This window comes from Grampus griseus (assembly GCF_964374135.1).
Source record: "Grampus griseus genome assembly, chromosome: 4".
NCBI classification, from domain to species: Eukaryota; Metazoa; Chordata; class Mammalia; order Artiodactyla; family Delphinidae; genus Grampus; species Grampus griseus.
Window position 1 is genome coordinate 46,523,778 of NC_138997.1, and position 65,026 is coordinate 46,588,803.

At 40.0% G+C, this 65,026-nt stretch overlaps 2 protein-coding genes across 3 annotated transcripts; one reads left to right on the forward strand and one right to left on the reverse strand.

The window, feature by feature from the left end:
• The first annotated feature begins 9,216 nt into the window (after positions 1-9,216).
• CDKL2 (cyclin dependent kinase like 2) lies at positions 9,217-43,006 on the forward strand. The gene is made up of 14 exons (XM_082653388.1): positions 9,217-9,280; positions 11,511-11,709; positions 20,118-20,312; positions 22,474-22,652; positions 23,764-23,876; positions 25,254-25,393; positions 27,291-27,379; positions 29,218-29,353; positions 30,370-30,668; positions 31,271-31,364; positions 35,124-35,247; positions 35,477-35,583; positions 41,169-41,257; positions 42,253-43,006. Exons 2-13 carry the CDS (start codon positions 11,542-11,544, stop codon positions 41,232-41,234), a joined length of 1,710 nt encoding a protein of 569 aa, XP_082509514.1. The 5' UTR covers positions 9,217-9,280; positions 11,511-11,541; the 3' UTR covers positions 41,235-41,257; positions 42,253-43,006.
• A 9,412-nt stretch (positions 43,007-52,418) lies between these two features.
• ODAPH (odontogenesis associated phosphoprotein) lies at positions 52,419-59,112 on the reverse strand. Of its 2 annotated transcripts, XM_082652969.1 has the most exons (3): positions 58,992-59,112; positions 52,853-52,991; positions 52,419-52,729 (listed from the first exon to the last, which is right to left on the reverse strand). In XM_082652969.1, exons 1-3 carry the CDS (start codon positions 59,056-59,058, stop codon positions 52,627-52,629), a joined length of 309 nt encoding a protein of 102 aa, XP_082509095.1. In that variant the 5' UTR covers positions 59,059-59,112; the 3' UTR covers positions 52,419-52,626. The 2 variants fall into 2 exon arrangements, with proteins under 2 accessions (XP_082509095.1, XP_082509094.1); XM_082652968.1 differs by having other exon boundaries at positions 52,419-52,991.
• Between the last annotated feature and the right edge of the window lie 5,914 nt (positions 59,113-65,026).

Below are 65,026 nucleotides of genomic sequence, written 5' to 3' on the forward strand. Positions count from 1 at the left end.
CAGTTCTCTTATATCCACGTTAAGTTTCATATGCCAGTTGAATATCCAAGAAGAAATGTCAGGCGGTATGGTATGATTTTGGAATTCTGAGGAGAGCTCTGTGCTGTGATTGGTGAGCAGAGGTCTTTGCAGCTATTGGGTTAGAGGAGATCATCTAGGAAGAGAGTGTACAGAAGAAAAGAGGCTGAGGACTGAGCCCTCTGACACTTGCAACATGTAGGGTTCTAGAACAGGAGAACCATGCAAAGAAAACAGACAATATATTGCAAATATTGGTGTCGTGGAAAGCTAAGTTTCAAGAATTAGTCTTGGAAAGTATAGAAAGTTGTGTCATGCTGCTGAGAGGTCAAAGAAGGTGGCGAATAAATTAGGGTGGACTAACTGTTAAAATAAATAGACCCCAAAATGTCTAATGGCTCAAACACAATAGTTTCCCCCACCACCACCATATAACAAAGGGGGGAATGGTCATGAAGAGGTCAGTAGTCTGGCTCCCCCTCACTTAATCATTTAGGGACCCAGATGAATGAAGGCTCTACTAACTTCACAGTGTGGCTTCAAGATCACATTATAGTCATCTCCATGACAGCTAGCTGGAAGGGAAAAGGAACATGGAGGATCTTTTCTTTTTTTTAATTTTATTTATGTATTTTTGGCTGCGTTGGGTCTTCGTTGCTGCACGCGGACCCTCTCTAGCTGCGGCGAGTGGGGGCCGCTCCTCACTACAGTGCACGGGCCTCTCACCTCGGCAGCCTCTCCCATTGCAGAGCACGGGCTCCAGGCACGCGGGTTTCAGCAGTTGTGGCACACGGGCCTAGCTGCTCTGCAGCATGAGGGGTCCTCCCGGACCAGAGCTCCGTGTCCCCTGCATTGGCAGGCAGACTCAACCACTGGGCCACCAGGGAAGCCCCAACATGGAGTATCTCGAACAGAGATTTTCATGGGCCAGGTCTGGGAATGGTACACATCTCATATTCCATTGGCTTGAATTCAGTCTCATGATCACCCCTAACTGCAGTGGAGAGTTCAGAAAATATGCAAGCTATGCATAGAGAAAAAAGGAACCAGCTTACTGTGAGTAGCTAGTAATCTCTGCCACAGATGGCTTTGTGTAGGTCTTACTGACTTATGGGAAGAGCTATTCCAGTGAAGTGATAAGGATGAAAGCCCAAGGGAGAACAGGATGTAGGAAATGAACAGACGTTTTTCTGTAGTTTTGCTATGAATATGAACGGGAATGCAGCAGAGGCTAGAGGAAGAGGGAACATCAAGGGAGAGTTTATAAGAGGCTTGTTATCAGTGCAGACAGAATGTATACTATTTTTAACATTTGAGGAATGGATTCCCAGGTTTATACTGTTATGATATAGCTGTGTTGGTGACTGACAGATCAAATATGGTGTATGCTGAACTTGACCAAATAAGTGGTGTATTGTACTTTAGGTTTCCAAATCTAATTGTCTTTTTTAAATTAAAATTTTATTTTTTTTAATGGGGAAAACTTTCACATGGAATACACTTCAAAAGGTAGTTTTGTAAGTGAAAAGCCTTCTTCCTCCATCCCCCACCACAAAATTCTACCTAGAGGCAACCATTTTTTATCTAATTTTTTTGTACACCCTTCCAGAGATCTTTCTGTATCCAAGAGAATACAAATATACATTTTTTTTTCTTTTTAGGCATAAGTGGTGGCCCCCTGTAAAACGCACATTACTTTTATTATTTCACCATATATCATGGAGGTCATTCCATATCAGTAAACAAAGTGCCTACTCATTTTTCACAGCTGCATAGTATTCCATGTTTTTAAAAAAAATTTTATTACAGTATAGTTGATTTATAATGTTGTGTTAGCTTCTGCTGTACAGCAAAGTGTATCCGTTATACATATACATATATCCACTCGTTTTTAGATTCTTTTCCCATATAGGCCATGACAGAGTATTGAGAAGAGTTCCCTGTGCTATACAGTAGGTCCTTATTAGTTATCTATTTTATATATAGTAGTGTGTATTTGTCAGTCCTAGTCTCCCAGTTTATCCCTCCCCCTTGCCCGCTTTCCCCCCCTAGTAACCATGAGTTTGTTTTCTACATCTGCGACTCTATCTCTGTTTGTAAATAAGTTCATTTGTACCATTTTTTAAGGTTCCACATATAAGCAATAGCATATGATATTTGTCTTTGTCTGACTTACTTCACTCAGTGTGACAATCTCTAGGTGCATCCATGTTGCTGCAAATGGCATTATTTCATTCCTTTTTTAAAAATTTATTTATTTTTAGCTGTGTTGGGTCTTCGTTGCTATGCACAGGCTTTCTCTAGTTGTGGCGAGCGGGGGCTACTCTTTGTTGTAGTGCGCTGGCTTCTCACTGCGGTGGCTTCTCTTGTTGCAGAGCACAGGCTCTAAGGTGCATGGGCTCAGTAACTGCAGCACGCAGGCTCAGTAGTTGTGGATCCCGGGCTCTAGAGCACAGGCTCAGTTGTGGTGCACAGGCTTAGTTGACCCGCGGCATGTGGGATCATCCCGGATCAGGGCTCGAACCCGTGTCGCCTGCATTGGCAGGCAATTCTTAACCACTGTGCCACCAGGGAAGCCCTATTTCATTCTTTTTTATGGCTGAGTAATATTCCATTGTATATATGTACCACAACTTTTTTATCCATTCCTCTGTCAATGGACATTTAGGTTGCTTCCTTGTCCAGGCTATTGTAAATTGTGCTGCAGTGAACACTGGGGTGCATGTATTGTTTCAAATTATGGTTTTCTCTGGATATATGCCCAGGAGTGGGATTGCAGGGTCATATGGTAGGTCTATTTTTAGCTTTTTTCTTTTTTTTGGCTGCGTTGGGTCCTTGTTGCTGCATGCGGGCTTTCTGTAGTTGCGGCGAGCAGGGGCCTCTCTTGTGGAGCACAGGCTCTAGGCACACGGGCTTCAGTAGTTGTGGCACACAGGCTCAGTAGTTGTGGCACGTGGGCTCTAGAGTGCAGGCTCAGTAGTTGTGGTGCATGGGCTTACTTGCTCCGCGGCATGTGGGATCTTCCTGGATCAGGGATCGAACCTGTGTCCCCTGCATTTGCAGGCAGATTCTTCACCACTGCGCCACCAGGGAAGTCCCTATTTTTAGTTTTTTAAGGAACCTCCGTACTGTTCTCCATAGTGACTGTACCAATTTACATTCCCACCAACAGTGTAGGAGGGTTCATTTTTCTTCACCCCCCCAAATCTGATTGTCTTAATCACTTTTAAATGTAGTAATGAGGTCATTGAATCAATTACTAGATTGAGAACAGAATTCTCTCTTCTAAGGCAAATGTCCTTCCGTCAAAGAACAAGAACTTCAAAATGAGTCAGTCCATTTTTTTTTGATAATTTAATTTAATTTATTTATTTGGCTGCGTTGGGTCTTTGTCACTGCACGTGGGCTTTCTCTAGTTGCGGCGGGTGGGGGCCACTCTTCGTTGCGGTGCGCTGGCCTCTCATTGCGGTGGCTTCTCTTGTTGAAGAGCACGGAGTCTAGGTGCTTGGGCTTCAGTAGTTGTGACGTGTGGGCGCAGTAGTTGTGGCTCACTGGCTCCAGAGTGCAGGCTCAGCAGTTGTGGTGCACGGGCCTAGTTGCTCCGCGGCACATGAGATCTTCCCGGACCAGGGATTGAACCCATGTCCCCTGCATTGGCAGGCAGATTCCCAACCACTGCACCACCAGTGAAGTCCCCAGTCCAATTTTTTTTTTTTCATTTATTTATTTATTTTTGCTGTGTTGGGTCTTCGCTTCTGTGCGAGGGCTTTCTCCAGTTGTGGCGAGCGGGGGCCACTCTTCATCGCGGTGCGTGGGCCTCTCACTGTTGCGGCCCCTCCCGTTGCGGAGCACAGGCTCCAGACGCGCAGGCTCAGTAGTTGTGGCTCACGGGCCCAGCTGCTCCGTGGCACGCGGGACCCTCCCGGACCGGGGCTCGAACCCGTGTCCCCTGCATCGGCAGGCGGACTCCCAACCACTGTGCCACCAGGGAAGCCCCCCCAGTCCAATTTTTTAACAGAATGTCAGAATGTATTCATAGCTGTATGCTCAATAATATACTGAAAATAAAGAACCTTTTTGTAGTCTGAAGATTTTATGGCCGTTCCTTTCACTTGGTAACTCAGCTGAAGTGTGCCAAAACCCATGATCAATCAGTATTTCATGAGACCTAAGTGGTGGGGTTTTTTTTGTTTTTTTGGCAAGAAAAGCACGTTTTGCAGGGATGTCCAGATATGTAGAGAATGATTGTTGCCAAGAGTTACTTAACAGAGATGATTGCTAAGGTGAGAAAGAGAATTGGGCTACTCTAAGCTAAAATGTATAAATTTACTGAAAAAAGATTTCTAGGCAGGCTATTTACTTCTTATCTTCTTGGAAGTCTATTGTTTTATATTGCAATGTCATTCACATACATAAAATTCACCCTTTTAACGTGTACAATTCAGTGGTTTTTAGTATATTCACAAGGTTGTATAACTCATCACTGTCTAATTCCAGAACATTTTCATTAGCCTAAAGAGAAACCCCAGGGAATTCCCTGGTGGTCCAGTGGTTACAACTCGGCGCTTTCACTGCTGGGGTCGGGTTCAATCCCTGATCACGGAACTAAGATCCTGCAAGCCATGCAGTGTGACCAAAAAAAGAAACCCCATACCCATTAGTACTCACTCCTCATTCCCATATCCCCCTCAGTCCCTGGTAACTACTAATCTACTTTCTGTTTGTATGGATTTGTCTATGCTGGACACTTCATATAGGTGGAATCACATAATATGTGATCTTCTGTGTCTGGCATCTTTCATTTAGCATACTTCTTTAAATATATATATATTTATTTATTTATTTGACTGTGCCAGGTCTTAGTTGTGGCATGTGGGATCTTTAGTTGCAGCATGTGGGCTCCTTTAGTTGTGACATGTGGGCTCTTAGTTGCAGCATGCAGGATCTAGTACCCTGACCAGGGATCAAACCTGGGCTCCCTGCACTTGGGAGCGCGGAGTCTTAACCACTGGACCACCAGGGAAGTCCCAGCATACTGTTTTTAAGATTCATCCATGTTGTAGCACCTATGAGTATTTTATTCCTTTTTAAGGGGGAATAATATTCCATTGTATGGATATAGCACAGTTTATCCATTCATCAATTGATGGATATTAGAGTTTCACTTTTTGGCTACTATGAAATCAATTCATATGAATATCAGTACTGCTGTGAACATTCATGTACAAGTTTCTGTATGAACATATGTTTTCATTTTTCTTAGGTCTATACCTAGAAATGGAATTGCTGGGTCATATGGTACTTAGTCTCTTTTTTTTTTTTTTTTTGCGGTATGTGGGCCTCTCACTGTTGTGGTCTCTCCCGTTGCGGAGCACAGGCTCCGGACGCGCAGGCTCAGCAGCCATGGCTCACGGGCCTAGCCGCTCCGCGGCATGTGGGATCTTCTCGGACCGGGGCACAAACCCGTGTCCCCTGCAATCGGCAGGCAGACTCTCAACCACTGTGCCACCAGGGAAGCCCTCCTTAGTCTCTTTTTAACCTTTGTTTCTTTGCCATCTCTCCAGGCTTTCTTCTTGTTGCCAGTCTCATACACTCCCACAGTGTTTTCTTTAGATTTTTAGAACATTTCACTTTCTTTAGTGATTAAAATGTGCATTTCAACCTCTTTCTGTATTGTCCCACTTGTTCATGTTATGATTTTTTAGGAAAAGTTTGACTTTTCATACTGCGACCTCAAGTTTCTTTGAATTCAGTTCCAATGACATTTTTCAATAAACTTCAGCTACCCAAAGGGATGGCCAAACATTCCACTCTTTAGAGCTCATCATCATCATCTTGTGCCATTTCCAAAATCTTAAATTCACAACTTGCTTTCTTTGACAGTAACTTTTTCTCCTTTTTCACTCCCATTAAACTTACTCTTTGTGCCTATGATGAGCTCCATTTTCTCAGTGCCCCTGTATTTTCAGCTTATTAGTTAACTTGTCATAATTTGTCTTCTGATCTACCTGGAACCATGGCAAACCATTTCAATTGTGCTTTCTCCATCACCCTTGATTTCTTAACTTTTTTGTTTAATCTCCTTGCACTACCACTTCTCTAAGTAGCTTACATACTGTCTATTTTCTCCATTCTTTTTTTTTTTTTTTTTTTTGTGGTACACTGGCCTCTCACTGTTGTGGCCTCTCCCGCTGCGGAGCACAGGCTCCGGACGCGCAGGCTCAGCGGCCATGGCTCACGGGCCTAGCCGCTCCGTGGCATGTGGGATCCTCCCAGACCGGAGCACGAACCCGTGTCTCCTGCATCGGCAGGCAGACTCTCAACCACTGCACCACCAGGGAAGCCCCTATTTTCTCCATTCTTGAACCTGAGGATGCCAAGTCCTATGAAACAGAGTCAGTTGGTTTCACTGTAAATTCATGGTGTCCATGCTCAAGTGGGCACATTTTACTATTTCATATTCCTTTCACATCAAAGTGTCTTCTTTCATAACTACCTATTTCAAGGAATTTCTGCTCACATATGCTTGAGCCTCAATCTCACCATTATCTTTTTTCCTGCAGAAATTTTTTTTAGAGAAGATCTAAGCCAGCTAATGTGTCTGTCCTACACTTTTCTGTTTTTCCTCTTTTCTAGAAACTTCTTCAAGGCTAAGTCCTTTTCATACTCTATCACCTTCTCTTCACTACCTGTCCTTGGTTTTTCATTAATTATTCCTTTTCTTGTCTCTTTAAAGCCCCTCTCTCTCTCTGTTCCTTTTCCCTACAAAGATTTTCTTGTTTAAAATAAACAATAACCCAATCACACTTCTACATAATACTACCTCCTCTTCACCAAACATGTATCAATAGATGACTTTACCCAGGATGTGTAATTCTCTGCCTCCCCGCCCCCGACCCACAGAAGATTGGAGTTTTATAGCAAACCGTATTGTACAGACCTGGGGCCCAGGGGCTCAACCCGCTGGGCCCCCCACTTGTCCCCTGCCAGGTTGCCTCCTCGCCATCCCCCCAAGTAGCCCCATCGTCAAGCCTTTCGAGATCCCCATGACACGCCCCCCCAGCCTTTGAGCTGCGCAGTCCCTTCCCCCATCCGCACACCTCTATTACCTGAGGTATGTGAATAGATCCCCCCTTCCCTACATGGTACAACCTGGTTCCTGTGGGAGGCCTGGGCTGAGGGGCAGGACTGGGCCACCAGGGATGTGTAATTCTTGAATACCCTATGCCTCCTTTACAGCTGGCTTTCAAATTCAATTCTTTTTGAAATTGTTTTCTCAGGCATTATCTAGTCACCAAATCCAGTTTTTAGTTTTTATCCTTTTGGTTGCCTGTGGGATATAAACAGGTTATTTTAAACTTCAGGGCCTTTTGCTTAGAGGTACCTTTAAAATTCTTCTCACGCTTCAGGCCTAACAAACCCAGATTTGCCACTTTATAAAAGGGAATCTGCTTCTCATATAAAAGAAGTTCATCACATTCTATTATAGCCTATAGAGATAAATAAAAGGGGCATGGCTCCCTCCAACGTGGTCACACCTAAGGGTAGAGCTAATTACATCTTGCATTAACTAAAGAATTATATTCTTTCCATATCCAGGTCCCAGGTCTGGTCCTCATTATTACAGCTTCAGGAACTGGATTTTAAGCAGTTCGATCAAGGTGATCCGGCACTGGAAGATTAATTCATTCTAAGCAAACTCACAAAATCTTATTTATAAACCAGAATGTTTATTTCTTTGTATACAAGAACGAATTAATACCTTAATATTGACTATGGGTATAAATACCTGCTATCCAGGACACTCTCCTAACTGGATCATGGTATTATGGATACCAAATAGAATTACAAAATGGTTAGTTTTTATGATTTAACATGAAAATAACTGAGTGCTTAAGGCTTCCTTACTGCAGAGGTATAGCTGAAACCCCAAATTCCTTGAATATGAGGAAAGCCCTGTTTCTTGTGTGACTTCAGCATGTGCATGATTCTGACCTACCAGTCTTGCCTAATGATGGATTGAGTTGGTCTGTGCCTTAAACATCGCATCCCCAGCTGCACCCTATTTGGCTGTCTGTCATATGCCAGTATTGCTCATGTCTTTTAGTTCCCCAACCGTCTTAGCCCTTTTCCTCTTATTTCATTCATGTCCTCTCTTCCCCTTCCGTTATCTCCAAGTATTTCCCTCACTTTCATTGCCCAGGCTGTCCTCCCCAGGGTCCCTTCTAACGCCAGTTCTGTCATCATTTACCTACTTTCACCTTTGCCTCGCCTACTTATCACCTCCTAGACTGTCACCCTCATCTCCTACCTGGCAGACTGACCCCACTGCCCAGACCGGAAAGGAAGCGTCGAATCGCCGTCAAGCCCGAACCTTCCCGGTTGAGGGGCTTCAGAGCCCACTCCCCGGCCCAGCCGAGGAGCTTGAAGAACCCTTCATCGCGCTCTTTGCACAGTCACCCCCTAACATTTTCACCCAATCCTACAAAACCACCACCACTTTTAGCCTCCCCGTGAGCACCAGAATCGCCTGTTGTACTCAGTCGCGAAGAGCGGTCTCCAGGTGAAGGCAGAAAGGTGCTTCCTTACTTGAGAAGGTAGGTGTGTGCTGACGCTGGCGTCTGCGCGTCAGTGATCTGAACCTGAGCCAAGGCCCAGGCGAACTGGATGGGTGGTTGGCGCTAAGCCAATCAGAGATCGCGATGACAGAACCCAGCCAATCATAACACGGGAGGCTCGGCGCACTCGGGGGCGGGTCCGGACGGGTGAGGATCCGCCCCTTACAGCTTGGTGGCCAACGCCTTGGCCCAGGGCTAGCTAGAGCCGAGCAGGTTCACGGACTCCAGGGACCGGGAGCTTTACGAGCTGGGAGGCGGTGCCCTAGCACCCCAGCTAACTTCCCTACAGGCCTTGGCCTTAACAGGTATTGGTGCCTGCCGTGGACGCATTTAGACTCCGGTCTTTTCTCACTGGAGACTTTGTGCCTATGGTTGGGGACAGAGTGAGGTCGTTGCCTTGACGACGACAGCATGCGGGCCGCGGTCCTCCTGAGTGTGAACTTGCGGTGGGTTGAGGCCAGTCTGCCTCCCTGCCTGCTTCACCTGGGAAGACTGTGTCTGCGGAAGAAATCGCGACAGCAGTAGAATTGCTAGTTTGCTAGTCAGCATCTTTTAGACCTGAGAACGAGATGCATTTTACCTCAATTTTATTTCCAAGTTGAAAACCTTTGGGTATTTCCACGCCAAAGGATTTAAAAGGAACAGTAAGTATAATACTTTTGAAAGCTTCTATTATCTCGTTCTTTTATCTATAAAAGATTTCAACCTGTCTTTAACAAAATAACAAATAGCATTTTTTTATTATCTAAATTATTAGTATGAGAACCATATGCTTCCATGGCACATGTCCAGAACTACCACATTTGCCAATTGGCCAGGTTTCCTTTTAGTTTGTATAACCCTTAACATTCCCAAGTAGAAGGCATGAGAAGTTATGGTTTATGAGTAACTGTTTCAGGAAACAAGAGGCTTTTTAAGCCTTGATACTTCTAAAGTATTTGTGGGAAGTGCCACTTGAAAAAACAGGTGTGTTCAGTGTGCTGTGACCAAATGTGCGGTTGGTGGGAGAATACAATTGTAGTCAACGTGCAGAATGTTAGCTTGTGACATGCTTCAGAACCTCTTAGACATGCTTAAGGTAATTTTAACTGTGTTCACTTTGCACTTCCAAATATTGAGGACACTAATTGCAAATGCTTTAAAATGATCCAGGTTATAGATTCCAGCTATTTTTGTCCTTGGTATGATAAGCCTAAAGTCTAGTCCTTAATAGAATATGCTGTTTTAGTGGAAGGAAAAAAAAATTAAAGGAAAGAGAGAATTACATTGAGAATTTTTTTTCAAACACTGACATTTTATTTAAAAACAGTTAATAGAGGTTAAATGGAAGTGTAAATGTCAAATGTATAGAAAGTTAGTGTCAGAGACACTGTTCTGTAAACAGTTTATAGTAGAACCTACTATCAAAGCTGGTAGTAAAATAATGAAATAATTGGGTTGGTGTTGACTGGGATTTATTTATTTTCTCCCTCCCGAAGATCAGTCTTCTGACTTTCCATGTATATATACTATATATATATATATATATAACTATATATATATAATCTATATAATAATTATATATATATATATCCCCTAAATTGTCAAATGTAAACTGTTGAAAATGTATTGTATACATCGGATTATCACAATTTGCTAGAACAAAGAGGATATTTGTTTTGTCTTTGTCATCAGTGTACCAATAGGGAAGCAAGGAAAACATCACAATTCACAATCTGTGTAAATTAATTTTAGATTGCTGTAGGTACACTACTAATGTTATAGGTAAGAATTTTTTTCTTACCAAGTTTTATGGATGAGTGTTTTTATATTGTCAGGTTAAAAAAAAATTCAACTATGAATCGTCATTTGAATGTATAGTTACCAATAGACTACTTTTTTCCCCAAAAAACTTTTAGAACCATGTTGGGATTAACAGAAATGTTGTTTATTCTTTGCTTCTGGAATTTAATTTCAAAATCAGATTGTAAAAATAAATTTAACTTTGAAGTTGTAGTTTATTAGCTTTTATATTTCATGGCGATCAAAACTTCTGAAGTAAAATCTAACCGTATCTGGGCTGAAAAGTTTCTTGCTATACCAAAATATGGAGTGGAATGATTGCTGGTCCTTCACCAATTATTAGTAACGTAAGAAAGATTTTGTTAGGATTGCCTTCATCCAGAAAATGTCACATAATGGGATGTAAAAGAATTCTAAACACAAAATTCAAATAATCATACTTATAGTGATTAATCATTAAAAAGATTTTTGAAATACTGTATTTGGTACACTAACATTTAATTATTAAAAATCTGCTTACATACTGTGATGTCATTGCTGTTATTTTATATGTTCAATATAGGAATTTAATTACTATGGTAATAAAAGTAAACAAAAATAGTTGATCAGAAGTTGTTAGTGTTACTTGGTAATATTTTTCCCAATAGACTAGAAAGCGCATAAAGATCCTCAACTTTGATCTTTTAGACCTGATGTAAAAAAATAAATTTTATCTTCACTGTAACCAAATTCCCTTGTGCCTTTTTTACCTTAAAGTGAAAAGGAATTGTGTTTTTCTAAAGTAAACTGTTATTGTTTTGTATAATAGTTCAAGTATTGCTTTATCTTAATTAAAAATATATTGAAATTTCATTAACATGACATTTAGTAATTTAAATTTGAAGTTAATGGCTTCAATTCCATTTGCTTTGTCTATTATGAAATGTATGTGAATATTTTGAAAACATAACTTAGATGCAGAAACATTACACAGGACAGCCATCGATGCAGTGTCTGCTCTAATATGGAAAACAGGTGTGGAAGAATTAATTTGGGAGGGTGAAGGAAATTAATATACTCAACATAATTAACTCTATGTTTTGGTTTCCACAGCAAGAAGAATTCCTACTGGTTTTTAATTAAAATGGAAAAATATGAGAACCTAGGATTGGTTGGAGAAGGGAGCTATGGAATGGTGATGAAGTGTAGGAATAAAGATAGTGGAAGAATTGTAGCCATCAAGAAGTTCTTAGAAAGTGATGATGACAAAATGGTTAAAAAAATTGCTATGCGAGAAATCAAGTTACTAAAGGTAAGTTATCACATATATTGAATTGAAAAAAAAATGAGTTGTTTCTTGAGTGACAGTAATTTTTTTAAAAAAATGCTGTTTTTATATTTGTTTTATTTACATAACTTGGTTTAAAGTATAAATTTCTTTTTGGCAGTAAACAACAAGATTACATATACATATTCATTTATCTCATGAATATAAACATGATTTTAAAATTATTTGTTGCTTCTCTCTTATCTGCCTATCTATCTATCTATTTACCAACAACTGTGTTGGGGGTCTCTAAGACCACCCCAAGGTTTTGTTTGTTTGTTTCGTTTTGTTTTGTTTTTTTAATAAATTTATTTTATTTATTTATTTTTTTTGGCGGCATTGGGTCTTCGTTGCTGTGCACAGGCTTTCTCTTGTTGTGGCGAGCGGGGGCTACTCTTCATCGCGGTGCGTGCTCTTCTCATGGCAGTGGCTTCTCTTGCTGTGGAGCACAGGCTCTAGGCACGCGGGCTTCAGTAGTTGTGGCACGCAGGCTCAGTCGTTGTGGCTCACGGGCTCTAGAACACAGCCTCAGTAATTGTGGTGCACGGGCTTAGTTGCTCTGCAACTGGCACGTGGGATCTTCCTGGACCAGGGCTCGAACCCATGTCCCCTGTGTCCTGTGGGGGCGTGAGCAGTGGTTGGCCAGGAGGGTGGGGTCGGGTTACAGGAGCACTTTCGACATCAAGAGCCTGGCCCTGGGACTTCCCTGGCGGTCCAGTGGTTAAGACTCTGCGCTTCCACGCCGCCCGCGCAGCCAGTCGAGCCGGGAGGTCTGAGCTGGCGGTACAGGCTGGCGGGCCACCCCAAGGTTTGATGATTCACTAGGAGGACTCACAGCACGCAGCAAACAGTTGTACTCTCTTACAGAGAAAAGATATAAAGGAAAATCAGCAAAGGGAAAAGGCACGTGGGGTGAATTCCAGAGGAAACCTGTCACTCTTCTTCCAGTGGATTAACACAGGATGCACTTACTTCCTCCAGCAGTTATGACAACACGTGTGAAATATTGTCTACCAAGGAAATTCATTAGAGACCCAGTGCCCAGAATTCTCCTGGGGCCTTATCACAGAGGTACCCCCTGCCTGGCTCATAACAAAATCCCAGACTCTCGGAAGAAATGTGGGTATTCAGCATAAACCATATTGTTTGCACAGTGAGCCACTTTATCAGTTCTGGAAATGAAGGAAAACTTCTGAAATCCAAGTACCCAGGTAGCGAACAAGGGCTCACTTTGCAAGCCAACTTTCTAGGGATAAAAGTCTCAGACCTGCTATGTTAACTGCTTCCCACCACCAACCCCCCATCAGTCTAACCTGAAGTTTATCAATTTTATTTATCTTTAGAAAGAACCAATGTTTGGCTTTGTTGATCTTCCCTGTTGTGTATTTCTTTTCTATTTCATTAATTTTTGTTCTTTAGTATTTCATACCTTCTACTTATTTTAGGTTTATTTTACAGTTCTTTTTCCTAAACTTCTGAGTTATATGCTTACTTCTTTAATTTCTAGTTTTTTTTTTCTCATATATGCATTTAAGGTTATAACTTTCCTTCTAAGAACAGCTTGGTATGTATCCTAGAAATTTTGATTAGCAGTTCAAAATATTTTCTCATTTTCCTTAATTGCCAAACGTGGAAAATTTCTAGGTTTTTCTCCTTGGTTATTTACTTTTGACCCAATTGCCCTGTGATCTGAGTATACGCTATGTAAGATTTTATTCCTTCAGATAAATACCTAATATTTATATTTTCCACTATTTATCAATTATTCCTGAGTTTCTTTCTTTTTTTAAAAAAAATTATTTATTTATTTTTGGCTGTGTTGGGTCTTTGTTGCTGCACGTGGGCTTTTCTCTAGTTGCGGCGAGCGGGGGCTACTCTTTGTTGCAGTGTGCAGGCTTCTCATTGCGATGGCTTCTCTTGTTGAAGAGCATGGGCTCTAGGCGCACGGGCTTCAGTAGTTGTGGCTTGCGGGCTCTAGAGCGCAGGCTCATTACTTGTGGCATGTGGGTTCAGTAGTTGTGGCTCATGGGCTCTAGAGTGCAGGCTCAGTAGTTGTGGTGCACGGTCTTAGTTGCTCCACAGCATGTGGGATCTTCCCGGACCAGGGCTTGAACCCGTGTCCACTGCAATGGTAGGCGGATTCTTAACCACTGTGCCACCAGGGAAGCCCCTGCCATATTTTTACATATCCCTTGGATTCCTCTTACCCCTCTTAGGGATTAACTACCTTTACTAGTTAACACTGATCTACATTAAATTTTCCCTGTCCTGGCACAGGCACACTACCAGCCCAGGCCTCCTCAGTAAGTTCAAAGTACTTGCTTAGAGTGTCTTGTTTTCTGTGTTCTTCATTATTATTTATATTGGATATTGTTTCTGGAAATTTATTTGTAGAAATGTTTTGAGGCTAAGATAGATAAAAGTTATCTTCTTCCAGAGAGGATATTCAGTTGCTTCTGCCAGGTGCATGGGGATGCTCCCAGTCTAGTATGTTAATCCAAATTCAAGGTACAGGTGATGTGAAGCCTGGACTGGTTCATTTACATTCATTTTCACTGGGGAAGATTTAGTCCTTAGGGTCCCAGCTTAAACTGGAGGTGTTTTCTGAAAGACCCCACCTTTGCAAGGCATTTAGACTTGACTCTTCCTTCCGTCTTAGTCCCAAGAGGACACAAAAATCTAACCTCAGTTCCATATCTGTTACTTCATAGCAAAATCAGCTTTGAGTCCTGAGATTAATTCTCTGAGTTCTCCTGTTATTGATTTTGACCCGGTAATTCCTTGCTATCATCTTTGGTCTATTTCTATATGCTTAAGAAGGTTTTCAGTCCTTGTTCTCTTCCCTTTTTGGTTTTTGAGCGTTCTACTCAGATATCCTCTAGCTCAGAGATTCTTTCATCAGCTGTGTCCAGTCTACCAATAAGCCAATCAAAGGCATTCTTACTTTGTTACAGTGCTTTTGTTTTTTAAATTTTTAAATTTTTAAATTTTTATTTATTTATTTGACTGCACTGGGTCTTAGTTGAGGCACGAGAGCTCTTAGTTGCCACATGCGGGCTCCTTAGTTGCGGCATGCAGGATCTAGTTCCCTGACCAGAGATCAAACCTGGGCCGCCTGCATTGGGAGCGCAGAATCTTAACCACTGGACCGCCAGGGAAGTCCCTGTTTTTTGTTTTTTTAATCTCCAGCATTTCTTTTGATTCTTTATTAGGATTTCCATCTCTCTGCTTACATTGCCCATCTGTTCTTGCATGCTGTCTACTTTACCCATTAGAGCCCTAAGCATATTAATCATAGTTGTTTTAAATTCTTGGGCTGATAATTCCTACACCCCTGCCATGTCTGCTTCTGATGATTTTTCTGTGTCTTCAAATAGTGGTTTTTGTCTTTTGGTATGCCTCGTAATTTTTTTCTTCAGAGCTGGGCATGATGTACCAGGTAAAAGGAAGTGCTGCGAATAGGCTTTTAGTAATGTGGTGGTGAGGTTGGAGGAAGGGAAGTGTTCGGTAGTGCCATGATTAGGTCTCAGTCTTTCAGTGAGCCTATGCTGCTAGCCTGTGAACTTTACAAGTGTTCTTCAGGTTTTTTGTCCCCTCCTTAGGTGGGATAGGATGGCTACAGTAGGCTAGAGTTGGCTATCTCCCTTCCTCAGCTGGTTAGCCTCTGCTTAACTAGTTCCCCCCAAGGGCAGGCCTTGTTAAGGACAGAGTGCGGTGGCATTTTTCCAAATGGTTCCTTTATTCCTCTCCCTGTGAAAGCTGAAGGAGATTCTTCTCTGAAATTTACTATCAGAACTTGGCTGAGCTCCTAGAAATAACATCTTACAGTGTTATGTGGATGCCCCTGTGACAGGGTTTCCCTGAAGTTTTTAACTCTCAGGCTTGGCCACATTGAGCTTCCGGTAACTTATCCATTGCAGTTCAGGTTTTCCTACCTTGGCATTGGTTCCCACAGAGCTTTGCCCTCGTGAGTCTCTGTTCCAGGAAGCAGAGACTCCCTGTGTTTGCTGGTTTGTCTCTCCAGTCTTGGAGCCGGTGGTTTGAGATGTCCTCATAAGAGATGAGATGTCCTCTCATCTCTTATGAATCCAAAAAGAGTTGTTGATTTTTTAGTCTACTCAGTTTTTTACTTGTTAGGATGGAGTGGAGACTTCCAAGCTCCTTACATGTGGAAAAGGAAACTGAAAGTCTACATACCTTTTATTATTTTATTATGTTTTAATTTCTTGGCCGTGAGGCTTGCAGAATCTTAGCTCCTCGACCACGGATTGAACCTGGGCCCTCAGCAGTGAAAGTGTGGAGTCCTAACCACTGGACTGCCAGGGAATTCTCTACATACCTATTAAAATTTAACTTTACTAGAAGTTTGTATGTGTGTGTGTGTGTACTTATAATAAAAAACCAAGTGAAACAATAGGCCATTAGACTAAGGTGGCTCTAATATCTTGGCACCCTGTGTGAACAAATCAAAGGAAACCTAAGTCAGACTCAATTCCTGTAAATGCTCAAGGTTAAGACATTGTAAGTTAAGCACAACCAGTCACAGTCAACTAGACTTTCCCAAGTAAAGCAACCACTTAAGCTGGAACCAACCAATCAAATAATTTACTTGTTTTGCTTCCATGTCTGCTCTATAAAAGCCTTTCCCTTAGCTTCTTTCTTTTTTCTTTTTAAAATAAATTTATTTATTTTTGGCTGCGTTGGGTCTTCCTTGCTGCGCACGGGCTTTCTCTAGTTGTGGCGAGCGGGGGCTACTCTTCGTTGTGGCAGGCAGGCTTCTCATTGCGGTGGCTTCTCTTGTTGCGGAGCACAAGCTCTAGGTACGCGGGCTTCAGTTGTTGCAGCGCGAGGGCTCAGTAGTTGTGGCTTACAGGCTCTAGAGTGCAGGCTCAGTAATGGTGACACAGGGACTTAGTTGCTCTGCAGCATGTGGGAACTTCCTGGACCAGGGCTCAAAACCGTGTTCCCTGCATTGGCAGGTGGATTCTTAACCACTGTACCACCAGGGAAACCCTTTCCCTTAGCTTCTACCAGTAGAATGTTCCTAACCTCTTTCAGTATCGTGCTGCCCAGTTCAAATCAATGTTTGCTCAAATAAACTCTTGTCAATTTTAGTGTGTTTATCTTTAACACACCGATACAAATTTTATTTATCTACTTATTTTAATTTTTGAAAAGGTAACATATGAATATGCTATAAAATTAAAATGCATTTCCCTGCCACCTTTGTGTACCAGCTATTTAGTTATACCTTCCATAAGCAACTGTATCCATCAAAGGAATTCTAGTGTGTGTACATATATCAAACGTCAGCATATTCTACACACTGACCTGCATCTTGCCTTTTTTCCACTTAATGTAGCTTAGTGATTATTGCATACCCGTGGACATAAAACTGCCTTGTTCTTTTTTTTTTTTTTTTGTGGTACGCAAGCATGTGGGATCTTCCTGGACCGGGGCACGAACTCGTGTCCCCTGCATCGGCAGGCGGACTCTCAATCACTGCGCCACCAGAGAAGCCCTGACTTGTTCTTTTTAACTGCTGCATTTTATTTCATTGTATGGATATGCGTTAATTCACTTAATATATTTGGAAAGTGCTTTGTGATCCAACCTGGCATCTTTTGTTTTAATAGCTAAGTTTAGCCCATTTATAGTTATGATGTAACATATTTTGGTCTTAGTTTTCCTTTTTTTCCCCCTCTAGAGTCAGAATGGCTTAGTGTTTAAGAATAAGAAATCTAAATATTTTGTATGCAAGTCAGCTGCAGGTCTGGGTGTGTTTATAAGGCAGATGTTCTGGACATGAAGGAGGAACTAAACAAAACTGAAATCTTTTCAGGAAAAGACAGAGGCTACAATTCCTGGGTTCTAATCCTCCTCTACCAGTTATTGCTGTGTGACCTTGACCAAGTTACTTAACCTCTATGTGCTTTAGTTTCCTCATCTGTAAAACAGGATAATAATTGCAACTATTTTATAGGGTTTTTGTGCTTAAGGTAATGGAACATAGTAAGCACTATGTAGGGGTTAGTTATTATTATTTATAATATTATGTATTTTATTACTACTTTAAAAATATTTTTCTATATAGTCTACTTTTTAAAAAAAATTTAGTTTTGGCTGTGTTGGGTCTTTGTTGCTGAGCGCAGGCTTTCTCTAGTTGCGGTGAGCGTGGGCTACTCTTCGTTGCCGTGCGCAGACTTCGCATTGCGGTGGCTTCTCTTGTTGTGGTGCACGGGCTCTAGGCACGTGGGCTTCAGTAGTTGTGGCACAAGGGGTCAGTAGTTGTGCCTCGTGGGTTCTAGAGCACAGGCTCAGTAGCTGTGGCACACGGACTTCGTTGCTCTGTGGCATGTAGGATCTTTCCGGACCAGGGCTCAAACCTGTGTCCCCTGCATTGGCAGGTGGATTCTTAACCACTCTGACACCAGGGAAGAAGTCCCTAATTACTTTTTAAACATTGGATGTGTTTCCTTTGGTAATTTGGAAAGGTTTTTTTTTTCTTATAAATGAAAATCTTTATTTCTTATTTTAATCTACGATGATTTCCCTAAGTCTTCAGAAGATTAACTTTTACATAAAATATTAAATAGCAATTATAAATTATACTTTGTTGGAAAGGTTTTATTTTGTACTTTTTGTTACCTTTATAACTATAGAGTTATATAATATAGTTAATCCTTTGTAAAGTAATTATTATATTTCTGTTTCCTCCTCTCTCCCATTCATCCACCATCTGAAGAAGCTATCTTCTTTATCTTAGTGCTTACCATTAAACCTGTAAATATAATTCGACCTTATAATTAAACATTTCAGGTTAAAAGTATAATTCTGTCCCATTGACAAGGAAATCCACATACATACTCTATTTTTTTTTCATACTCTCTTATTTTGTTTGCATCTTCTCTTCTTTCTCCTAAGTTTGTTGCTAGTATCATTTGTACATTGTTAGGTTTTTAATATTCACTTTCTATTTTGTAACTGTGATACCCACATTTGTATAACACTTAGTCCTGCACTAATGGATTTACTGCTCATGTTCAGAAAATTTTCTCTGCTGTCTTTTTCTTGAATGACAATTTTTTTGGGTATAAATATTCTTTCTTTCCTTGAGGATTTTGAGGACTGTATTCTAGTAGTTTCCTCCTCTTTAAAAAAGAGGCAACAGCGAATTTCCTGGCGATCCGGTGGTTAGGACTCTGTGGTTTCACTGCCGAGGGCTCAGGTTCGATCCCTGCTCGGGTAACTAAGATCCCGCAAGCTGCGTGGTGTGGCCAAAAAAAAAAAAAAAAAAAGAGGCAACATTTCCTGGTGAGTGTTCGTCTGCCATTTGTGTTTCCTTCTCTTTTCTTATAGTATCTTTGAATAGAGACTGGATCGGTTCCTTTTTGATTGTTTCTTATCTTGTAACAAAGTGAGCCCCTCCTGGACCAGCTATTTGTAGGAGGTTCATTTTCAGGAAAACCTGTGGTCTTGTTCCAGGCTAGCAGGAATCCACCATGGTTCACAACGATTTTCCTTACAACACAAGCCTGAGTGTGGGATTGACTTATGTTATCCTTACTTTCTCTGAAACTTGTAGTTGCAGATTTGTTCATAATGAATTGTTTTGCCTTCCACTTGGCTTCACTGACAGATTGTTTCCAGCAAATGAGTTCCTATGTGATTATTCAGACGCCCTCTCCTCCTGTTCCCTGGTGCCATTCAGTTCTAGGGATGGTTTCACTGACAGTCTATGAACCCTGTTCTCATTATACCAAAGAAGGCTTTTTGTTTTTGTTTTGTTGTTTTTCTTTTCAGGGTATGTCACCAACTTTGGAAAACTCTGCTCTGCCAGCTTTGTAGCCACAGATGATCTCTTGGTATCTTCCTAGACTCCTGTTGGACCTTCACAGTGCCACCTCGTTTGCTGTGGGTAGGGGTCATAAATCCTTCTTAGTTTCATCAAAGATGGAGCTACATTTCTTTTTCTCATTGGCTTTGTTGTGTTCTCTGAGAGGAGAATAGAGCAGTATGGTCTTTTTGACTCTAATTTTAAAACCAGGGCTTCCCTGGTGGCGCAGTGGTTGAGAGTCCGCCTGCCGATGCAGGGGACACGGGTTCGTGTCCCGGTCCGGGAGGATCCCACGTGCCGTGGAACGGCTGGCCCCGTGAGCCATGGCCGCTGGGCCTGCGCGTCCGGAGCCTGTGCTCCGCAATGGGAGAGGCCACAGCGGTGAGAGGCCCGCGTACCGCAAAAAAAAAAAAAAAACCAAAATATAGTTTCACAATTTATACCGTTTATGCATTTTATTTATGTTTCTCTTATGCTAAGATCTCTTTTAGACTGTGACTAGTTACTAGTAATTTGATCTTGTAAAAACTATTTTGTATTTTTCTTTTTATAACAGCAACTGAGGCATGAAAATCTCGTGAATCTGTTGGAAGTGTGGAAGAAAAAAAAGCGATGGTACCTAGTCTTTGAATTTGTTGACCATACAGTTCTTGATGACTTGGAGCTCTTTCCAAATGGACTAGACTACCAACTAGCTCAAAAGTATTTGTTTCAGATTATCAGTGGAATTGGATTTTGTCACAGTCACAATGTAAGTGTTTAGTTTAAACAATTATTTAAAAAGTTGAAAATTTAGAAGAGTGTACAATGGACACCCATATACCTACCGCTGAATTCTATACTTGTTAACACTTTGCTATATTTGTTTTATGACATATTTATTTATCTGTTCATCCATTTATCTACTTATTAATTTGTCTTATTTATGCATTTTTTTAAAGTAAGTTGCAGACTTCAACTCTAAATACTTCAGCTCTGCATGTCATTAACTAGAGTTTGCAGAGTTTTTTTTTTTTTGAGGTAACATTTACTGAGTGAAATGCACAAACTTTAAGTAACGAGTTTTGACAGATACATACATGTAAGAATCCATTTATTTGTTAGTTCAGATTCTCTTGCCTAGTTGTGAAATATGAAAATGCCTGCTATTACTCTGTTGTCTATCACAACAAATTTATATCCTTTGAGAATCATATAAAAGCAATTCTAGGGGACTTCCCTGGTGACGCAGTGGTTAAGAATCTACCTGCCAATGCAGGGGACACAGGTTCGTGCCCTGGTCCAGGAAGATCCCATATGCCGCGTAGCAACTAAGCCCACGTGCCACAACTACTGAGCCTGCGCTCTAGAGCCTGCGAGCCACAACTACTGAAGCCTGCGCTCTAGAGCCCATGCTCCGCAACAAAAGAAGCCACCACAATGAGAAGCCTGCGCACCACAACGAAGAGTAGCCCCCGCTCGCCGCAACTAGAGAAAGCCCGTGTGCAGCAACGAAGACCCAACGCAGTCAAAACTAACTAACTTAATTAATTAATTAATTTAAAAAAAAGAAAAGCAATTCTAGGTAAAATGACACAAAGTATAAAATAACTAACACAGTGATTCTGCCAGTTTTACAAAATATTTTAAATGACACTTTTTGTGTGATTATAAAAGTAACAAATGCTAATGATAGATGTGGGGCTGGCCCTGTGACCTTTACCATGGATGTCTAAGATGTAATAGAAATTGGTAGCTTATGCAAAATGCTCAGCAATGCCAATTAGGATGCTGGTCCTCTGAGTTTACAATAAATATATTTTTTAAAATTTCAAAATATAGTTTACTTATATTAGAGAACTAGACCTCATAATTTGTTTTGCCCAGCTCTAGAATTTTTAACATTGTCTGCCAGTGTCCTGTTTTCTCCTTCCATAGTCTCTCTTTTAGAAATCATAACCAACTGACCTTGTTTTAGCCTCTTTACATTTATAATTGCTTGATGAGTGCCTCCAATCGGGTACTCAGAAATCCACTTAAAAGCCTATATGGCTAAAACTAAACTACTAATTATTCTTAATCAAACCTAACTTTTTCCAGACTTTTCTATTTTTGGTAATGGACCCACTGTTCTTTTAGTTTCCCGTTTAAGTAAAATATCTGAGATTACTTCCTAAATTCTGTTGATTCTTGATTTAAAATATTTCTACACTGCACCTCTTCCTTTCCATTCCTTTGAGCACCAGACTAGTTTAGGCCCTTATCACCTCCTAGTTGTCCCACTGCTCTTCTTCCCACTTCTAGTCCCCCTCTCTGCTTTACCGTGTTCATGGCCAACATCTTCTTTAAACACCTTGTTGGTCATGTCACTTCCATAGGTTCCCATGGCCCTGACACAAGCTCAGACTTCCCAGAGTGGTAGTTGAAGCAAAACCTAGTACATAACCTCTACTCCAGAAAAAACATTTCCCCAGCATCTCCTGATCTATTCCCATCTTCACTCTTTTGCTCTTTTTGTTACCCTCACTTGGATTGCCCTTTCATTTCTACATTTATCCAGGTCATACTAGTGTTAAAGACCTGTCTTAGAGCCCACCCTTTTCCACAAAAATTTTCCCTGACCAGCCCAGTCTTCAATGACAGCTTTCCTCTCTTAGTCTTGAGAGCAGTCCTTATCAGAGCAATTGATTTGGTAATTAATAATATATATTTCATCCAATATCTTTGATCGTTTAAATAAAATTTTAAGCATAAATGTTCTTTTTTTCCCAACTAGGTCCCAGGTTCTTTAAAGCCAGGAACAGTTTTATAGGCTTTTATTTGTACTTATTATAGGGACAAAAGCAGTGCCCTGCATATGACAGGTGCTCAAAAATAATTAGTTTGCTTAACTTGATGTGCCAATATATTTCATACTCTGCTTTTTGTCTTAGATCATACACAGAGATATAAAGCCAGAGAATATATTAGTCTCCCAGTCTGGTGTTGTCAAGTTATGTGATTTTGGATTTGCGCGGACACTGGCAGCTCCTGGGGAGGTTTATACTGATTATGTGGCAACCCGATGGTACAGAGCTCCAGAACTATTGGTTGGTGATGTCAAGTATGGCAAGTAAGACATGAGCAAGGTGGGCGGTGGGGAGGGCAGATTTAACTCTCTTTTCTTGATAAAATGGAACGTGTTTTTAATATGATGAAAGATCCCTCTAACACGGAAAGGAAATTTTCAGTTCAGAGAACTTTATAAAGTTATTTGTAAACATTTTTGGTGCTTCCCCTTTGAACATTCTTGTGAAACAAGTTGGTGTGAGTATAATTATTTTAAAGGTAGGGAAATCAAGGTAAGTGGTCTGTTTTTAATAGTAAGTTAGAAGTAGGTATATTTCTCACTTGTAAAGAGAGGTAACATTGACCGGGTAAGTCTGACACTTGCAATGAGGCAAAGTAGCGTGGGCAAGGGTGAGGGTAGAAATGGAACTGAGTGAATAGTTTTAAAAACATAAATCGTCTTCATAAATGAATTCTTCAAAGAAGAAGGGATTGGAAGTTTTACTGATTTTGACAGAAATTGTTCTAAAATATTTTTTGCAATTTCTCTGTTTTCAGAGTACAGTTCATTTAATATTTTCTTAATTACTCTGAGCTCTCGTTTTACCGCCATACTGTCACTTTTGTACCATGTTATAATTCCACTATGACCTTAAGCAATTTCAAGGTAGTTGTCCCTATGGTAATGATGCCGGAATATTCTTTAAGTTTTTGTGACCGATTTTTAAGACAGTTTTTCTATTTCCCCCTATTAGCTTTCAGTTCTCCTTGTTGTTTGTGTTCGCAACATCCTTCTCCTTCTGGTATGCTGTTTTCAGCGTATGGTGGGATAGACCGAGGAACCTTGTCAAAATTATGTGCGAACAAAAAATGAATAGCCACTGAAAGGAAACCCAAAAGGCTTATTTTCAGAATAAAGTATACTTAACAACTGTTTTGAGTCTTCGGAAGTCTTTTCCCTCATGTCACATGATTGAAGTTTCTGGAAATTTGATTTATGTAAAATTGGAAATTAACACTTTAAGTGTATAGGGAAATGTATTTTGTAGAGTAATCTAAGGCTTACTGCTACTTTTTTCAGTACCAAGAATACCAAATAGTAATATGCAGAACAGATTCAGTCATAGTAAGCATAGTAGGATGCCAGGTTTTATACCACATTGCTTTTCTTTCAGGGCTGTTGATGTGTGGGCCATTGGCTGTCTGGTAACTGAAATGCTCATGGGGGAACCCCTTTTTCCTGGAGATTCTGATATCGATCAGCTATATCATATTATGTTGTGTTTGGGTAAGATTATACGTCTGCATTTTAAATTTTAGTGATTTTTTTCCCCTATGTTTTTGTTTGTTTATATTTATTTTACAAGCTGTTGGTACATTAAAGATGATACGTGTTTTGAATGGGTGTAGGGAGCAAGTAGGAAAAACTCATCTATCTCTCTCTTTATATATATATTCAGTCATTCTCAGTCTGGCTTTTGTCTATCTGACATATTGTCCTAATCATGCTCTCACCTGCCCTCCTGCCAACTCCCGCACTAAAGAAAAAAGCAAACATTGTACATTCTCTCTGCACTTTTGCATTCAATAAATCACATGTAGAGAGAATACAAATGATCATATTATCTTTGGGTCAGCAAGCATTTGTGTTATATATCTATTACCCTCTTTCTCATCTTCAAACTGAGAGACACAGGGACTTCCAAAGTAATTTTTTTTTTTTTTTTTTTTTTTTGCGGTACGCGGGTCTCTCACTGTTGTGGCCTCTCCCGTTGCGGAGCACAGGCTCAGCGGCCATGGCTCACAGGCCCAGCCGCTCCGCGGCATGTGGGATCTTCCCGGACCGGGGCACGAACCCGTGTCCCCTGCATCGGCGGGCGGACTCTCAACCACTGCGCCACCAGGGAAGCCCCTTCCAAAGTAATTTAATCTTGCTGCAGTTCTGACTTTTGTTGCTAGTGCTTTGGACAGAATTTCAAAGCTAGACTATCAAAGTCATCTTACATTTCTGTTGGGTGATGGAGTTTGTAAAATAGAAATAATGGGTAATTACTTGAGGGTTATTTAACTCTTAGATTTTAGTTTCCAGGTTAGAAGTTCAATAAACAATACAATGGTTTCTTATAGCAGAATTTTCATATATACTTTATATTAGGTTAGGTATTAAAGTTGAGAGAAAAGATAAAAGTGATCAAATCAGCCCTTAGATACAGATACACTGGGCAACAATTAAATTCTTAAAGGGTGGAACTTATTTATCTAGATTAGATTCTGACCATATGACTATTAATATTCTCATCTTTGGTCAGCACTTTATGCTTTGTAGTTAGAAATGCAGTGCTGTTACTTATATCTAAGAAATTATACAATGTTCTTTACCTGTGCTTTTCCTATACTCCCTTGCGTCTTCAGTTCTATGTATAGTAGCGTGTGAACTTTTCTGAATGAGTATGTTGAGATAAGAATGTTAATTTCTTTTGCGTTGACTTATGTCAAAGCCACCTAAAGACTGCCAGGCGCCACCACAATAAGAACACTGTGTGTTCGGTTGTTTTTGCATGCGGAGAGAGTCCCCGCTCTACAAGCTGTGTTACACTCATCTCTACTCCACACCACCTGTCCCATGATGCGTAATGACAGAGATATATGCCGTTCTCACTGCCAGGTAATCTCATTCCAAGACATCAGGAGCTGTTTTATAAAAATCCTGTGTTTGCTGGAGTAAGGTTGCCTGAAATCAAAGAAACGGTTCCTCTTGAAAGACGCTATCCCAGGCTCCCTGAAGTTGTGATAGATTTAGCAAAGGTAATCGTACTTTTTCTTTGCACTTTCTGACAGGGAATTTACATTATGGAGATTTGATTTTCTCTTCGTTTTTTCTTGTCTGGTTGATCTTTTAGGACAACAGTTTCCTCTGATGATTTAAATTTTTGTACATTTTAAGAGTTTTATTTGGTGGGCATGGGGATGGAGGGACTTCAGAGATAAAGACCTGAAAATTTTGCTTGTTTTAAGAAACGATTTCATATTATCTGGCAAGTCTTAAGTGTGAAAACATTCTCATAATGACATGTTTTTAATGTTTAACATTTAAAATGCAAGCCTTGTGTAAGTGGAAAAGAAAAGAAAAATAGGGTAAGAAAATAAAAAGAAGGGTAGAGAAGCAGGAAAATATTAAAGTCTAAGGCATAGGATCATGGCCTGTAGTGTATTGTTAAAAAGGGGCTTTTGCTTAACCACTAGATTCACTGAAGCTAATTTTTAAATGATCATCACCTTTGCCTTGTATTTGATTGAGGAAGACTTTAGGGAGATTCTCACTGGATCAAATTGTCTCTAAAAGTGGACCTTTTGGAATTATTCGCTCAACAATTTCTTATTAGTTAGGATTGTCCAAAAGTGTTGATAAACTAAGTATCTCTAAAAGAGCAGGGTCACATAACATTTACCCAAGATATTTTTTGCTTTTTTACTTCTTTAAACAACTCATTTAAAAAAAGCTTAGTAAGCTTATAACTAATTATAACAAGTTCTTAGAATAATGCATTGTTATTTTTTTACATAGTCTAACAGATACAAATATTTTTCATTGAGACAAGCTTTATGATCTGTCTGTGAAGAGATTTAAAGGGAATAAAGGTAAAACAATATTGTGCAACTTATATCCCTTATGGTAGAATCATATAACTTTTAAAATATTTTATTATAAGAAATCTCAAACATAGAAAAGAAAGTAGAAAAAGCAGTGGTGTAATGAACCCTCACGAGCTAGTCATTAGCTACAACAATTAACAATATTTGGAAAATGTTTCATCTATCCTGTCCACACACTCAGCAACTTTTTTGGGAGTATTTTGAAGCAAATTCCAGATATTATATTATTTCACTTATAAATGCCTTAATTATTTGTAGACTTTTCTTGTTCATTTAAAGCTACTTATTGATAAGTCCCTTCTATTCTTACTGGCAGTGAGTGGTTCCAGTGAATCAGAACACGATATAATAAATCTATAATAAAATGAAAGAACATAGATAAAATCAAATCATCTATGTCAAGTATCTAGCACAGTAATAAGCACAGAGTAGGTTCTTTCCCTTCCATTCTGTAAGTACTTTAAATTTTAAAAATTCACAAAAATTCTTTAATATCATAAAATATCTAATCAGTGCTCAAAATTTCATTAATTTTCTCATAATTTCTTTTTATAGTTTGAATTAGGATCCGCATGAAGACTAGAGTTCGCAATTGCTTGATATGTCTTTTAAGATTCCTAATTTACAAGCTCTTCTTCATCTCTTTGTTTTTTGTTTAAACCTTGCCATTTATCTGTTAAAGAAAATAGGTTGTTTGTCCCTTAGAATTTTCCACATAGTGTAGTTTAATATGTTCCTTGGTGTCCTGTATTTTGTATAAACTCACAGCAGAGCTAGAGCTCGATCAGAATCAGGTTGATTTTTTGGCAAGACCACTTCATAAGAGGTTTGTATATTTCTGTCCAGAGACACTGAATGTCTGGTGTTCTTTCTTTTTGTGATATTAGTAACCATTGGTAGTCATTGTCTAGATTTGTGCTTTATTATTTATCATTTATTATAGATGTTTAAAATTCATTGACTGTGAAAAGGAATTTTCTATATTTAGAAATGTAAGCGTAGGCAGTTTTTCTTTGATATGAACTGTATGTATTCCTTGGTTTCCCAGAAATGCTTGCATATTGACCCAGACAAAAGGCCCTTCTGTGCTGAGCTCCTGCACCATGATTTCTTTCATATGGATGGATTTGCTGAGAGGTATAGTACTGTGTTTTCTAGGTCATACCAACCTAGAGTTAAAGTAAGGCCCCCATAACAGTACATAACTGTAACAAACAGTATTTCTCTTATTACTCTACCCACCTACTATTACAGGAGCTCAAATATTTACCACCCTACCTCCATTCACCCTTAGCAATAGTGTATTCCTAAGAGTGGTCCCCTGCATTCAGTAAATTAGGGCTCTTGGTTTTCACGAAGCAGTCCCTTCATGCTTTCTTTCTGTCTCCCCCTGGTGACATCTACCACTCAGGTCACTGATTTCTGTGTTGCTACCAGCTGTGTGATGCCATCATCTTGGGTGCTGATGCATTTGCAATGGTGCCATCTCGTGTTGCTGCTGAACTCATACCACACCCAGTCCTATGACACTGCTGACACTGCTGATGTGCTGGAGACCTTGATGTGCCAAACCTGTAGGTGCCAGAGCGGCTGGCATGGTCTCCTGTGCTGTTCCAGCTGCTGGCATCAGAGCAGCTGACAAAACAGAAAGTAGTGAGATGAGTGGCAATGACATTGCTTTATATTTTTGCAAATCTATTTACTATCTAGCTGAATAAAAGATAGCTGGGTTCTCATATTTGCTTCTGCATTCGATTACTTGTGATACGTTGTTTTGGTTGAAATAAGTGGAGAAACTCTGGCCTCATACAAATATGTAATTGGAAAATGGAAGAGTATTTTAATAGCCCTTTTAGATTACTGTGGGTATTCTTCTTTGATTCTATACCAAAACTGACAGTGGTAGTTTCTTTAACGTTGCTTGCATTGTGGAATCTGAAACCATACCAATGAACTTCTTATCCCGTTACATTAAAATCCACTTGTCTAACTTGCACTTTGAATTGACCTTTTACCCATGCGTGCTTTTGTAGCATGATGCATTAGTCATTTGGAAAATATTGTTTTGCTAAGTTATGCAGAGTTTTATAATGTTGATATTTCATTATACAATATCAAAAAGTCATATTCTCTCTCATCAGAAAAGTCTGTAGTATTAGGAATCTGCTAAGTTCATGGTAGTGGAGACAAGTTGAACAGAATTCTAATTTTGCATAAAAATTTGAATTTTATCATTGATGCAAATATTATCAGTCGTTTTCCTTGAAGTAACAATCTCCTTTGTTCATTTTTTTAAAAGAAAATATCTGCTGAATACCACAAGTCTGAATAATAATAATAATTTTTTTTTCTGTCAGTCTTTCAAGTAATAATGTTGTTCCATGAAAAAAGTGGCTAGTTTAGCTTGTATCTCAACCAGTTACACAAGTGCTTTTCTTCAGACAACCATTGCACTTTGATTTGCAGCAGAGGTACTTTACGCATATTCCTATTTTGTCACACAGAATGTGGAAAAAGATATGTTCAGGGGTTTAGATTTAATTAAATAAATATATATATGTTTTACTGCTCCATCAGGGACATTCTTAAACAAAACTGCCCCCCACCCCTTTTAACCTGAGAATGTGTGGCTAGGAAGGATACAATAACTGCTAGTAAAGTTTGGTGCCACTGCTGCAATTCTTGGTAAGCCACCTGCAATTTTACCCCCCACTGCTTTTTATACCATCAGTGCAAATGTCAACATGGTGAAAAAGAAGTCGCCTTCGTAATAAGATGAGAGCTTTGACCTCGTGAACCTCCTGAAATGTTCTCAGGGATTCCCAGTTCTGCAGACTACCTCATTTCTTGTTTTGAATAACACAGTTGAGTTTAATACTCAATTTTTAAAAATAAATATCTCGAAAACCATTTTTTTTCTAGATTTATCTGTCTCATACAATCTTATTTTATTGACACATGTAATTTTTATGTAGGTTTTCTCAGGAACTGCAGTTAAAAGTACAGAAAGATGCCAGAAACATTTCTTTATCTAAAAAACCCCAAAACAGAAAGAAGGAAAAGGAAAAAGATGATTCCTTGGATGAAGAGAGAAAAACACTTGTGGTACAGGTAAATTTCCATGTTTTAATGTGTATTAAATTTTAAATTTAATATATCCTTAAATTTGGGGGGTGGGGGGCAGGGAATAATGAAGATCTTAAAAGTTTCCTGAGTGGCTAACAAGTTAACTTTTAGCTTACTTGTAAAAATGTATCTTTTCTGTAGACATTACCTGTTTAAAAAAAATCTTAGCATATCATGTACTGAATGCCTACTGTGTGCCAGTCTGTGCAATGGGGCTTGTCAGGAAATCACTCTCATCCAAGAGCATTTAGACACATGTGTGCACACCCACATGCAAACACATGGACACAAACACATGCACACACCATTTTTTTGCCTTAAATGATAGGAAAGAAAAATGTAATTTTTAGAATTTTATATAAAGTAGAGCATTTAAAAATTGAGATTTGGGTACTCAATTTATTTAAAGTTTACTTTTCTTGGTAATTTATCCAGAATCTGTTCTTGGTAAGATAATTCAAATCTACCACCAACCCACTCCCATTTCTCAAGTGAACCCAAAGAAGAATGAGTCCTCAATTCTGTGTTCCCTGACTCTAACTATATGAGAACAAAAGCGAGCATGTTTGAGTCCTCTTCCATTGTTTTCCACTGAAATATAAATGTGATATGTGTGTATATCATTAAATCTGATATATATATATATATATATATATATCTCAGAGCTAGTGTGAGTTTCATTTTCATTTGAAATAGATGTCTGACTGAGAATCCCGGGTTTAATTATAATTCCATAGGTAGAATAAGAAAAACTGGATCACAAGAAGGTGACATCTCGGGCTTCCCTGGCGGTCCAGTGGTTAAGACTTCCAATGCAGGGGGCCCTGGTTTGATCTCTGGTCAGGGAACTAAGATCTCACATGCCGCACAGTGCAGCCAAAAAATTTTTTTTAGAAAGGGGATGTCTCTGGAATTCTGCTTTCGTTGATAAAATACTTTATAGGACAAGGTGATTTTTCATTCTCCTCAGATCATTAATGTTATTAACATTTTTGTAACAGGATACAAATGCTGATCCCAAAATTAAGGATTCTAAAGCATTTAAAATAAAAGGATCAAAAATGGATGGAGAAAAAGTTGAAAAAGTCAGTCGAGCTTCAAACGCCAGCTGTCTCAATGACAATGGGATGAGCCACATCAAAACAGTGCCTTCAACAAGCCTCCGAGATTGCAGCAATGGCAGCGTGGGCCACACAAGAAATCCAGGCATGGCAATTCCTCCACTTACGTACAACCTTTCTGCGGTGGCTCCCACTGTTAATTCTGGAATGGGAACTATCTCAGGAGTTCAGAGTTACAGGTACGAACTAGGAAAATAAGAACAAAATGTTGTTTAAGGAAAGGACATCTTTACAAATTGCAAATATTTATCAATTCAGCCACATGTAGTATTACTCTCAGGTTTCTGAATCCTATTCACTTTTGTCAGGTTACTGTTTCAAAAGACTTCTTGGCTAATGTGATAAAAATGATTAGCATTTGATCAAAAAATTTACCTGAGTCCTAAGAAAATAAGGTGGTATTATTTAAGGTGAAGGAATCTATAGCTATTTAGTCTAATAACACAAAAGGAGTTTGTCATTATAAAAGAGATAATTGGTTTTGAGCGTCTGCTGCTTCATGGCATGGCTGTGGGCATGTAATGGTACAAAGGAGCTCCTGTTGGGAATTTTGCAGAAAGGAAGGTAATTTATTGGCATTGAAGGCTGGGTGGGAGGCATGAAGGTAGTGGTAAAGGACAGAATGTTTCACCAGATCTGTGAGCATTGTATGTTTTTAAGAGTAGGCATTAAATTCTGATTAAACTGCATGTCACTTGATGTTGGGTCTTTTGATTTTGTGCTTGAAAAAAATAATTACTGCTGGGTCTAACGCAAATTTTTTTTGTGGCTTTTGTTACAGAGTGGATGAGAAAAACAAGAAGTATTGTATTCCATTTGCTAAACCAAATAAACATTCTCCAGCAGGAGTTTATAATATGAATGTGACCACATCGGTAAGTGAACTGTTTCAGAGGCAGAAGAGCAAACATTAGTCATTTCTAGACTTCTATTAATAGTAAATATGATAGTGAAGAACTGAGAGTTTTATTGAGAGACGCATCATAAAGCGGAAACTTAATGATGTATATATCATCCCAGCGTGTCAAAATCATAAATGTGAGAGACAAGTTTAAGTTTCATAAGTCTGGAAATTTAAATATAAGATGTTATTGTTATATAGAATGGATAAACAACAAGATCCTACTGTGTAGCACAGGGAACTATATTCAATATCCTGAGATAATGGAAAAGAATATAAAAAAGATATATATACGTATAACTGAATCACCTTGCTGTACAGAAGAAATTAACCCAATATTGTAAATCAACTATACTTCAATAAAAAAAGATGTTATTATTAAAATGATATCTGTTTTAATTTTTTCAGTAATGGTAAAGTTTCTTAACCTAATGCTTGGTGATCAGTTCTTTTTTAGAGCAGATGAGAAGATAAGTTGTCTTATCTCACCCACACCAGGTTTCTGGTGGAAATAGTCTATTTATTCATTTAATAAATATTGATTATCTATTATGTTTAAGTCACTGAAGAAGAATGTCAGTCTTTCTCTTCAGGAATCTCGTGGTTTAGTAGAGAATCAACACATTAAAACAGTGTCAGATTGCAGTAGTAGAAGCATGTCAAGATTCAGAGGTCTTCTGAAGGTTCAGAGCAGCGTTATTACGCTGAACACAGCTGCCAGAATGCTTCTTTTTAAAGTTAAGTTGAATCGTCATTGTTCTTCCACTCAAAACCCTCCATTGGCTTCTCATCTCTGAGTAAAGACCAAAGTGCTTTTAGGGCCTGTTAGTCCCTGAGTGACTCACTCCCTCATCCCTCTATCCCACCCCTGGCTACTCTCATTTTTGATCACTCCATTCCAACCACATTGACTGCCTTGTTATTCCTGGAACATGGCAAGATATACTCCCACATATGGGTTTTTGTACTTGCTATTTCCTCTGTTTTAGAACACTCTTTCCCCAGATAATCCAAAGAATTTGCTTTTTCTCCTCCTTGGCTTACATGAAACCTTATTGTGAGGTCTTCCCAAATATTTTAACTCATTTTGTCTATTATTCTCTCCCCTCCCCTTGCTTAATTGTTTTTCTTCCATTGCCTTACCTGACATCCTCTATTCTCTTATTTATATATGGTCTGTCTCTCCCTCCCCCTGCCCACTACCCCGAATGTAAACTTCCAAGGAAGGATTTGTGGTTTGTTTGTTTTCCTCACTGCTCTGCCCCACACCTAGAACAGTGTCTAACGCATTGAAGCTGCTTAAGAAGTGTGGTGAATAGATTTTTCTGCCAGGGAAGGGGAGGTATGGGTGTATTCCCCAAAGAGTATTTTTCTCACGAATTTCCCTTCTCTACCTCTCCCATTATCCTCAGAGCTGAAAAATATAGCCTTCTTTTCATCTCTCTCATAATTGCAATTGTTTTTCTTTTAACTATTCTTAGCCTATAATTTCGGTACCCATAATACTTTCCTTTTTGATATATCCTACTCATTTATTTGTGGATATTTTTGTGTTTTACCTTCCTGGTCTGCTCTGGAAGATTATTTTGATCAGCAAGTCTTTTCAAAGTAGCTGGCTCAATACCATTTTGCTGGAATTGATATTAGCCTTCTTTCAGGCATTGCATTATCAATGCTGGTTGATATTCTTAGATCTCATTTCTGTTTATCCTTCTTTGGAATAGGCAATCAAGAAAGGAGGTAAAGATTAGTAGGGAGAAGACCCACTGGAGTCTTTTCTTAATGAAAATTAACCGAGGCAGAACTAAGGCTAAACTTTCTTCAGCTTCTAGGTTGAACATCAATAGCCTTCTCCCATGCTTTATGCCCTGATTCTGAGATGTGAATACATATATTATTATAAACATCTCTTATGTATTTTATGTGTCGCTTTTTTTTTTTTTTGGTAAATTTATTTATTTTTGGCTGCGTTGGGTCTTCATTGCTATGTGTGGACTTCTCATCACGGTGGCTTCTCTTGTTGCGGAGCACGGGCTCTAGGTGCACGGGCTTCAGTAGTTGTGGCCTGCGGGCTCTAGAATAGGATCAGTAGCTGTGGCGCACAGGCTTAGTTGCTCCGCAGCATGTGGGATCTTCCCGGACCAGGGCTCGAACCCGTGTCCCCTGCATTGGCAGGCAGATTCTTAACCACTGCACCACCAGGGAAGTCCATGTGTTACTTTTTGAGTATATAAATCTAGTAGTTTGGACTCATTATTTTATTGTTTTATACTTGCAGATAGTTTTTTTTTAACTAATTATTTTATTTTACAGCTGATTTGAACCTTGAGCCTTAGCACTCATTCTATTAAAAGAGAAAATAGAGGGGGCTTCCCTGGTGGCACGGTGGTTGAGAATCCACCTGCCAATTTAGGGGTAATGGGTTCGAGCCCTGGTCCAGGAAGATCCCACATGCCCCGGAGTAACTAAGCCCTTGTGCCACACTACTGAGCCTGTGCTCTACAGCCCATGAGCCACAACTGCTGAGTCCGTGTGCCACAACTGCTGAAGCCCGCTTGCCTAGAGCCCGTGCTCTGCATCAAGAGAAGCCACTGCAATGAGAAGCCCACGCACTGCAACAAAGAGTAGCATCCGCTCTCTGCAACTAGAGCAAGCCCATGTGCAGCAACGAAGGCCCAACGCAGCCATAAATAAATAAATACATAAATTTATTTTTTTTAAAAAAAGAGAGAGCAAATAGAAACAGCCAAAAGAAAGACACTCAAAAAGCTCACTACAGGACTTTTGAAGACTTTCTGAGAGGCAGAGTAGCATAATTCACAGAATATTAAACTCGAGGTATCTGGAATCTCAGTGGCTTGACACTGTCATTATACTCTTTGTGTGTATATTTCAGTATACATACATATATGTGGATATACATGGACATACATAGGATTTCATTATCTATATGTGGTTTGTTTCCTTTTAGTAAATCATATAATCTCTCTATGTATCATCTGTTTTGAAAATGTGGAAACGAATGTAGAGTTTCTGTGATTCTCAAATGAAACAGATTGGGAACTTGTCAAAGTCATAAAGGTGCAAAAGCGAAGTGCTGCTGTGCTGTTCTTCTCTTTACTATTTTTCCAGACTTTATCAAATATGAAGTAATAGTGCTTAGAAAGATTAGGAATATGATTGAAGTTTTAATTTTATACTTAATAAACTGTATTTCTAGGAAAATGATATTTGCTAACAGTGAGGAGTAAGACAAGGACAGATGTAAGAGAATGAGTCACAAGATTATTATTGGGAAAGCGAAAAATGTGCTAGGAGATGTGATATACATGACAAGATGAACTATTCAAAATTCATGTGGCAACAGCAACTATGCTAAAAAGCCCAGCAAGTGTCATAAGACCTGACCTTGCTGGCCTGAAAGACCAGGACACTGATGCCCATCTTTTAACCTCGTACTGCTTGCCAGGACTTACACTGAAGTTTGGTGGGGGGAGAAGGAGAAACAGAGCAACCAACCAATCTGCTTGTTAGTAATTTTAATAGATTTAAAGAGGAAGAGGTTTGAAATAACTGGATGAAATTGTTTTGTATGTTATTAGTGTTCTTCAAATTTTGTATTATTCTAGCTTTTCAATTCTATAAATTTTAGGATATGAACATAGTAGTTATGAAAGGGGGCAAGCTTACCTGGAGGCTAATTCATTTGTGTTAACCATTCTGATGATATTAGGTTGCTAGTGAAAAGAGTCTACTTCAGGCAGATAAGAAAAGAAGGGAATACTCAAAGAGAGATGTCCGTTTGCCTGAACTAAACTATAATCATCTCCCTGAACTAAAAGCCTTGGAAGGCATCGGTATGTTTGTAACGCTTTTACTTTTTCAGCCCTTTTGTTTACATTATTTAAAATGTATGTTAAGTAAACTAATAGAATATTAAAAATTTATAGTAACTTTACATATTTAAGTATGTGAAAATGTACAGACTTATGTACAATAAGTACATACCAAGGGACAGATACTGAATGTGAAGAACTAACAAAAACGTCTGATTTTCTCACTGTGTTTATGGTTATTTTTATCTAGCTCGAAATTCCAGGCTAATAAAGAAGGAGAACAAAAATCTTTCAGAATCTCGAATTCCTTCTCTGGTCGCTATTGACTTGCACACCTTCAATACTGCATTACATCAGGTATAGAAATACTCTCTGTAGGACGCATGGAACTCGGGTCTCTCTCATTTTTCCTTTCAAAGTGTCCTATGGAGAGTTTGCTCTTAAGAATTGGGCAGGTTTATTAGTGGGACCTATAAAAAGTTTGCTTGTTAAATTTTGTTTTATGGTTCATTGCATTAAGTACCCTTATTACATATATATTTACATGAACATTTCCCAGTTTACAGTGATCAATTTTTCATAGATTAAAAAACTGTGTGTGTGTGTGCATGCATGTGTGTAGCCTAGCTATGGCTTTAATATAACTATAGGCTTTATGGTAGTTTATGATATTTCACTGCATTAATACCAAAGTTGTTACCTTTCAAAGAGTGAAACCCTTTTTGGAATAGTTTTTGTTTTGTTTTGTTTTGTTTTGTTTTTTTGTGGTATGTGGGCCTCTCACTGTTGTGGCCTCTCCCGCTGTGGAGCACAGGCTCCGGACGCGCAGGCTCAGCGTCCATGGCTCACGGGCCCAGCCGCTCCGCGGCATGTGGGATCCTCCCGGACCGGGGCACGAACCCTCGTCCCCTGCATCGGCAGGCGGACTCGCAACCACTGCGCCACCAGGGAAGCCCTGGAATAGTTTTTATTATCTTAAAATGTATTCTCCATTTGACACTTTTCCCCGGGGCAATCCATTCCATTCATGCTAAAGATTTTCTATTCCATATAGTCTTTTGCTATAATTCCTCTTATCTCTTCAGAATATTTATGTTTCTGCTACTTTTATATAAACAACAGTCATATCACTAAGAAAACCGGCCACCTTTTTAATCTCCTGAGCCATCCATAACTAACTACAAACTTGGGATATGAACTATTGAACTTTCCCTTTACTTCTTCAGACAGATTTTCACCTTTGCTTGATGCTAGGCAACTTTTGTTTTGGAATTCTCCATCCTCATTGTTTAAGGATTTCCATTTCATAGACAGCCCCTGTAGGTAGCCTCCTTCTCTATGCCCATGCTTTTTCCTACTGTTACTCTTTAAATTATTTTGTAGAGCTCTGCAAACAAGGGGAATGATATTGTTGAGGATAACAAATTGCAGAGGCAGTTACCCAGTGATTCTGAAAAAAACGTTTACAGACCGCTGCTGCTTTTGCCTTATCTCTTGCCAGCAATTTCGGGAGCAACATCGTCAAAGCTAAACAAATTCCTGTTGTGTGAAGATGAATCACTGCCACAGATTTTACATTGAGGGACTACAGAGTCTCAGGAAATTCCCGTATACTTCTAAACTTAAATATGGATTTTAAAGCTGCAGAATTTTCCACTTGCTCTTTGTGAGCACACTATTGTTCAAATCACTTTTCAGGGTTGACATAGCTCAATCTAGTTTCATGCAATGGAAGAAAGGCTTTGGCTGCCTTCCCACTTCTTCAATATTTTTATTTCTCGTTCGGAACTAATCCTTTTATATTTATACACTGGTTCTGCATTTTTACTCTCAGTTTATTTGTTAAATTTCCATTTGCATTTAAAATAAAGAAGAAAGTAGGTGTAGTGAAAAACACAAATTAACACCAAAGTAACACGAGCTTGTGTCTGGAAAATCTGAGTGGAAAGAGAACAGGAGACTGAAAGCAAAAGGCCTGCTGGCAGAGGCTGTGACCTGCCTTGCAGTCTTACTTCATGGTATTCATCTATGCACTAAACTACATTTTGTTTCTGTACATAACACAAACATTTTCACATTCATGAAACTCTATTATGTACCTCTGGAACAATCTGTAAGATAGATTTTGTGAGTAAAATATTACTTCATCCATGGAATCTGTCTCCACTCCCTCACCCCCTACATGCTTACATGTCTTATGTACTTATACACGTAGCTTCAGATTTTTTCCTCTAAGCACTGTTTTCTTCATCCCACAAATTTCGATATGTTGTATTTTCGTTATCATTCCATTCAAACATTAAAACATTTTTCCTTGTAATTTCTTCTTTAACCCAGTAATTATTTAGAAATGTGTTGTTTAATAGTTAGATATTTGGGCGTTCCTTAGATATTTTATTATTAATTTGTAATTTAATTCCATATGGTCAGAGAATATACTCTGTATGATTTTGATGTTTTTAGATTCACTGAGATGTGTTTTGTGGCCCAGCACGTGGTCTATCTTGGTGAATGAACCTTGTTCTCTTGGAAATAATGTATATTCTTTAGTTGTTGGATATAGTATTCTATAAATGTGAAATCCAATTAAGGTTGATAGTGTTGTTTAGACATTCTATGTCCTTGATGATTTTTTTGTTTAGTTCCATCAGTTCCTGAAAGAGTGCTGTCAAAATCTTTCACTATGATTGTGGAATTGTCTATTTTTCTCTTACATCTGTCTATTTTTGCTTCATGTATTTTAAATCTGTCTTATTAGGTACATACACATTTATACTTGCTTTGTCTTCCTGATACACTCTCCCTTTTATCATTATGAAATGTCTCTTTCTCTCATGGTGCTCTGTGCCTTGAAGTCAATTTTATCTGAGATTACAGTAGTCACTCCAGCCTACTTCCACTTATTTGTTTCCATAGTACATCTTTCTACTTTCATTTACTTTCAACCTATCTGGTTTTGTATTTAAAGTGTTTCTTTTGCCAACAGCATATAAATTAGGGTCTTCCCTTTGTAGCTATTCTCTCAATTCTGATTCTTGTAATTGGAATGTCTGTTTGTTTTCCATTTCTGCTAACAAATTACTACCAACTTAAAACAATCTCCATTTATTATAGGTTCCATAGGTCAGAAGTCCAGGCACAGCTGCTGCTCTCCTTAAGAGTCTCATGGGCTGAAACCAAGATGTCAGCAGGGCTGCATTTCTTTCTGGAGGCTCGCGCGGGTATCCGTTTCCAGGCTCATTCACGTTGTTGGCAGCATCTAGTTCCATGTGGTTGTGGGACTGAGGTCCCTGTTTCCCTGCTGGCTGGCTCCTGGGAGTTGTTCTCGTTCTCAGCTTCTTGAGGCCACTCACATTCCTTGGCTCATGGCCTAATTCCATGATCCTCAAAGCCAGCAACAGTGGTTGAACCTTTCTTACTCCTTGACTCTCTCTTACGTCCCCTTCTGCCTCATCTTTCTGACGTTCTTCCCATTTTAAGGGCACATGTGATTTCTTGGGCCCACCAGGATAATCTCCCTATCTTAGGGTCAGCTGATTAATAGCATTAATTCCATGTGCAAAGTCCCTTCACAGCAATAGCTAAATTAGTTTGATTGACTAGCCAGGGACAGGAATCTTAGTGGAATATCTTTAGAATCCTGCCTACCACTAAATATTTAGGCCATTAACATTAATGTGATTATTGATATGTTTGGATCTAGCTCTGTCTTTTCATTAGTTGTTTTTTGTTCCTCTGTCTTCCCTTTCCAGCCCTCTTTTGAATTTGAATATTGTTAGTATTGGCTTTTTGGAGATACCTCTTTGCATTATTTTTTAGGGACTTCTCTAGGGATTACAGTATACATAACTAATCTTTCATAGTCTACTTAGAGTCAATATTGTACCACTTGTAAAATGTAGAAACCTTGCAAATGTATTTCCGTTCCTCCCACCTGAACTTTATGTTACAGTTTGCATTTGTATTTTGTTCACATACATTGAAAACCTCACTATACTATGTTATACCTTTTGCTTTCAATAGTCATAAGTATTTTATGGGAAGAAAGTAGTTTTCTATGTTTACCTAGCTACTTACTGTTTCTGTTGTTCTTCGTTCTTAAAGATTACAGTTTTATTTTCTAGTATTATTTTCCTTCAATCTGAAAGACCTCCTTTAGTGTTTCTTGCAGAGCAGGTCTGATGGTGACAAACTCTTTTAGTTTTCTTTCATTTGGGAATGACATTATTTTGCCTTCTTTCCTGAAATATATTTTCACTAGATATAGAATTTGAGTTGGTAGGTTTAAAAAATTTCTTTTTCTCTCAGGACTATAAAGCTATTATTTCTTCGTCTTCTGATCTCTACGATTTCTGGTGGGAAATTCTCAGGTATTTGAATTGTTACCCTTAAGTAATGTTTCATTTTTCTCTAGCTGCTTTCAAGATCTAATCTTTACCTTTTGTGTTTATTAGTTTGAATATGATATGTCTAGGCATAGTTTTCTCTGAGTGGATCCTTTTGGAGTTTGCTAAGCTTCTTGAATCTGTAAATTTATCTCTATTACCAAATTTGGGAAGTTATTGGTCACTATTTCTTCAAACATTTTTTTCCTGCCTAATTTCTTTCTCTTCTCCTTCTGAAGTTCTAATGAATGACATATATGTTAGACCTTCTGGTAGGTATTTTCTCACAGGTTCCTGAGACTGTTCACTTTCTTCAATCTTTTTTCATTCTATTTTTCAGATTGAGTAATTTCTATGGCTCCTTCCTCAAGTTCTTTGACTACTTTGTCACTTCCATTCTGCTAGTAATTTAAAAATTTCAGATAATGTATTTTTTAGTTCTAAAATATCCACTTAGTTCTTTATTAGAAATTCTGTTTCTCTACTAAGAATTCCTGTCCCTTCATTCATTTCAAGTATGTATAAATTTCCAGCATCTGGGCCACCTCAGCATTGCCTTTATCTTTTGACTGCCTTTTCCCTTGAGAATGAATCACACTTTCCTGGATCTTTTTATGTCCAGTAATTTTGAATTGTATCTCGGATATTGTAAACGTTGTATTGTATAGTCTCTGGGTCTTGTTCTAATCTTCAGGAGAATGTTGAAATTTTTATTTTAGTAAGCAGTCACCCAAGTTTTGTTTACACTGTAAATTCTGCCTTACCTTCTGTGAGAGGTGGTTTAAATCTCAGTTCTCTAAGTCTTTGTCATCCTAGTTTGCATCTGTCCTGCACTTGTGTAGTTCAGGGCTTGGTTGGAGGCTTGTACAAGTGATTAAAATCTCATGCACTTCTCTAAATTGAATTTAGACAATTGCTATGCTGTTGGGAGCTATCCCACGCATGCATGCATACCTCAGGAACTGGACGGAGACTTCTGTGGGTTTATACATAGAATTAGAGGGTCCCCTTCTCTAGTTCTCTTCCCTCCGGAGTCCCCCCCCCATACTTTTTGCCCTGCAGGGACCCCTTTTTCTGACTATAAAGATGGGGTTCCTTTCAGACTTTTAGCTTCTTGCACTTCTTTACGACTCTGAGACTAGGGCTTGCCCTTTGGGCAAAGTCACAGAAGTGAAAAACAAACAAAATTGGAAACCTACCCCCTTGTGAAGGGATACATCTCCAAGTTTTGACTCTTTCCCTTAATCCTCAGTTTTTTTTCTATTTTTTCTAAAGGGTTTTGTTTTGTTCGTTCATTGATTTTGGTGATAGGTAGACATGGGTTATAGCGGGTTTACATTGCCCTGGCACATCAGAAGTATCTTTTAACATATGTACCAACAAAGAGGTCAAAGAGTAAGATGAAGCCCTTACTTCATCTTCTTCTGTGTAAGCAACTTGAGCTATGACTAGTTCCCAAGTTCTAATCATCTGATATTTGAACAAGAATTGGGATTTTGAGGAAGTAAGACTTTTACAATTACTGAGACTCTATAATGCTCATTTATTAACTTGTAGGTATCAGGATCTCCCCTGTCAGATGATTCAGAGGCCGATTTGCCTCAAGTGGAACACCAGCACTGACTGTCATTTTGGTTCTGAGCTGGGTAGGTCTGATTTCTCACCCTTGAAGCTGTGTAACCTTTCATGGGAAATATTTTGTAGCTTGCTGAAGCAACAAATTCTACAGCTGAAACATTCTCCAATGATTGACTCTATGAGAACTCTTGATAGACAAGGAGTTGTACTACTTAAAAAAACAGGAGTAGCTTTTGTCTCTGTGATGAAATCCCTTTTCATAGCGCTTGCATCTCTTGCTTTTAAACTAATCTCCTGTATTTTATTGGATACAGTAATGTGAACTTAGGGTGACAAGTGCTCCAGAAGGATATATACTTATCTCCCGTATCAGACATTTGCCCTTTGGGTTTGTAAAGCAAGAAAGAGTAAATGATTGCCTGGTAATCTTTTTCCTAATAAAGAGGGATCATACCAAGTGATTGCCTTCCTTTTAAATATAACTTTTTAGTACTGAAAAACCAAAACCAAAAAATAAAAGAGAAAAAATCAGACCTTTTTGGGTGATAATTTGCTATGTGAGTTCACACAAGTCATTCAAAAATAAAATCCTGCATTCTTATAACTGTGTTGTTGGAATTAACCTGTTAACCTCCACAAAGCATTTTGAATGTCTGTGACATCAAATGTGAATTTACTGTGATGTGCACAAATCTTAAGTTTTCATTTCTCATTTTTACAGGGTCCCTTCCAAGGGCCTAGTAGAAGTCGTTGCAATGCATTTGCTATACATACTGCATAAACTGCAAGCTCTATAAAACTTGCATCTATTTTGTCAAAATTAGTCATTATTTACACAAAAGGAGATGCTCTGCTATACATGGTAGTTTTGGTGGATAATTATCCTGAAGACTGTCTTTAAAATCTTGTTTTTTATACATATGATCTAAGGTTTTCTTAGACCATGTAACACCTACCAATACTGTCAATACATACAATATGAGAAAGCAAGTGAGGTAGAAATCAATTTCTAGAAAGAATATATGTAAACTATTTGCTAGCATATGTCCCCCTTTGCTTTTAGATGCTGCCCTAGCCCTTGAGATGACATCCTTGTGCAACAAAAGTGCTGATATCCTAGAAGCAGAGATTTGTGGTTTTGAGCCTTGACTTCTGAACTGACTACATTTTCTGAGAAAGGCCTTGCAGCAGAAGAAAAGACAAAGACATCCATGTGTTTCAAAGGAACATTGAACAACTGTCCCTTCCCAACTGTTATCCCATCACTTTTCAAGTCCACTGATGCTATTTCAAGATGTATCCAATGAAAGAATAGTGATAGAGTTCTTGTTACATGAATGTGTATTTAATATTAGTAGATCGTGTATTTAAAGTGAGTAAAAAAAAAAGGGAGAAAGAGAGAAGCATTTAAAAGGTCATGTTATTTATGCATTGAATCTTGTGTGTTATTTGTATAAATGTGTACATTTATTTGGGAGTGGGTTTGGTGGTGGTAGGTGATAAAAACTAGGATCAGTTGAAGAAAATGAAAAAAAACCTGGGATCAGTAGGTGAAGATGTTTCCTTTACCCTAACTTAACTATAAAACACATTCAAAAATCTTGCTTGTTTCTAGGCTTTAAGGAGAAATGTAACTGCTCTCTGTGGATAGATGTACATCTTTGGTTTCTGTGATCATTGTTGATGTTTGATCAGTGTTATTGTGGGAATCTGGCCTCTCTGCTGATCTTCTAAGAACCACACTAAAGCAAATGTCGCAAAGAAGCCTTTTATTTCTAATGACCTAGTATGACTCTGGCATTGGGTAGTCCTCTCTTTTAGAAGATTCTGGTGCTAATGTTCTTGTGTGTAGGAACGTGATTGGAACCAGAGTGGTGAAGGAGAATTTTGTACGTTTACCTTGGAGCTGTGTACTGTGCTTCTCATTAAAAAAAAGAGGTAGACATACAAAATTTGGGGATGGAAGCTGGGTTACCAATTGACTAGGGCTGATTACTCTTTTCTGGGCCAGTTGCTATGGAACTCCCCAGCTGGAGAAATTTTGGGGAGGGAATATCCACTGTTAGGACTTCACTCTTGTCCCACTGATAGTTTGAAGGTGATATCAGACAGAACCTAGAGACGTTTCTGTCTCCTTGGGTCCTCCAAGGCCTCCCCCAAAGCTTTTCACAAGGTGCAAAATCATTTACCTACAGCCCACGCATCTTTTCTAATGCTCTGGTTCACAACTTTTAGGTGGGAGAGTGAAACCAATTGGACTGCAGGTTTTGGTTTCTGGGTTGTAAGTCGTGCTCTGCGTTCATTATCTTAGAGGATGGTTGTTAAGGGGGCCAGAACTTGTGTGGACTTTTTTTTTTGCCTTAACCAATGAGCAATATGTTGTTTTTTCTAAAAGGCACTGGCTAGAACTTAGCCCAAACATTTAACTAGCACTCTTCTCTATTACTCTAAAGAGGTTAATATTGAAATTCTGACCTTAGACACTTGGGCTTTCAAAAGAGTAGGACATTCCAGAGGCAAAATAAGGGGCTCCAATGTAGAGTCTATAGGTGGTTCAACTGAAATTTGGTCTTGGTTTTGAAGCTCTATCTTTAAACTCTGACCAGGTGTTTGACTAGATTGGTGTGGCTAACATGCTGAACAAAATTAGTGTGTAAGTATTTGTAGGCTTCACATTAAAATATTATTATTTTATTTTTACTCTGAAAAATATTGTCAACAGACTCTAGCATGGAAAGCAGATAATACTTAAAAGCCAAGTGTTTCTCTAGCTTATTTCAATGTTATTTTTATGTAAAGATCAGTGTGAAAATATCACCCCAGTGTCTGAGGGTCCAAGATCAATTACCTTCTCATTTGCTTTTGGTATTTTTTGTTTATTAAAACATTGTGTGAACTTTAGAATTAAAGAACTAAAAGTTATTCACTCTAAGTCCAACTTGAGAATTGAGGATCGTATCTGGTTAGAACCGTGGCAGAACTTGAAAAAGAAGATTTTGCAAATTGGGACCATAGACACTGAACCAAAATAATCCCTTTTTTCAGTTTAAGATTACTTTACTTTGTCTCATCTACAAGGATATGATTAAGCCACTTACTAATAGAAAATATGTGTATGTACTGGTGGGGGGAAGTGGGCTTGCTGTGTGTATGTATGTTTTAAAATTAATAAATATTATATCTTACTGAGCTCCATACATGGTTTTTACTTGAATTTATTTAAGAGACCATGAATAATGTATACAACACCGTACAGTTTTAACAAATAAGTTTGAAATAATCTGTTAATTCTCTTTTTGAAATTTTGTATATAGGGGTGGCAAGTTAATTTTCTTGTACAGCCAGTGATACAAGCAACCTGGTCCTAAAGTAGCATGTCTTGTAAAGATGACTTGGTAGGGCTTCCCTGGTGGCGCAATGGTTGAGAGTCCGCCTGCCGATGCAGGGGACACGGGTTCGTGCCCCGGTCTGGGATGATCCCATATGCCGCGGAGCGGCTGGGCCCGTGAGCCATGGCCGCTGAGCCTGCGCATCCAGAGCCTGTGCTCCACAACGGGAGAGGCCACAACAGTGAGAGGCCCGCGTACCGCAAAAAAAAAAAAAGATGACTTGGTAAAAGTTATGACAGACTTCGCTTAGAACCTGGTTCTCCTGATTGAGAATCCTTGCTTGGTTAGAATAGCTGACTTCCTATAGAAATGGGGACACAGAAGATGTGTTTTCTTATGTGACTGTCTCATTATTGGTTCCTTTATTTTAGTTGTGCTACAATATAAGGCTGGATCTGTACTAAATTATGAGTCAGACTAGACGGAAAAATGTGCTTCACTTGTTTTCTAAATGCTCCTCTATGTAACCGAACCACTGGCAGGAATTAGAAACACCAGCATCACTGCTTTTAAGGTTTTAAGGCTAGTCCTAGAGAATTAGACTAAATGGATTTTTCTCTATCGTTTTGTGTTGTGTTTTAGCATTGGAAATGGGTCCTTAACACTCCTCTATGTGAATGAAAAATTATGTTCTCACATTGCTTTTTAAAGGGTCTTATTTTCTCTCTTTATAGCTCCAGACATGAAGTAACTTGAAAATGTAATTACCATAAAGCTTATCTATTTCTTAACACGTCTTTCTGAGAAGTGCCTTCCCACAAATCACTCGTCATCACTTGTAAGTAACTTGTGATTTAGAGCTTTGTGTTTGTAGATGTTTGTGGATATCTGATGTCGGCTCTATTATATGCTGAGAAACAGAAAACAAAACAAAAACCCATCCACCAAATGTCATTTTCCTTTGCTTTCAGTGAAATTTTATTTCCCCCCATGGCGTAGCCTTATTTAATCCCTACTTGTTGTACTTTGGCATGCCAGATCATCTCCTGTAGAAGTGAGGAAGGTTCTAGCAAAACTTTGAAAACTGTATTGTTGGTTAATGTGAATTAAATAAGAGTCGGGCTTCCCTGGTGGTGCAGTGGTTAAGAATCCGCCTGCCAATGCAGGGAACATGGGTTCGAGCCCTGGTCTGGGAAGATCCCACATGCCGTGGAGCAACGAAGCCCGTGAGCCACAACTACTGAGCCTGCGTGCCGCAACTACTGAAGCCCACGCACCTAGAGCCCGTGCTCCGCAACAGGAGAAGCCACTGCACACAATAAGAAGCCCGCACACCGAAGAGTAGCCCCTGCTTGCTGCAACTGGAGAAAGCCCATGCGCAGCAATGAAGACACAACACAGCCAAAGAGAAATTTTAAAAAATTAAAAAAACAAAATTAAATCAAAAAAAAAGAAGGAGTCAGGGGAATGAAACCAAAATATTTCAATTCAGCATGTCTTCCTGTCCCTACACTAGGGTAGGCTCTCTTATCAGTCAAGAGAACAGGTTTTTAATGTCAGTTTACCTCCATTTAGCTATCTCCATGCCTCTAGTTCTGGAAAGCGATCTCCATTAACATTGCCACTAGAATTTAAAACAATCCTTCCATCCCACAGCAATGTTCCCATTGGTTACTTCCCTCCTGAACCTGCGTTTAGTCTTCTTCCTTAGATCATCACTCCTTTTGCTTACATGTATACCTACCTGTCTGTCTCCTCCACTGTATATTTTTTAAGTAGAAAAGCTGTTTATTAAATTGCTCCTAGACCCTCCAGAAGAGTCAGGGCCAGATTCTGAAGGCACATGGGCAAGTACAATACCCAGTGTCACCGCCCCCACCAAAATTTCTGTGTCTCTAAAGATTGGGAACTACATCTTATTTGTCTATTTCTGTTCCACACCATCTAGCTCTGTGATTTCTACGTGACGATAATAATAGTAACCCTGTGAAGGTAGGAATGTTAGTCATGGTTTAGAAGCAAAGTGCAGTAAGTCCTCTACCTTCAATTTCTGAACTTTCAAAGTTGTGAACGTGCTTTCGTGTGTCCAGTCACGTAAGTTAGTTCACGTGTCTGGCGTACATTGTCACGTGCGTGCATCCTCTACCAGTGGTTGTGCTTTTGTGTACTTCATTGTACAGTACTGTATAGAGTACAGTAGTACAGTATCTTTATTTCAAGCCCAGGATGCCTGGAAGCAAACGTAAAAGCAGCAGTGATGTAGCTGGTACTACTGTACTTTTCAAGGTACTGTACTGTAAGATTAAACATGTTTTCTTTATTTTTTGTGTCTGTTTTTTATGTATTATTTGTGTGAAAAATATTATAAACCTATTACAGTACACTACTATATAGCTGACTGTGTTAGCTGGGCACCTCGGCTAACCCTGTTGGCTTTATGAACAAACAGGACTTAACGAACGCACTCTTGGAACGGAACTCATTCGTATGTAGGGGACTTACTGCATAGGCTTTGAAAGTTAAGAAGGTTACTCAGTGTCACTCAGTAAATGATAGAGCCATGGGTGTTTGTTGAAATAGATATATGGTCATGATTACTTAGATCTGGAATCAATTAAAATTTTTTTCGTTTAGATAATAAAAACCTTGGGAGCTTAGGCTCCTGGAGCTACACGCATCCTCGTCCACTTACAGAGGAGGAAGCATGTTTCTCCAGCCATAAACAAAACTTCACTTTACTCTTATTAAGCCAGATTTGGATACTGCTCACCTTGAATGAAGCATTGTAGCCAGGGGAATGGTGTGCACTGATTGGCTTGGGGCTCTGTTAAATTCCTTTGCTTGAATTAATAACAAGAGCAAAAGGAAACAGGATTATACTGATTGGGTTAGGCTAATGACAGCCTACCCATGGAACCACCAGGCTTCCGCAGAGCTGGGGAGGCATACAGGACATGGATGCTGGAGAAAACAGTCACAGTGCTCACCAGATAAGGATGTTTTGAAGCTGCAAATGTATGCTTCCTTTTAGATTTTCACCCATTCTGCCAAATTGTCCTCCAAAAATGCCGTACCAATTTCCATTCTCACCAACAGTGTCTGGGAAAGTACCTCCCCACGCCTGGACTATGGTAGATAATACTACTAATAATTTCCATGTGGACCAACCTGCTGAGTGAAGATTGTCTTGCTTTAGTTTACATTTTCTTGATTACTACTGAGGTTACACATGTTTTCATAGATTTTTTCTTTTTAGATATTTATTGGTCACTTGGGTTCCTTCTTTGAAGAAAGGATACTAAAGGTCTTAAAAAGTGAGGCTTGAGTGTTGGAGATTTTCCTTTGTAGATGTGTTTCATACTTCCTGAAAACAAAGGTAAACACCAGATTCAGATAATATAGCTTGGCTCAAAGTATATTGTAGATCAAAAATTATTTTAAACTGGGAAATGCAGCCCAGCCAGAAGAATGTATTTTAAATTATACTTGTCGTCCTAAGTAAGGTGTTCAGATCCCCTTTCTTCTGCTGAGTCTTGGGAGGAAATAAGTTAATGCGAGAGAAGCACTTTTTCCCTTCTAGGGCAGAGGAATGAAGACGTCAGCTCTGTTCGGATGGACAGGAATTATTTAAGGAGGGTTGTGAAAGGTCTGAGCTCGAGGGTTGCTGCAGCTGGCCTTACATCCATTTCACTACGACGACACCTTACTCCTTTGGCTCCGCCCAGGACTGCCCAGGGCTGTCAAGCGTGATCCAAGAGGGGGCAGTAGAGAGCGATTTCCTTCCCAAGGAGAGAAGCGCTAAAACCTGCGATAAATTTCACCTGAGGGGTATTATCTGCTCTTTTGTCCATGCAATAAGCCGTCTTCTTTCCCCGTTTTTAAGGACCCAGTGTTAAGGATTGCGTAATCTATTTGAACCGCAGGGGTGGCAAGGAAGAACTGTAACAGACGGGCCATCGGATGGTGCCGGCCGTGGAGGGGCGCGCCCTGGTGGACATTGATAGTTAAACTCTCTGTTAGTCAGGTCTTAAAGGTTTAGGAAGCAGAGTGGGAGCAGAGGAGACCCAACGCACGTGGCGTTTGTCTCTCTGATTGGATCAGGGCTCCCCTACTGTCAGCAGGTGGCTGGTGACTCAGAGGTCAGCAAGGCAGAACCAGTGGCTGGAGGAGAGCTAGGCTGGTGGGAGCGTGGGGGCAATGAGGAGGAGCTGTGGACTTCACTGAGAATCCTGAGTAAAAGAAAAAAACCCTGAAGAGTTATGAAAGTAAATTTGCCTCACAACGATGAAATGGGAGCGGATGGGCAAATGCAGAGTGGCAGGAAGGCTGATCAGGCTACTTCCAAGAGAGCTGATCCAACAAAAGGGCGCTGAACATCTTTGGAATGAATCGGAAATATGGTCTTCAAGTGTGATTTACAAGCAGCAAAATGTAAGTTGATGCTCACAATGAATGGAAATTGGAAAATTAGTCCACACTGTGGCTCTGGCCACTTTTCTTGATTATATTGGAATGCAGCATAGGGAGTCCGCATGGTACAGCCTGAGGCACATTTCCAACCTTGGTATCAGTCAGCTAAGATGTATGTTAAGTCAGCAGTCAGTCCACTGGAGTTCTGAATTTACAAAAGTGTAGGGCATGTTGTTTAGGGGAAACAAGTTATCTATTATGTGTCTAAAAATAAAGTCCTCGATATACCTCTCAACATGTTGATTTGAAAAAATAAATCACCAATGAAAACTGAAAAGAGGCTATAGGAAAAGAGAAATACTTTGCCAGCATGGAAACAGAAACTTAAGACACATTTTGCACACAATTCTATGACTATATGAAATCTACCTCTATTCTGAGTGATGGTGGGCATCTAATTCCCCAAGTGAAGGAACATGGTGAAAGATTTTTCCAAAAAAAGGTAAAGTGTTTACTATGTACAGAACATGTAATAAATCACCTATTTAGAACATAAGCCAAGATATCTATAAATTTTGTTGTCAGAAAATCAGTTTCTCCTTGCTTGTTGAACAGATATTTAAAGAATAACAGTTTGAAGAGGCATCTCAGATAATAGCTTTCCCAGGCAATCTGTATGTCTTGACCTAGCCTGGAGAGATTTTACAAAGAGTATTGGACTCAGATTTTGAAAAAAGTGATAGATTCTACTAATAAAAGCCTGAAAAAATTACAAAATTAAGTGAGCAATTAAATTGGAGGATTCTCTGTCTCTGGTTACCATTCTGACCTATTTTCTAACGAACTACTGAAAGGGAAAAAATTTATCAGCACTGAAAAGAGAAAGACTCATGTTAAAATTCTTCACAGAAGTTTGAAAGCATGCACCAGTGGCCAGTAACTGTTTTGTTTGAGAGAGATGTTTATACCTTATCTTTCTCTCCTCAATAGAAGTTCTTTTTTTGCTGGAGAAGATTTTAAAATCCTGAGACTTCCTCTGACATGTGGGAATTGATTTGGAAGCAAATAGGGTTAAAATACCAGGAGCCTTAAAAGATCATTTATTTAACAAATATTTATTGAATCCCTACTATATGCAAGGATTGTTTTAAGTCCTGGAGATAAAGGAATGAACACAATAGATACAAATCACTGCTTTTAAAGAGCTTACTTTCTGATGTGAAAGACAAATAATAAAAGAGGAAACTATGAATACATATAGAATGATTGAATGTGATTCATGCTAGGGATAAAAATAAAGCCAGGAATGGGAAGAGGAAGTAGGTCTGTGCATGCACATTTAATTCGGGTGGCCAGGAACTGAGAGGTGGCATTTTATGAAGGTCCTGAAAGAAGTGAGGGGAGGACCCCTATGGATAACCTGTATTATCTGGGTCAAAGGCACCGTAGCCAGAGGGACCGCCAGGGCACAAGTCCTCAGGAGGGAGTGCGTTTGGTGTGAGGACCAGCAAGGAGGGCAGTGTGTCTGGAGTGGAGTGAGAAGGGAAAAGAGTAGTGTGAGATGAGGTCAGAGAGGAAGAGGCTGGGGATGAGGCGTGGGGAGGCCAAGTCATGCAGGCCACTGTTAAGGACCTGGACATCTGTGTCAAGAGGTTTCAGATGTATTAGTATAGATGGCCCCTTCTACACAAATCATTGAACTGCTACTGTCCAATTCATGCTTATCATAAATTTCCAATGTCAACATTGTGGGAGATAACTTCTGTTCAGAATGTGTGTTTCTCTCTTTTTCTGGTTCTTTTGATAGCCAACTATAGGGTTATATTTGAGGCTGTTAAAAAATTTCTGGTTTAAATTTGCCTTAGTTGGGAAAGACAGATACATATTGCTTCGTGCTAAAAAATATGCAAAGTCTTCTGCTTACTGTTATTTTTTTTTTTTTAGTATTTATTTATTTGGTGGCGCTGGGTCTTAGTTACAGTGCGCAGGTTCCTTAGTTGCGGCGCGCAGGTTCCTTAGTTGTGGCATGTGAACTCTTAGTCACAGCATGTGGGATCTAATTCCCTGACCATGGATCAGAACCTGGGTCCCCTGCATTGGAAGCATGGAGTCTTATCCACTGCGCCACCAGGGAAGTCCCTTCTGCTTACTGTTATGAGGTGATATTTCAGTGAAATAGTGCCTCCCCCTCCCCGCTTTATTGAGATGTAATTGACATATTACATTGTGTAAGTTTAAGGTGTACAACATGTTGATTTTGTAACACTTACCTGTTGCAAAACGGTCACCGCCAAAGCATTAGCTACCACCTCCATCCCGTTACACAATTACCATCACTTTTTTGTGATGAGAACATTCAGGATCTACTCTTTTAGCAACTTTTAAATATATAATAGAGTATTATTAGCTATAATCACCACATTGTACATTAGATCCCTAGGACTTGTTAATCTTAGAAGTGGAAGTTTGTGCCTTTTGACCAATATCTCCCCATTTCTCCACCTTTCCCAGTCACTCTACTCTCTGTGAATTTGGCTTTTTTAGATTCCACATATAAGTGATATTATACAGTATTTGTCTTTCTATGTCTGACTTATCAGTGAAATATTACTTAATATAACCTTGCCAACTACCAGTCAGTGAAATATTTGAAAGCTTATTTAACAAATTAAATCTACAGTTATAATTAGCATACCTTTACTGATTTCCTCTGCACTGCAGCATTTAAAACATTTTCAATTGAAAGATAATTTACATATTGTACAATACATAAATCTTAAACATACAGCTTGGTGAATTTTTAGAAATGTGTACACCCTGTGTAACCATCACCCGGATTAAGAAATGGAATATTTTCAGGTCCCAGCAGGCTCCCTCTTGCCCTTACTCAGCCAATATCCCCTCAAAAGTCATCACTATTCTGACCTCTATCACATCACCATGGGTTGGTTTTGCTTGCTCCTGAATTTCATATAAATGGAATCTTACTGTATGTATTCTTTTGTGTTTGGCTTCTTTCACTCAACACGAAATTGTGAGATTCATTTATGTTGTTGTGTGAAGCAGCGATCTGCTGTTTTTCATGGCTGTGTTGTATTCTAGGATATGAGATGATCATTATTTACCCTTTCTACTGTTGGTGGACATTCATGCTGTTTCCAGTTTAGAGCTGTTTTATGATGACTCAGTGCTTTTACCTGGTGATAACTCTAGGAGTTGCTCAGGTATACAGAATTTATTGCCCCAAATACACTGCTTCAGTTGTGTCTGCTCATTTGTACCTCCCACTCCTCAATGCTTTGGTCCTTCTGCTGTTTAGAACAAGGAAGTTCCTATTGGAACCTGAAATTTACTTATACTTTATTATAAAAATTAGTCAAATATGCTCTGTGCTTGAAAAAGGAAAGAAGTGGTTTTCTTTATTTTTTTCTTACATATAAAAGTACCTGAGCATTCATACAATTCAACATCAAAAAAACAAACAACTTGATTAAAAAATGGGCAGAACTGAATAGACATTTTTCCAAAGAAGACATGCAGATGGCCAACAGGCACATGAAAAGGCTCAACATCACTAATCATCAGGGAAATGCAGATCAAAACCACAATGAGATATCACCGATGCTTAATTTTCCAGTCCAATAGTTTTAGTTTAGTCACTGAAAACAGAAATCTTTTTCCTGAGGCCTTGGCTTCTTTTACTTCAGCATGTTTGGCGCTTCTCTCTTTTCTCTGCTTTCCTCAGAGGAGCTTCCTCTCCAGAGTCGTCTTCTGGGGAAATAATAATAAGGAGGAAGGCGACTGTGCGGCCGAAAAAATGGATGGAACTGAAAATGGTGGTAGCACCTCGGAGGGAGGAAAGGTCTGTATGGGAACCTAATGTGGACTCTGGGCCTTTGTGGTGGGAAAAAATGGAAGGGACACCTGGGTGTCCTGGTGATGGGCTGGATCCTCGTCACTGGGTTCCTTGTGGTGGGAGGAGGGGTAAGTGTAAAGATCTGGCAGTCTGTAGGCTCTGCATTATTTTGTGAGTCTCCAGGAGGGGTGAATACCTCTTCCTGTCCTGTGGGGAGAAAAGCGCAAGTCAGGAAACAGGCCTGATGACACGAGCAGAGGGGAGAGTCTTCAGGTGGAGGCAGGGGAGAAAGAGGGGAAGAGAGAATTCTAGAGTCTCAAAGCATGTTTGAGAGAACTGCCCAGCCCAGTAAAATGAGACACAGACACTCCTTATGACCCAGAAATTCCACTCGGAATTTACCCAAGAGAAATGAGTGCTTATATCTACAAAAGACTAGTTCAAGAACGTTCACAACAGTCTTATTAACATTAACCCAAACCTGCTAACAATGCCAGTGTCCATCAATAGGAGAATGGATAAACAAACTGTGTATTCATACAATGAAAGAATACTCAGCAATGAAAAGGAAGAATTACTAATACAACAACATGGATGTATCCTGTGATGTTATGTTGAGCAAAGAAGTTAGACACAAAAGAATACATACTGTAAGATTCCATTTTTATGAAGTTCAAGAACAAGCAAAACTAATCTATGGTAAAAAAAAAAAAGTCAAAAATAGTTAGCTTAGGGTTAGCGTAGGTGTTATTTAGTGGAAAAAGTAACCAGTGAATTCTTTAGATCTCGATCTGGGTGGTTGTTACATGAATATGGAGATAGATATACACACACACACATTTATATTTACACATACATACCTATATACACAAAAGTACAAATGTACACACATACGTATACACACACACATATCTAAAATGTGATCAATATATACCCTTAGGATTTGTGCATTTTATTGTGCATAAATTATACATAAAGAAAGAAAATTTGATGGAAAAAAAGTAATGTAAAGAAAAGGCCTGCTTCACTTCCCCAGCAGTGAAATCATTCCCTGAAGAGGAAGGGAGGGAACATCTACTTGCTCCAGGGGAATGAGCACTGAGGACCAGGATGACATTAATTTCTGAGAAGAAATTTGGATCAACCTCCAGTGTCAAGGTCTTCCCTCTAACTGTATCATACAATCAAACTGGCTGCGAAAAAGCAAGCTTTCCTTTAGGAAATTATTTCTTCACTCCCTTAGAGACTTACCAAAACAGGCCTGGAAAGGGTTGCTGAGTGTGAATGATGGAAAAATGAATTCCTCACAGTAAGTTGAGAGCTAGATTCCCCTCACCCTTAAAACAGCTGAATTCAGGTTTCTTGGTTGTACTGGGTCTGCTTATTCATAGCCCCTTCTAGAGATTCTGTTTCACCCATAATACCTGGAAAGGTCAGTACTACACTCCTCTGGCTATGGTTGATTGGACTGTTGTTAGACACTCAACTCATTCATTGGCTGGCCAGTGACCAATCAGATTTTCACTCAAGAATTTCAACAGAGACACAGCTAGTGGAAGATGTTACTGGAAGTGGTAGGGCGGGGGCTGGAGTGTCAGGTATTGGCCAGTTGAATGTTGAATAAACAGAGAAACCAATATTTCCATAGCTGTAAAATGGGGAAAGCCTCTTAAAGAGAAAAAGAGACAAGTGCCTCTGTGGTAACAGAGTGATGATGAGAGTAACCTTGACTCTTGACTTTCTCAGGGCTGGTCTTTTTGAGGGCTGGCTGTACTTAAGTTCCTTGGAAATATCTTTATAATAATCACCCCACCTCCAGCTCTATTCATTTTCTTTTAAGCCAGCTTGAATGGGTGTCTGTTTCTTGAATTAAATACTGACCCTTTCTCCCATACCCACCCAGGCTACTGAGTATTAAAATCTTATGGCTGAAACTAGATTAAGACATTTCAAACTACAGAAGATGATTAAATCCCATATTACTCATTCTTTCCTATACACAATCAGATCAATTCTGAACCTTTGTAACATGAAAACTTTCTGCTGAGAATCCAGTCACTAGGGGAGAAGCTAGCCTTATTCTTAAATTTAAAAAAAAAAATTATATATTATTAGCTGCGTTGGGTCTTCGTTGCTATGCACGGGCTTTCTCTAGTTGCGGCGAGCAGGGGCTACTCTTCGTTGTGGTGCGCGGGATTCTCATCGTGGTGGCTTCTTTTGTTGCAGAGCATGGGCTCTAGGCATGCGGGCTTCAGTAGTTGTGGCTCGCGGGCTCTAGAGCGCAGGCTCAGTAGTTGCGGCGCACGGGCTTAGTTGCTCCGCGGAATGTGGGATCTTCCCGGGCCAGGGCTCGAACCCGTGTCCCATACATTGGCAGGAGGATTCTTAACCACTGTGCCACCAGGGAAGTCTGAAGCTAGCCTTATTCTTAAGCTCCATCTTGACATTTTGCTATCAGATCAGGCTTAGCTAGGTCTTGGGCTCTGCCACTCATTAAGCTGGACTCTAGTTTTTAAAAACACCCACCCCTTGTGCTCTTTCTACTTCTTAAAACTGAGGCTATTCTCCAAATCCTCCTGACAATGGTGCTCTAGGCATCTGGAACCAGATTTTTAAAAGCCCACAGCCATGGATGATTTTTTTGAAGTAGTTTTTGTGGAATGGAGGAAACCGAGTCAGATTCCCGTGGCTTAAATAGGTGGGAAAAAATAGACTCAGAAGTGTGTAGAGTTCTCTTTGAAGTGAGAGAAGTAGAACCAAAGAAGTTTATGGTAGATCATGTCTCATTTCCTCAGGGAGGCCTTCCCTCCCTTGAGGCTGGCTTAAGGCCCCTGGCAATATGCTTCCCTAGCACCCTGTGAGTCCACTTTCATCATATTCATCAGTCATGTGATTACCATTCAGCGGTTGTACTCCTCCTGCACTGAAGTATCTGTCTGATCATTCTGTACACCTGGTCTCATCGCTAGCCCAGTGCCTACAGTGGACTTGAACAGACTGAGAGAAGTCTCAGTTTCCATAATTTCAAAAGTTACCACATTCCTACCTCTCAGGGATAATGTGATCATTAATAAGCAAATATTTCTCATTATGTAACATACTGACATGACACCAAAGATACTGAATATCAAACACAAAGAGCTCTTTTGCAACCATAATTAGACCAAAGTAGGTCAAATATTTAAGTGCAGATTGGAAACATTTTGAGAGGCAGAACGGCATAGGATCCCTGAGCTCTGCCGTTTAATAATTGTGTGACCATCGACAGCTTCCTTAACTTCTCCCAGTCTTCTTTTCCTTATTTGTAAAATGGAGAAAATAATAACTACCTATCTCACTGGCTTGTAAAGTGCTGAGAACATGCCTGACACGTGCATTTGGTAGGTCTTAGCTGTTGTTATTGGCCTCCATCAACACAAGGCCTGTTGACTCTGTTGGTCATTGCTATGTCCCTAGTACCCAGAACAGTCCCTGGCTTGGCCTCATGCCCAGTACATAGCTGATTAATTGAATGAGGCAGATGTTGAGTGAAGATGCTGAGTTCCTCTCTGTAGAGTTTTGTGAAGCTCAGTATTTCATTCCAGTCCCAGAAAAAAATTTTTTTTGGCCTCGCTGCCCGGCATGCAGGATCTTAGTTCCCTCACCAGGGGTTGAACCTGTGCCCCCTGACGTGGGAGTGCAGAGTCTTACCCACTGGACCGCCAGGGAAGTCCCTCCAGTCCCAGGAAAATTGCAATAATAACTTACATTCAAAATTAGAGGATAGGGCTTCCCGGGTGGCGCAGTGGTTAAGAATCCACCTGCCAATGCAGGGGACACGGGTTCCAGCCCTGGTCTGGGAAGATCCCACGTGCCGTGGAGCAACTAAGCCCGTGTGCCAGAACTCCTGAGCCTGTGCTCTAGAGCCCACAAGCCACAATTACTGAAGCCTGTGCGCCTAGAACCTGTGCTCCACAACAAGAGAAGCCACTGCAAAGAGAAGCCTGCGCACCGCAACGAAGAGTAGCCCCCGCTTGCTGCAACTAGAGAAAGCCCTCACTCAGCAATGAAGACCCAATGCAGCCAAAAATAAAATAAAATAAATTAAAAAAATTAAAAGATAATAAAATAATCAAGACCCAAAATATTGCTTGGAGTTTGGACATCAATTTTAAGTGGGTTTACTATAGTCTAGACATGAAATTCATCGTATGCTAACAACTAGTACTTTAAAAAAAAAAAGTAAGAGTGAGATGACCTTTTTTTAAAAAATATAATTATCTGTACTCTGTGGTTATTTGGGCAGACAATAGCTGGTTTGTAGTGAACTACCCTGATTTCTAAGAGAAGTAAGTTTTATACTTGATGTATAAGTATGCAGTTCTTCTTTTACACTTGGAGGATCACAAAAATTCTCAGGTGCCTTTAGAGTCGAACCAAAAAGAAATATAAGTCCTGTGATTAATTTGCTCACAGTAACTGCAACTTAATTCATTTTGTAGACTCACAGAATAACTGGCTATTTTAGCCAAATCTCTAATTTTACAGGTAAAGACATAGGAGCCCAGTTCATACCAGTTCACACAGGCCTCTTTCAATCCTATGCTATAAGTCTAGTAGTTTCAACAGTGTGCAGGTTACTTTGTTACGTGCTGTGACAAATGCAGAGATGATGAAGACACGGGGCCTGCCCTCGAGAGGTGGGGAGACGTTACAAGTACATGGATCTATAATGCAGAGCAGAATGTAGTATGGACCATGGGTGATATACAAATTGCTCTAAGAATTCAAAGATGTCAGAGAGAGGGAGATTGCAATTTTAAAGCTATGTGTCTTAAGAAAGCCTTATGTGAAGGTAATACTATAGTGACATTAAACATCACCATGTGAAGCAGAATTGCAATAAACAGAGGTGAAATCAGCAGCGGGGGCAACCATAGCTGCTGCTGTGGAGGAGAGAGAGAACAGGGTGGGTTTGGAGACCCACACATGACCCCGTCTGGCAGAGCCAGGGCATGTGTAAGTGGGTGATGGCCTGGAGCCAGGGCTGCCTGGAGAGAGTGAAGCTGCATTTAAAGGTCTTTGAGGCTAGTCTGAGGGATAGTGGGGAAGAGTGAGCCTAAATCAGAAATCACATTTTAATGGTGTTTTAAAAAAAAATGTGAATAAACCTCTAATCTCATTATAACTTATTTAGCTACGTATCTACAAGGTTTCCTGAAGAGTGGTTGACTTTCTGGAAAGGTGCCCGGTGTCAGGTTTTGTATTATGGTGCCACTTTCAGATGTCACTTTTAGCGGGTGATGTTTGCAGGTCTTGTCTTGGGAATCGGGCAGGTGTTCTTTGTAATCTGTCTCCTTGCCCTCTGATCGCCTGAGTTCATGCAGAGATTGGACAAGGTGATCTCTGGTGGCCTCACCACCACCTCTGATGTCCCTGCCCCTTTCTGTTCTGTTGTGAGCTTTGGTGGATGGGTGCAGGGAACTTGCTAGGGGATGACTAGGGTCTGACTGAGCTCCTGCAAAGCCCCAGGCCACGTGAAAGTGGTGGAGGACTCAGTTTGACTCCTGGGGCTCTCCCCCTTTTCTTTCCTGTCCCCAGCGTTTGTAAACCAATGCTCTGGCTCAGGCCATCTGGAAATTTTGTAGTGGGGGAAAAGGAAAGAGAAAGGAGTAGAGAAATTGAATCTAATAGAACCTTAAAGAAAGAAGTCTAGGCTAACCTCCACAGCACCAAGACACAACTGACTAGATGTGATTAATTAAAGCAGTTAATAAACAGAGACTGAACACCCACCATGGGCAAAATACCAGGCTGTTGGGCATATAAAGAGGTGGACATTGCTGTAATTCAGGGTGGAAATTGTTAGCTCTATATCAATAATAACTAGTATTCATATAGTGCTTGAAGGATGAAGAGCTTTTCTTGCATGATAGCTCATTTGATCCTCACGACCCCCATAATAATGGACATCATTAATGCTGTCACTTCACACTTGAGGAAATGGAAATCAGAACAGTTAAGTGTGTCTAAAGTCACATAGCTAGGGCTGAGACTAGGACCTTCCGATGATAAAATTCAGCCTCTTTCTCTTTAACCACACAGGCTGATGAAAGCTGACGTAAATAGTTCCAGTTCACGATATGCATAATCATGGAGCCAAATTTTGTCTTTTCACACAACTTATCAATTACTGGACCCACAGTAAAATAAAAACAAAACCCTTACCTTCTGCCACAGTTACCACCAACCAGCAGACCAGTAGCCAGTAGGAGAAGCAGAGTCTGTGAGCCATGGCTTCTACCCCAAGCAGTCACTGCCTTGAACCCAACGTGGCTTAAAAGGGGTTGGTGAGTCACCTGCAGACTGATTCAGGGAGTTTTCATTTGCATAGTGGACCACAGGGATTAGGGCCTGTGGTGTGAGGGTAAGAAATCAGCAAGGAAATACCAGACAGTATTTGTCAACCAGAGCTTCTTGTAATGACAGCCAAACGTCATTCATCTGTCCTTGGTTGGAGTTGGATTGTGGACAACCACGCCCTCACTATCCTTTTAATTCCTTCAAACTTCCCCTCTTAGTGCCTTCTCATTACTTGTGTATATAGGTCTCCCTCAGCAAGAGAAAGAATCTGTCCAGGAAATGTTCAGCACCGCTTCCTTCTGTGTAGCTTACTTACTTAACAAAACCAAACAGGACAGGGAGGACGTTATCTAAAGGCTTTGTGACCCCGGCAGTTTGAAGAGGCTGTTCACAGATCTTGGATCAGGGATTACGACTTCTTCTCTGCTTTTGTCAAGGAGCCAAGAGCAGCAGAGTCAGAAAACTATCTTCTCTAGTAGCCATCATGGTCACTGTCTAAACAAACATGAAAATTTTGGGAGATTAACTTAGTGATTTGTCCTTCCAAGGCCCCCTCTGATTCATCAAACTGCCCGTAAGATGCCTGGTTTGTTTCCTGTCAGCTGCTGGAGGAATGGGAGTGGGCGGTCACAAGTGCTTAAAAGCACGGACGTTGGAGTTAGAGATGATCATACTAAGTGAAGTAGGTCAGAAAGAGAAAGACACAGGCTTCCCTAGTGGCGCAGTGGTTGAGAGTCTGCCTGCCGATGCAGGGGACACGGGTTCGTGCCCCGGTCCGGGAAGATCCCACATGCCGCGGAGCGGCTGGGCCCGTGAGCCATGGCTGCTGAGCCTGCGGGTCCGGAGCCTGTGCTCTGCAATGGGAGAGGCCACAGCAGTGAGAGGCCCACGTACCACAAAAAAAAAAAGGAAAGAAAGAAAGAAAAAAAAACTAGTCCTGGGTCTTTTGTATAAGTGATTGGAAAAAAGGCACACATTTTGCCTTTGGACTTGAAGTTGGGAAGAGACATGAAGAGTCTGCTCAATAAAACAGAGTGGAGAGATATCAGATTCTGACAACAACATTTGAACCTCTGAATCCAGCTATACCTGAAGCCGTACACAGTGCATGGCCTGTGGTATGCTAAAATGGATTTTAAAGTATTCCCAACATAGACTTATAGAAACAAATCACATAGAGAATAAAGATTCTAAGTCTAGTGCTGCTTGCTAAATGGAAAGAGCAGCTATTAACTTTTATATTCTTGTATTTGATTACAAACTATAGAAGTAGACAGGGAGTAGAAAATTACGTCAGTTCCAGTGGCTGGGTAAGGCATTTGCAGAGATTAAGACCGATCTTTTTCTCATTCCATGCATTCTTCCTGAGAGCTGAGAGAAACCCGGTGACTAGACAGACTCCCGAGCAGGTGGAAGCTGTGGATACCTGAATGTCTTGGCTATATATGCGGTGAGGTGACTTCACCCTGCATGCTCAGCCGCCCTGTTTATGCTTGGCAGTAACATCAGACAGATCCAGATTGTGGCGATGAGTCACTATGGACTTTCCCCAGCCTCAGACATAGGGTGAGTTCGCATTTTATCCTTCAGCCTCTAACTGCCCCAGTAGGAGCTCCTGAATGGAATGATTGCAGTCTGGCCTTCAGGTGTTTTGAATATTCAATAGTAATTCACCATTCAGTGAATCGAAATCTCTGGGTCTGGCGTTGTAGATCAGGGTCGACAACGTGTCTCTGTATAATAGCGAGAAAATGTGTCATTATACCAGCTGTTGAGACCATGAGCAAGTTACCTGACTTGTCTAATTTCCTCATCTATAAAATGAGAATAATAAGAGTACCTACCTCATAGGTTAAATGAGTTAATACCATTTAAGCACTTTCAGTGGAGATTGGTGCCATGTAAATGTTAGCTATCATTACTACTGAAAAATAATACAACTTTCTGTCTTGGACAAACATCTCCTCTAGAACCTGGATATCTGAAACAAAACAAAGAAAAGGCAGAATGTGAGGATTTATGAAGATTGTGAAAAGTTCTATGAGAGTGTGCAATACTTCTCAGGTAGCAGTACTTTGAAGTCCTGTTTTTTAGTTTTTTGAGGTATTGAGTCAGTTGGAAAGCTGAATGGGAAATTTCTCAACAGGAAATGAAGGGGGTTTTCTTTGGGGTTCTGCTAGGTGATCAGTCACAGGCAAGCTAACTAAAATCTTGTCATCATACCTTCCCAGACAGTGGTTTCTGTAACTTGCAATAGTAAAGCTGGCGGGGGTTGAGAGAGTTCTTGGAAATATCCAGGAGTAACAGGAAATGGTAGTAATTTAAGACTTGGATTCAACTTTAGCCAATGTCTCCAGGAGATGATGAGGGTAATGGTAACAAGCAACTACTAGTTTTTCAGAAATGGCATAGTTTTGATTTAAATTTGTAGAATGCTGTTAACATTTTATTTTCTCTCCCGCCCTCCCTGCCTGCCTTTTTCCTTCCTCTCCTTTCTCTCTCTCTCTCACACCGCCCCCGCCCACCGGAAGTATATGCTCCCTTCTCTAGAACTAGGCACTTTTAACAGCTTGCCATATATCCTTCCATACCTTTTCCTATATATTTACATACATGCATACTCAGAAACTGTTCTGTAGGTGGCTTTAAAAAATTTTTATATAAATGGGATATTTTGTGTTGCCTTCTAAATTCTTTCTTTTTCACTTAAAATATGTCTTTTCTTTCCATGCCAATCCATATAGATTGGTCTCTTTCTTTTGAATTGTTGCTTGTTATTGCCTTTACGGGTGCACCATAGTTTTATTTATTGATTCACCACTTGGTGGCATTTGGGTTGCTTTCCATTTTCTGCTCTTACAAACAATCCTCCCATAGCCCTCTCTGGGCACATGCAGAGTGCCTTTGCTATAAGGTACATTTAAAAATAACTTGCTGAAACTGTTTTTAGATTTAAATTATAGAATACGTTTTCATTTCACTCTAAAATTTTCCAGTCCCTATGGGCCTTGGTGAGTTTGATCCTTTGGATAGCCACATTTCATTGCTGGCTAAAACCATTTCCTATCTTTTCAACAAAATATGTCCAGATAATGGTGACAGCCACAGAAAGGTGAAATGTACATCTCAATAAGGCATTCCCTATTTTTAAGACCCACCCACAACTCACAGTCACTCATAGAGTGGCAGCCAAAACATTTTTTTAAATCCTCAGGATTTCAGAGGTCTTTCCCTTCAGCTGTAAATCCTGGCAGCACGTTGTACCATTATAAAGTCTACCTCTTTTATAAGCACCAGTACCCTTCATTTCTAATTAAATTCTACGTTGAGTACACTTTGCTGGCAAGTCTGCAACTGACGCCCATCTCCACAAGGTGCTCACCTCTAGTATTTGTGGTTAGCATTCTGCACAGCCTGTATGCTTCATTATCTTTGTTTGATAAAACACTTGTCTCTTGAAAAGCATGAGGCCAGATTTGCTGAGTCATATGTGATGTTATTTTTGAACTGCACAAGCTCTACCACAAGGATTTGGGAAATTTATTATCTGACACAAATATGTCGGGGACTCCTCAGCTAAGGTTAGTTCAAAGACTGTCTATTTAGTAAGTGACTGGGTACTCTGAGACAGTGCTACTCAAAGTAGCTAGTCCAGAATGAGATAAGGTGCTCCTCGTTCGACAATGTAAATCAACACATTGTTTCATTCAGGGAGAAAATCTTGCTGTGAAAAAATGTTGACTAAATAGTGGGCTTGGTGATGTAGTTGATTTACTTTCTGGTGCCAGCTCCTTCACTTGGACACGGGTTTCTGAACCACATGATGAGTAGCACTGTTTAAAGTGACATCGAATGAATAAATGAATGAATGAGACATATCTAAGATAAATGACTTTTCAGGGTTGACGTGGGAGGATATGATTAAATAAAAATTTCCCTTTCAGTGGGACAATGTTCCTTGCCTGCTTTTGAGCTGCCACAGAGAGGGAAAGTTTATTTAAGGCACAAATAGCTCAACCGGCCACTGTTGCCCGTACTACTATTATTCCCTATCTCCCTATCAAGTTCATTTTCCCCTTCTTGTGTTTTGCCCTTCTTCCTGTTCTTATCTCCTTTTCCCATGCTCCTGCCATGGCATTTAAAGAGAGAAAAATAATGTATGGAGAGCTCATTGTATGGTCTATGTTTTACAACCAGTTAAATATAATTCTCACTACAACAGGGTGAGGAAGGTATTACTGTCCACTGTGTAAATAGAGAAGCTCAGTAACTTGGCCCAGGTCCCATATGTAATAAACTGACAGGCTTGAGAATTGAACCCAGGTTTGTTTGGTTCTCCCCAGGTGGTTGGGTCTCCTACTCTCACATCTAAGGAGGGTGCTAACAGAATCCAGGCCCTGGGACAGAACCGTTTAAGGTGCCCACACTGACACACTTAAGTTCCATTTTGGAACTTGGAGGCTCCATTAATTTCATAGTCACCTACTTTAATTGCCATGGTCCTGCCATGTGGCCCACTTCTCTGTGTTTGTGTTACATACATGTATGTGCGTCCCTGTAGGCTGTGAATTCCTTCATCTAATCATCTTTGTATCCCTCGCAACAGTGTATGGGGCTTTGAAAGCGGCACACTCGATGGGGTTATGATGTTAAATATGCTAGTCTATAAACTTCTTTATGCGCCTAAGATAAAGATTAAATGAATGAGACTGAGACTGAAGCCCTTATACTTTAAGATGTTGCGGCATGAATTCTATTGCACATGTGTGTCTACTAATAAAGCAGGGCACAGTGAGGAGAAAGGCATCAGGCAGCCCATCCTCCTGAAATGCACTCCTTGGTGTCCCTGGATTATGACTTTTGGAACGTCTTACTAGTCTCTAACTTCCCTGAGGGTAGGAACTGGTCTTTTCTTTATCGGTTCTCTAGTGCCTACATTTTCTGGCATACAGTTCCTGAAACTTGAAAAATACTTGTGAAATGGTTGAATGTGCTAAGTTCTCAGCATTTCCTCTTAAACTGCTGTTACTGGTGCTTACTATGGACCCCCATGCGGTTCTTAAATGACAGATTGTATCTGGCTTCTGCTTCTGAGGTTTCCTTGTACTGGTCCGACATTTTCTTCTCCCAACTTCATCTCTTCCAGCTCCTGCTTTGCATCAGGCATAATTCTATGAGCAGAAGTACAGCTGGGAGGAAGGTGAGGGATGTGGGAGCATGGGCACCACGGTTTCTCCTGAGCAAATCTCCAAAAGGGAGATGTGACAGTTCTTAGAAGTATGGTGAAATGCAGTTTGAGGAATCCAAGTCTATCAGGTGTAAGCTTCCAGGAGTCCTCTCTTAGTGCAGTACTTAATGCCTGTAGCATGGAATTGTGACAACACGTAGGAAATGCTGCCTACCAGGGAAGCTCATGAAAGATTCAGTGTCCAAGTTTTCCTGGGGGCTGCTCATGTAGGTACTCTTTGCCTAAGATATTCCCCAATATCAGCACATTATCAAATGTGCTCGGCACAAACCACATAGTTTCTACAAACTGTTGAGGCACACAGAGCCCCTCTTATCAGTTAGGGAATGGTGGAAACCCTTCTGAAATCCAAATTCCCAGATGCCAGCCAACCTTGCAATCAGGTCTTTCTACGGCCAGCAGTCTCAGGGCTGCTATGCTAATTCCTTTTTTTCAGACCCCTCAGCTTCAGGTTTGTGTGGGGGGGTGTGCCACCTTTACAGATCTTACAGGATGTAGGAGCAGTGGCCCCCATCATATCTCCATTTAATTCACCACTCTGGCTCCTGCAGATTTAGGTAGATGCTGCAGGATGACAGCAGACTAAAGCAAATTCAGCCAAGTAGTAGCCCTGACTACAGCTGTGTGCCAGATGTGACATCTTGCTAGAGTC

Excerpts from the sequence above, each read along its gene's own strand:
- CDKL2 (XM_082653388.1), top strand. The coding sequence starts at position 11,542 with ATGGAAAAATATGAGAACCTAGGATTGGTTGGAGAAGGGAGCTATGGA. Across the intron at positions 22,653-23,763 it reads GGTGATGTCAAGTATGGCAA|GGCTGTTGATGTGTGGGCCA; the intron begins GTAAGACATGAG and ends CTTTTCTTTCAG. Across the intron at positions 27,380-29,217 it reads ATGGATGGATTTGCTGAGAG|GTTTTCTCAGGAACTGCAGT; the intron begins GTATAGTACTGT and ends ATTTTTATGTAG.
- ODAPH (XM_082652968.1), bottom strand. The coding sequence starts at position 59,058 with ATGGCTCACAGACTCTGCTTCTCCTACTGGCTACTGGTCTGCTGGTTG. Across the intron at positions 52,992-58,991 it reads GGTGGTAACTGTGGCAGAAG|GACAGGAAGAGGTATTCACC; the intron begins GTAAGGGTTTTG and ends TTCTCCCCACAG.